The sequence below is a fragment of the Micromys minutus genome, assembly GCF_963924665.1.
Source record: "Micromys minutus genome assembly, chromosome: 22".
In the NCBI taxonomy this organism is placed as follows: Eukaryota; Metazoa; Chordata; class Mammalia; order Rodentia; family Muridae; genus Micromys; species Micromys minutus.
This window is the reverse complement of record NC_137957.1, coordinates 42,372,193-42,444,281: the sequence shown is the minus strand read 5'-3', so window position 1 is coordinate 42,444,281 and position 72,089 is coordinate 42,372,193. Positions and strand designations below refer to the sequence as shown.

The following is a 72,089-nucleotide window of genomic DNA, read 5'->3' as shown; positions in this document are numbered from 1 at the left end:
TAAATTAATTTGATTATCTTGGGAGAAACATTTTCCTTGTGCAGTTCTTCCAAACCAAAGCAAAGAGTTTATAAGGCCAATGAATTACAAAACCTAGCCCAGGACCTGCAGCCAACAATGTAAAAGTTTCAGGAGTTGGTGCCAATCTGTAGGTGACAATAAGGGTTGATACTATTCACAAACCTCTGGCCCTTTCTTTACTTCCTGGTCAGAATTAAACTACAAAGAAGCTACACACTGACAAATCCTGGCCCTGATTAAAACTATTTGGAATACATTTGAAAGTCATTCATATGCCAATTAAAAAAAAAAACTTACAAAAAATCCTGGTAAATGTTCCAACTGTTTCCCTCAGAGACACTTCACAAGTCACAATTGCAAACCATTCTGGAGGTGACTTTATCCTTGACATCAGCCTTTATCTTGGCAGTCTATAAGCAGTAAATTCACAGTCGCCTTTCAAGAAAGGCTAGGTGTTCATCCAGAAGTACCCAGGCTTAGAGATTCGAGACTTCACAATGACAGAGCTGGACACAGTTAAATTGAAACTTCAGGTAAACAATGAGGATTTAGTGTAGATATGCCTCATATTTACACAAAATTCACTCTTAATCATTACCTGCAGTTAACCAGATACTAAACAGGCTCTAAAGGTGTCTTTTTTCCCTCAAACTGCTTTGTCTAATGAACACATAAGGAACATTATAAATGGCCTCTTTTTTTATTTTTATTTATTTTTTATATAAATGGCCTCTTAAGGCAAATACAATGAAGGAGCTGTCCTCATACTTAGATTATGAATTTCTTTTAAAATGTTATCCCCACTTCTTCTAATATTAATTTCAGTGTATCAGGTTTCATGTGAGGGTCCTTGATTCACTTGGACTTGAGCTTTGTACAGGGTGATAAGAATGGATCAATTTGCACTCTTCTATATTCTAACAGCCAGTTGAACCAGCACCATTTGCTGAAAATGCTATCTTTTTTTTCCATTGGATGGTTTTAGCTCCTTTGTCAATAATCAAATGACCCTAGGTGTGTGGGTTCATTTCTGGGTCTTCAATTCTATTCCATTGAACTACCTGCCTGTCTCTGTACCAATAGCATGCAGTTTTTTAAAAATCACTTTTGTTATGTAATACAGCTTGAGGTTAGGGATCATGATTCCCTCAGCAGTTCTTTATTGTTGAGAATAGTTTTCACTATCCTGGTTTTTTTCTTCTTATTCCAAATGAATTTGTAAATTGCTCTTTCCAAATCTATGAAGAATTGAGTTTAAATTTTGATGGGGATTGCATTGAATCTATACATTGCTTCTGACAAGATGGTCATTTTTACTATATTAATCCTGCCAATCCATGAACATGGGAGATCTGTCCATGTTCTGAGATCTTTCTTGATTTCTTTCTTCAGAGACTTGAAGTTCTTGTCATACAGATATTTCACTTGCTTGGTTAGAGTCACACCAAGGTATTTTATATTGTTTGTGACTATTGTGAAGGGTGTCATTTCCCTAATTTTTTTTTCTCAGCCTGTGTATCCTTTGTGTAGAGGAAGGCTACTGACTTGTTTGAGTTAATTTTATATCCAGCCACTTTGCTGATGATGCTTATCAGCTGTAGGTGTTCTCTGGTGAAAATTTTGGGGTCACTTAAGTATACTATCATATCATCTGCAAGTAGTGATATTTTGACTTCTTCCTTTCCAATTTGTATCCCTTTAACTTCCTTTTGTTGTCTAATTGCTCTGGCCAGGACTTCAACAACTATATTGAATAGTTAGTGACAGAGTGGGCATCCCTGTCTAGTTCCTGATCTAAGTGGGATTGCTTCAAGTGTCTCACCGTTTAGTTTGATGTTAGCTACTGCTTTGCTGTATATTGCTTTTACTATGTTTAGGTATGGGCCTTGAATTCCTGTTCTTTCCAAGACTTTTAACATGAAGGTGTGTTGAATTTTGTCAAATGCTCTTTCAGCATTTAATGAAATGATCATGTGTTTTTTTTTTTTTTTGAGTCTGTTGATGAATTTTCTTATATTGGACCATCCCTGTATCCCTGGGATGAAGCTTACTTGATCATGATGGATGATCATTTTGATATTTTCTTGGATTCGGTTTGCAAAACTTTTATTTAGTAATTTTGCATCAATGTTCATGAGGGAAATTAGTCTTAAGTTCTCTTTCGTTGTAGGGTCTTTATGTCATTTAGGTACAAGTGTAAGCCTCTAACACATAGACAAAGGGGAAATTTTCCTGTACAGAACACCAATGGCTTATGCTCTAAGATTAAGAATTGAAAAATGGGACCTCATAAAATTGCAAAGCTTCTGTAAGGCAAGAAACATTGTTAATAGGACAAAATGGCAACCATCAGATTGGGAAAAGATCTTTACCAATCCTACATCTGATAGAGAGCTAATATCCAATATATACAAAGAACTCAAGAAGTTTGACTCCAGAGAATCAAATAACCCTATTAAAACTGGGGGGTAGAGCTAAAGAAATAATTATCAACCGAAGAATATCAAATGGTCTAGAAGCACCTAAATAAATATTCAATATCCTTAGTCATCAGGGAAATGTAAATCAAAACAACCCTGAGATTCTACCTCACATCAGTCAGAATGGCTAAGATCAAAACTCAGGTGACAGCAGATACTGGTGAGGATGTGGAGAAAGAGAAACATTCCCCCATTATTAGTGGGGTTGCAAGTTAGTACAACACCCTGGAAATTTGTCTGGGAGTTCCTCAAAAAATTGGACATCCTGGGCATATACCCAAAAGATGTTCCAAAATATGACAAGGACACATGCTCTACTATGTTCATAGCAGCCTTATTTATAATAGCCAGAAGCTGGAAAGAACCCAGATGTCCTTCAACAGAGGAATGGATACAGAGAATGTGGTATATTTATACAATGGAGTACTACTCAGCTATTAAAAACAATGACTTTATGAAATTCCTAGGCAAATGGATGGAACTAGAAAATATCATTTTGAGTAAGGTAACACACTCTCAGAAGAACACACATGGTATGCACTCACTGATAAGTGGATATTAGTCCAAAAGCTCAGAATACCCAAGATACAATCCACAGACCACATGAAGCTCAAGAAGTTGGAAGACCAAAGAGTGGATCCTTCAGTACTTCTTAGAAGGGGAAACAGAATATTCACAGGAGGAAATACAGAGACAAAGTGTGGAGCAGAAACTGAAAGAAAGGACATCCAGAGGCTGCCTCACCTAGGGATCATATACAATCATCAAACCCAGACAATATTGCTGATGCCAAGAAGTGCATGCTGACAGGAGCCTGATATAGCTGTCTCCTGAGAGGCTCTGCCATAGCATGAGAAACACAGAGTCAGATGATCTCAACTAACCTTTGGACTAAAACAGGGTCCCCAATGGAGGAGTTAGAGGAAGAATTGAAGGAGTTGAAGGGGTCTGCAACCCCATAAGAATAACAGTACCAACCAACCAGAGCTCTTAGAACTCCCAGGGACTAAATTACCAACTTAAGAGTACACATGAAGGGACCCATGGCTCCAGCTGCATATGTAGCAGAGGATGGCCTTATCAGTCATCAAAAAGAGGAGAGGCCTTTGGCCTTGTAAATGCTTAATGCTGCAGTGTACGGAAATGCCAGGGTGGGGAGGTTGGAAGGAGTGGGTGGGTGGGGAAGCACTTACATAGAGGCAGGGGGAGGGGAAATGGGATGAGGGATTCCAGAGAGTTAACCAGGAAAGGGGATAACATTTGAAATGTAGGAAAAGAAAATACCTAAGAAAAAGAAAAGAAAAGAAACAAAATTAACAGCTCATCGTTAGACTTTATAACATTGTATGAGAGAAAAGTACACACACAAACATACAATAGTCATAAAATCCACATGGATTCCACTAGGTCTCATTATTTACCACAGTTCAACCTTTGCTTCTTTGTTTCTTCATTGTTGATTATATTTTATTTTTTAACTTCTTTTGAGATTATTAGTACATCATTTCTTCTTCCATTTTTTTTCTTGTTCTCTTTCAAATTCTTAGCTTAGTTTTTCATTACTTATTGTTGTACATGCACACACACACACACTTAAGTACATGAATACATCCTACTCAGTCTATGTAATGTTACTTGTATGTGTGTGTTCACGCTGGCCACTTGCTATTGTTTAACACAATAGGTGTGCTCTTTCTCCGGGGAAGATGATTTCCCAGGCTCTTGGCATCCAACCCTGGCCTTTTAAATTAGCAAATGAGCATTACCTTGTAACCTTTGTAAAAATTAACTCATTCTTATTTAACATGATCCAGATCAACTGGTCTTCTTCCGAAATCACAAGGAACAACAATAAAAGAATGTAGAAAATTGTATCAACATACCAACCAAGTAAAGGGAAACTCCCCAGTAAGGCTCAGGAGTACCTGCTCTTGATTTTATTTCCTTCAATTTCAGTGCTTAGTTTCCCCATGGCCTTGTCTTCATTGTAAAACCCAAGCAGTAAAACACTGTTGCCTCACAGGTGCCTCACAGGGTGCTTTAATAACATGCGGTGTGAGAAGAACACGTGTTCCCTTATGTTCAAAGCAGCTTCATTGGTAATAGCCAGAAACAGCAAACAACCCAAATACCCCTTAACCGAGGAATACAGAAAATGTGGTTCATTCACACAATGGAATACTGTTTAGCTTTTAAAAACAAGGACATCATGAATTTTGTAGGCAAAAGGATAGAACTAGCAAATATCGTCCTGAGTGAGGTAATCTAGACCTGAAAGGACATTCATGACAGGAACCTAGCATAACTGTTCTTTGAGAAGCTCCACCCAGGAGCTGACTGAAACGGGTGCAGAGGCCCGCAGACACACACTGGAGGGAGCTCAGGGGCTCCGGAGCTATAACTTCATTCTTAAGACTTGTCATGGTGAGTAGGGCCTGGAGTGGCTGCTTGCCAGGCGTTCTAGAGATCGCTGCTCAAGAGTCGTGAACAGACTGTCTACCCTGACACAGCACTGATAGGACAACATCTTTCGTCATTTCACTGTCTCAAAAGCAGTGGCAGTATATCTTGTATTAAATCTCAGATGCACAAATTGATTTACAAAAAAAGGTTAAAAATAGGCACCTGCTTTGACAAAGGCTTCTTTGTGAAAGAATCGAGCACATGAATATATAGATTTAGATTGTTTATTATTTATTTATTTAGTGGGTGTGTGTATCTGTGTGTGTGTGCCTGTGTGTGTCTGCATGTACAAATGCACCTGTGCCATGGCTTCTGTATGTAGAGGTCAGAAAATTGCTTTCTAAAGTTGGTTTTCTCCTTCCTTAGTGTGGTTCCCAGGGATGGAGCTCAGGGTTTTCAGGTTTCCTAGAAAGCACAGCTTCCTCTCTCGCTGGCCCTTACAATGTGTCTTTTACAGACATGTACTGTGAAGAGTTTTAGAGCACCATACATATGCTCACCAAACCAAACCAAACCAAACCAAACCAGAAAACAACTGCCTACCAGAATGGTTTCCTGTTACGATAGACGGCAAGTCTTGACTCTGCAGCCAGGATGCAAGGTTCCTGAACTCAGAGCTGGGGAACGGCTCAGCAGTGAAGAGGACAAGCTGCTTTTGCAGCGAACCCAGCACCCACAAGGAGTTACTCGGATCTGACACTATCTTCTGGCCTCTCAGACAACTGTATGCATGTGGTACACATACACATACACACACACACATACACACACACACACTCGTTAAAACAAATCTTTAAAACTTGCATGTGGTACATTTCCTTCTGTCTCAGCTCAGGTATTCGAAATGTGCTGTGTCCTGATGATGACATTTGCAGATAATTTCCCCTGCTTATACAGAACATCAAAGATTATCTGTCACATAAACCATGGTTAAACTAAGAGTTTAATCTACATTTTTCTACTATGATTGGACTGAGAATCTCTGCCTGGAATATTTTTCCTTCCAGAAGGAAAAGGAATCACAAATGTATTGGGTCAATAATTAACTAAACAACAGCTAACTTTAACTGACTACGTACTATATGCCAGGATTTAGGGACTTGGCTTGTGCCAGGTCATCTCTTCCTTAGAATAGTTCTTCTAGCCACAGTATCTCAGCATTGCCCCAAGAAGCTCATATGGAGGGCTGGAGAGACTAAGAGTAATTGCTGTTTTTGTAGAAGATCCAGGTTCAGTTCCCAGCACACACAGGGAACCCCACAGATGTCTGTAACTCCAGTTCCAAGGAGATCTGGTATGTCTTCTGACCTCCATGGGTACCATGCACATGGTTTGCAGATATACATTCAGGCACTCACACATACACATAAGATTTTTTTTTTTAATTATGAAAGGAAGCTGATTTTGTGGAAGAAGCTGATGTGCTCTGTGATCTCAGTTGGCACAAGGTGGTTATGCTTGGCCCTCCCCTGAAAGGGTTTTGGTAAATGATTGGTGGATGGATCCAAAGGCATGTAAACTTGGCCACAAAATTGGAACTTGTAGTCTCACAGGTTGAGTGGATGAAATAAAGGCATTGTTTCCTATGGTTCGAGATTTTGAAAACGAGAGGCCACTGCTATGCGACATGGGAAACAACTTAGTCACCAGATGAGAATGCTCTAAGTCCCTCCCTTCCTAGGTTCTTTACCTGACAACACATGCAAATTAGAGCTAGCTCTACTGAAGGGGAAATGCTGCCTAAGCACACAGGGCTGGCAGGCTGGTATTCTGACCTAGAGATTCTCCTAGATCAGATGATCACCAAAAGCTAGCTTCCTCTTCCTGGGGCTGTTTCTGGAGGAAACGAGAGCCAGATAACACAGAAAGCAATGAAAGTCAGCACTAGCTCAGACTCAGGGCCAGCCCATCACCCCACCCAAACCAGAAAAGCAGGAGCCCCAACATCCTGGGGTGTGCTTCTTGCTGCCAGTCAGCAATAGGGCTTCCAGAGAGGTCCCCTCAATCCTGAGAAAATAGGATCCTGAGAACATGTTATATACCACAGTTACCAGGTCCCAGAGCTGCCTCCTTGGTTGCAAGAGAACCTGTGTCATAGAGAGAAGCATCAGGAAGGCTGCAGGGAAGCAGTCCTTCAGATCGGCCCATTGATGTTCTGCCTATAGCAGGCACTGAAGAATGGAAGGGGTTGGACGAGGCTCACTCCAGCCCAGGAGAACTGAAACTCGATCTGGGAAACCCTCATGCCTGCCACTTACCAAAAGAGCAAACAGAAGTCTACAGATTCCTGGACTTACCTGAAAGTCATACAGAGGCTGATACCCGAAGTCTGAGTTTTGGACTTCAACATCCTTTTATTTGTGATTTTAGCTAAATAACAGCAATTTTCAATTCTAAGACCAATCTTTAGCAAAAATATCAGAATGAGTAACTGCATCTTATAAATAACAACTCTTGTATTGGTGTCTTTTCTTCCGACATGACCACAGAAATTAGCCATCTTTGTTGGCTTTTCCAAAACAAAAGAGTGTTTTCTCACTGGCAATTTACGTGAAGTTTTAATGACTTTTCATATTTGTTTATTGGGTGTCTATTGGAAGTAAACATTGTTCTTTTTACCCTCCCCACTTTTGTGGTTCCTGGAGTTGAACCCAGCCTCTTGTGCACTCTGTGCTGGCCCTCTACCTCTGAGCTAGGACACCTCCAGGGTTTTAAGTACTGTTCTAGGTAACACAATACCACCATCTGCACCGAACTGCCATTCTGTTGGGGAAGAATTAAGAAGCAAGCAAAGAATAACATTTTCTGGTTTACAAAAAACAAACAAACAAACAAACAAACAAACAAAAACCCTGTAGGAAGAACTATTGAAATAAACTTAAATGCTTTTTTTTTCTTTCAAGTCCCCAAGTTAATACCCATTTATGCTACTAATGGGTATAAATATTAAAATGGGCAAAATTTAAAATAGAAATTATTTCATAGGCAGCCACCATAGTACTTGCCTATGTACCCACAAACCATCCACATGATGCTCAGTGTGTGTAATTATATACTTAATGCAAAAACGAAGAGCTAAGACACATGATGATTGCTCCCTCAATAACTACAAAGGAGCTGATGAATGTGATACACTCCACATTAGGGAGTATAGATGATGTGTCATGGTTTAAATTGAATTTGCTCAATGGCTTCCTAGACCCAGGGAATCTAAATCAGCCCTCTTCAACGTGAAGAATGTCCACGGGCTTGAGCTGAGGTGCTACATCACTTCGAGCTGCTTGTGTCCTTACTCTTACCCAGAGCAGGAGGGAATGGGGTGGGGGAGGAAGGCTATGGTGAGTGGTCAGGAAAAAGAGTGGAGGGATTGGTGAGGGGTGGGGACAGGAAGAAACAGGCCACATCTTAGACTGAATCATCAGGAAACTCTAACAGGTCAGAAGGAACATTTCTCAACAGTGTGAATGTAAGCCGGTGGGTTCTCTGGAAAAATAACATCCCAGATAGAAAAAACAGTTAAGTCGAAATGCTCTGGGTCCAAACCTCTAGATTCACCAGAAGAGTGGCAAGAATACTGGTGTGAGGGGGCCCCATGGAGAAGAGATGCTACGTTGGCAGCCTGGTCCTATATGAAGAGCAACTTGCCTGTCACTCGAACCTTTGTGCTGGGAGATGGGTGGAATACTTTGAACAAGAAGTTACACAATAGGATTCACACACAGAAGAAAAGGACGGTGGGCAAGTGAGGAGACTGTAGTGGGGTTCCGCTGGGAGAAGAGGCAGCTTGAGTCAGGGTGGCCGTGTTGCATGTGGAAGGGGTGACATTCAGGTTGTACTGTGAATAAAAAATGTGACACATGAAAGCATAAGAGAAATCAACACGATCACCAGTTCTCATAAATACATTGTGTCAGTCCTGTGAGATACACTCCATCCCTGCCCAGAGCCTGAATCAACTGGGATTTCAAGGCAAAGAATGATTAGGGATCTGTGCTGTACACAGAATGTATTTTCCTTTATGGTTTTCCCTCAAAATGAGAGAACTGAGTCTCCCCGTCCCCTTGTCCTCAGAAAGCAGGCGAGTCCTCGCTATTCACATTCTATTGATTGCCCACTGAGATGGATGCCCACAACTCGCATTTGGAAAGTTCTGGTAAAATCTTCTCAGTGCTGAGAGGCATTACATAGCCGCATGAGCATGGTGACATGTTTAGTGTTTCCTTAGGCAGCACATGATGCTGGTGTGTGGGGATTTACCACGAAAAGCAAAGCGCAGTCCTTTTCCCATGCACCTTAGCAACTCTCATCAGGGAGGTTAAATAAGGCAGTGATGATTCACAGAGGTGACTTCTTTCATATCTTACCAGCTCATCACCCTCCCACATAGACACCCATCCCCTTCCCCACCTTAAGGACAACGTGGGCAGCTGCAGTGACAGTCCTGACTTCGGGACATCATTGATACTGTTCTAGGTTCACGGACATGTGGCCTGAACTATACAAGTTGGATTTTCTCTGCAAGAGATTCAGAGATGCTAATTGTCCTGAGCTGTCCTCTGTATCAAGGGGTCAAAAGGACTGACTGGCCTAGTTTTTGACCACTGGGTGAGATAATGCAGAGAAAATCCTTTGGTGAGACAGGGAAGACAGGGAAGGATGAAGCAGGCATGTAGATTGCCTTCTAGAGCCTAAATTTACCTCACATCCACGAGACACTCCTGTGCTAATAGCCTTCATGAAAGCAACAGAAAGCAAGGCATGATGGTACTTTCTGTAATCCCAGCACACCAGAGGCAGAGGCAGAGGGTAGAGGGCAGAGGGCAGAGGGCAGAGGCAGGAGGATTATGATTTTGAAGTCAGTCTGAACTGCATAGCACAACTCTATCTCAGAAAAAAGTGGGGGAGGGAGAGAGACAGACAGAGACAGAGAGACAGAGAGAGACACACACAGAGGGGGGAAGGCAGAAAAGAGAGAGAGGGAAGGAGGAAGGAAGGGAGGAAGGAGGAGAGAGAGGGGGGTTGGAGACAGACAGACAGATAGATAGGGAGGGGGAAAGCGAGAGAGGCCTATAACTTGTATCTTGCCAGATTTTTGGTTTTTTTTTTTTTCCTGTCTCTAGCAACCACTTTCAATGTTATTTGATTAAATGGGTAAGGAAAACATGCATGTAAAACAAAACAAAACAAAACTTTATGTCTGAAATGCAGCTTCAAAATAAAAAAGTACTGATGCAGTTTGCCTAATTTTCTCCTTCAAAATTCCTGTGAAAATACTGAAAACCAAGGATTAAACAGACCCATTAGCGTCTTCTCTAATAATTCCTTTTGGTTTCCATTTGTTCATTGAGAAAGTTTACTACTAAATACGTTATTCCAGGGTTTGCACAGCCGGGAAGTATGGTGGCGGACAGACAGAAGCCCCTGATTTCACTTTCTCTAGTAGTCAGAGACAGCAGACCGCAAGCAAGACAAACAAACACACTGCCAGGGTGCACATAAAGAAGCCAGGCAAGGGAGTCGGAGGTGATGGAGGAGTGGTCAGGGAAGGCTTCCTGGAAGAGGTGATGTCTGTACAGGCACATGGATGGAGTGTGGGTCCTGATGATGGTGGCAAGAATGCTCAGGGCTGAGGGAAAACTGTTCACACGCCCGGGACACAGGCATGAAGATGGAGAGGCTGCAGGTGTGTAAGCGTGGACATAAATGGAAGGAGATGCTTGGCACCTTGATAGAGCCAGACACACGTTGAATTTCCGGAGACCATGTTTTGCTATTGTTGCTGTCTGAAATGAAGTTTTCTTATAATATCTGCTGGCTTAGGACCCGCTCTCTAGTCCTCAGGTTCCAATCCTTAGGGTCTTCTCACCTTAGCCTTCTGATTCCTGGTATTACATCCTGTATACACCCAGCAACGGCAGTATTTAGCTGAACAAAAACACATACACATATGCATGCATGCACACATGCACATGTGTGTGTGCACGTGTGCACAAGCACTTTCTTGTTCCTACCAAGAAGGAAATACCTCATAAAAAGAAATCCTTCTTCTCTAAGTTGGGCTTAGCATCATTACATGTGCCTCTACAGAGTATGGGACAGCCTGTATTCTGATGATTGTGTGATGTTCACCAATATAACCACATGTACAGTCAGAGGCTAGCTTTTCCCCTACCTGACAAAAGCTAAAGTTATTAGGGAAGAGAAACCTCAGTTGAGAAAATATCTCTCTTGCTTGTAGACAAGTTGAGAGGAGGGAACCTTAGATTTAAAAAAAAAAAAAAAGCCTCTATAAGATCAAGCTGTAGGGGCTGGAGAGATGGCTCAGTGGTTAAGAGCATTGACTGCTCTTCCAGAGGTCCTGAGTTCAATTCCCAGCAACCACATGGTGGCTCACAACCATCTGTAATGGGATCAGATGCCCTCTTCTGGTGTGTCTGAGACAGCTAGAGTGTACTCACATAAAATGAATAAATAAATCTTTAAAAAAGTCAAGCTGTAGGCAACCCTGTAGATAACTTTCCTAATTAGTGATTGATGGAGGAGGGCCCAACCCATTGTGGGTGGTACCAGCCCATGGAGCAGAGGTCTTGAGTTTCATAAGAAAGCAGGCTGAGCATCCATTAGGAGCAAGCCAGGAAGCTGCATCCTCCATGGCCTCTGCATCAGCTCCTTTCTCTTGGTTCCTCCCCTATTTGCGTCACTGTCCTGACTTCCTTTAATAAGGAACGTGGAAGTGTAAACCAAATAAATAACCCCTTTCCTCCCCAAGTTGCTTGGGCTATGGTGTTTCATCACAGCAATAGTGACCCTAGCTAAAACATCATCCTATGGTGGGGGTAATGGGGTGGACCCAAGGATAAATGAGTAAGAATACTTTCAACAATTTGAGGAAAAATGAAGTGTGGTACAGTTATTACACCTGGGATTAAATAAAAAGACACTTCCTAAAATCAACTTATAAAAATAAATCTAACAAGACCTTAGAATGGTTTTGATAGTTTTTTTTTTTTTTTTAACTTATATTAAAATGTAGAATCCATAGCATGGTCGGTAAAGTAGAGGATACACACAGTTTTAGACACCAAAGTTAATGCCATAAAAGACAAACTCATGGAATCATAGGTTAAAGGGGGAAAAGTATAAGCCCTGGTCAGGGTGATTGAATGTTACTAATTTCTGAGAAAGAGTCTGAACAGCTGGAACACTAACAGTAAGTAGTGTTTGCACTTTCAATTTTCAGTCTTATATTTAATTTTAAGGTGTGTGTGTGTGTGTGTGTGTGTGTGTGTGTGTGTGTGTTGGGACTCTTGCTGGCCAGAAGAGGGTACTGAATCTTCTGAAGCTGGAGTTACAAGGAGTTGTGAGCTGCCAGGCATGGGCGCTGGGAACCATACTCAGGTTCTCTCTAGGAATAGCAAGTGCTCTTAACTGTAAACCTCTTTTTATAGCCCCTGAATTCTAACCTTAAAGGTCATAGTTAGTTACATTGAAGGAGTTTCTTTGATAGTAGTGGCAAATGTGCTATTCTGGATATTGCTGAAAGTTTGGGAATGTAGACGTTGAACATTCAGCCATAAGACCAGCTATCTAGGGGGAAAGGAACATTTCATTGGCTCCAGCTCTGCATTAAAAAAAAAAAAATGTCAAAAGATAGATGACTCTTCCAAACGTTTTAAAGGAAAAGGTTTTGTGAAGTTAACAAATGACCTATGTGTACAGAGACACAAAAGCAGACGGCTCACATTCTTGAAGACAAGCAGTGCAGGGACAGAGTGTGGCTTATACACAGCTCACAGCATTACATAAATGCTATAAGCTAAGAGAAAACGGATGTATTTAACAGTGGAACTTCCATTGTTACTAAACTAGAAAGCAAGACTTACCCGGTTGCCAGAACTCAACAGTGTCAAGCGCTGTCCTCATGCGTCATCTCACTGAATGCCTCCACAGTTGCGAAATAAGAATGACTATCTCTCAGAGGCCAAGAAGATAGGTCAGCAAGGAAAGGCTCTTGCTACCAAGCCTAATGACCTGGATTCAATTTCTGGAACCCACGTAGTGGAAGGAGTGAGACCTAAGTAGGTTATCCTCTGACCTTCACCTGTATATGTATATGAATACACACACACACACACACACACACACACACACACACACACACACATACACATGAATACACACACACATGAATATACACATATTCATGCGCACGCGCGCTCGCACACACACACACACACACACATACAGTCAGCAGATGTAAAGATGAAAACACTGCTAATTATTTTGAATAAAGAAAACTAAGACAAAGTAGTAGGGTCTTTCCCAAGGCATGGCTAATGAGTAGTCACCAGAATTCTGTAACCTGGGGCTTTTCCACCTGCACCTCAGTTCCTGGGAGTTACGACTCTGAGACTTATTATTTATAAATAAATGCCTGGGCCACAGCTTTGGCTGGATCCCTGACTAGCTTGTAACTTAATTAATCTGTTTGTTCTATTTTATGAGTGCCACTTGGCTGGTTTACCTCTCCTCAGTTTCATGCCAGAATTCGGAGTGAATCTGTTCCCATGCCCTCCTTCATCCCAGAGTCCTCTCTCCCTACTGGAACTCCCACGTCCTGTGCCCTGCTTCAGTTAGTAGGCCGCCAGCTTTTTCTTGGCAGGTGGTGCTTCCGTACAGTAGAGGAGAGTCTCTCTACAGGTTGCAGCATTTCTGAGTCTGCCTCTTAGTGGTTGTGGGGCTGCATTGCTCACAGGTAACCTGGAGTTCTGGACTTAACTCTAGGTGTCAAAAAGAAGAGTTTTGCTTAAATACCTTTTCTTAGATTTAGGGCTTTTGGCTTTACAAGCATTTTCAGAAATAGATTCATTTCCCAGAAGGATTAGGTTTCTCTCTGTGCTGTACTTACAGTTTGACATGCACAATGATATGCAAATGTACATCTCACACATATAAGACACAATTCCACTCCACATCTTGTTTAATGACTGGGTTGCTTGGATTTAGCTTGTGTTTCCCTCTGCAAATTTTATGTGTGTGAGTGTATATGTGTGTGTATATTATATGTATATGTGTATACATGTATATGTTATATAATTATATGTGTGTATATACATATATACATTATATGCAATAATATATGTGATGCCAACTGATAAAAAAAAGTTCTAATATAGCCTTTTCCATGCTGGGCTGGGCTGAAGGCATTTGATTCCTGCAGATCAACTGGTAAGTTACAAAGACGTGTGAAAATGGACTAGGACAGTTTAAATTTAATTAAATTTAAATTAATTGATAGAAGGCTGGATACAATTGACTGGAGGGGTTACCTTAGGAGGAAACCCAGAGAATCATGGTACCCGTGCATCACGTACACTAGTAGTAATATTTCAAAGTAAGATACTTAAAACATGCTCCGAGTGATAGACATAATCTCCTCGGGGTCTAGAGAGGTGGTTCCTTGGTTTAAGAGTACTGGCTGCTCTTCCAGAGGACTTGGGATGAATTCCCAGCACCCATTTTTTACAGAACTGTCTGTAATTCCAGGCAATCTGATGTCCCCTTCTGGCCTCTGCTGGCACTGCATGCGCAAGGTGCAAAGACATACATGCAGGTAAAGAGCATCCACACACATAAAAATAAATAAGTCTTTAGAAAAGCATCACAGAACAGTTGTCTTTAAGTGGGCGTGTTAAAGTGTAACATTAGCGTGTACCTTTAACACACTACCTGATTTAAAAGCCTTCACCTCCACCATTTCCTCGGGCACGTGAGTCATCTCCACCCCTACCCTCTCCTCCCCTCTTCTCTCTTACTCTCCATCTCTCCCTGCCTCAGCAGGGTCTCACGCAGTTCTTGCTGGCCCCGAACTTGCAGCCCAGCCAAGGATGACCTTGAACTGATCTATTTCCACCCGCCAAGTGCTAGAATTACAGGCACAGGGCTCCGTGGCTATTGACCTCACCTCCCTGAAACACTCTTTTTTTCCTTCTTACAAAATGGAGATAATTCGTATCTTAAGGGTAAGAACCATACTTGCTAGTGTAAAAGGCATTAGTTACAGCTGCTTTTGTTTTTTAAACCTAATTTCAAGAGAGAATAGCGGCTGTCATCGCGGACGGCAGGCTACAGAAGGGGATTAGATATGCTATAATAGATCCGGAATGTTTGTTGAGTGAAAACACAAGCAACCCACACCACAGCCTTCTCCATTCCCTGTGTAGCTGCTCGCCCCGTCTAACCACCGTGATCTCAGTTACCGCAGTTGTCACTCCCATCGTCCATTAATTTGTCAAGTGACGATGAGCCTCAAGCTCTTAGCGAATCTTCAAGCGAGGTCCTGGGCTGTGAACTGGAAAGTGTGACAACTGCCCTTCGATCCACCCTCACCGCCCCCGAACGCACACGCCTGTTTAAAGCGTGCGTCCCCGCTGCTGTCACTTAATAAAACTTGCGCAGAGCGCGCGCTGTGGATTCGCTGGACGCGGCAGGAGGTTCCAGTTCTTCCCCCCACCCCCAGCCCCAGAGTCGCTGGTGCCTTGGCAGTCGCAGTCCGGGCCACCCGGGGCCACACCTGCTGAGCGCTCAGCGCTGCCGTGGTGCGACTCTCCCAGTCCCAGAGTGACAAGGTGACAGGTGTCTCCCCGATCTGGCAGTTGGCAGCAGGTATTTAGGCTCCCATTTCTTCAAGGAGCCACACCTGCAGGACGTACCAGATCTCCGCGGGACGCCACGCCAGCGTCAACCCGGAGGAAAAAAAAAAGCGAGCCCTGCCGGCTCGAGGCTAAAACCACCTGTGCTGCGCTCGCCGCCGCCACCACTGTGCACTCTGGGTGCAGGTCACCGCGGGGGACCATGGACGCCTCGGGGGACATCGGCAGCTTTGTGGTGTGGGACTACGTGGTGTTCGCGGGCATGCTTCTCATCTCGGCGGCCATAGGCATCTATTATGCCTTCACTGGGGGCGGCCAGCAGACCTCCAAGGACTTTCTGATGGGCGGCCGCAGCATGACCGCGGTGCCTGTGGCTCTGTCCCTCACCGCCAGCTTCATGTCCGCTGTCACTGTCCTGGGCACCCCCGCTGAGGTCTACCGTTTTGGGGCGATATTCAGCATCTTTGGCATCACCTACTTTTTTGTAGTGGTTATCAGCGCAGAGGTCTTCCTTCCAGTGTTCTATAGGCTGGGGATCACCAGCACCTATGAGGTGAGCGGTGGGAGTCAGGGAAAGGGAAGGCTTGCTTACAGTTTCAGGCTCCAGAAGAGACTTTCTGGGGCCAAGCAGTTTCTGCCATATGGAAATCTCTCCTTGTGAGTGCGGCTCGGATTACCCCACCCCCACTCTGAGCGCCCCATAGAGATAAGGCTTCTAAACGGAATGTATCCCTGAGATTAGGTTTTTGGAGTTCACATTCAAAGCAAGCCAAGTACAACGGACAAATATTCGCTAGGGTCTTTCCTGACTTTATGAAGCTTTAAAACGGCGTGTGTGTGTGTGTGTGTGTGTGTGTGTGTGTGTGTGTCCGCCCCCATCCCAAGAATTTGTCCATCCTAGTGGTTAAGATGGAGCTCTTGTTCCAGAGCTTGCCTTGAAGCCTAATTCCACTGCTTGTGAATGACCTTGGGCCATTTACTTAACCTTTTGTATTGATGTCTTCATCTCAAGAAGAAAAAAGCACTTGTAACCTCATCCGATTGTAGGGAGAATTAAATGTGCTGGTGCCGGCGTTCCTTTTAGAATAGAGAGAGCCTCGCACAAAGCATATGCTGGGTAAGAGCTGAATATAATTATTGTGTCAGGACTTATCCTGAGATGATTAGAGAAAAGGAAGCAACAAGGTTCTTAAACAGCCCTGCTTGCTGCCTCTCTGTGGACGGGTCCCGCAGGAGACCCACACTCCGTCTGTTGCGGTGTTCCTCTGCATGTTCATTTTAAAAGTCGTTCTCAGGACAAGGCTTTCTGAGGATGAAGAACATTTGGTTTGGTTCCACTTAAAGACGTCAAAGGTGTGTGTGTGACTGTGCCCCTGTTTACAAAGGAAAAAAAAGCTCGGCCTCTCCAGAGATGTCCTTTACTCAGACCATAAGCTACAAGCTCCACAGACAAGTTCCCATAGCACTAGGCTGCCAAGCAGGGAGCTAGGTGCCTCATAGATGGTCCGTTTCCCTGAAGCTCAGGATCGCTGGATGGTGGTTTCAAGAGTGGGCTGCTTTAATCTGTGCTGGGCACCTGCCCTCATTGGTATGACAAGTGTTGGTGGCAAACTCTGTGTTCTACAGATACCATCCAAGTCTAGGCATGTCTGTGGCTGAATTGTCTTCTAACTGTGGTCACTGTGTTTATGGAAGCTTATGCTTCCGCCCTAGGAGTGAGAAGATTTCTCTCTTTGTGAAAGGGAGGTGACAAACTGGCCGTCCCGGGCCAAATTCGGTTCTCACTGCCGTCTTACATTGTTCTTCAAGACATTCATCATAAGTCCTGATTGTTTTGTTTTAAGAAGTTATTAATTTAAGAACTTGCCAGTGAGGAACAGCAGATGAAATCTCGAGTGCCTTTGGAAAGCTTGGAAGACTAGTGATGCTGTGCTCACGTTTCCCGTGGCCACGGGGCCTCCTGCAATAGTCACTGATCTTGCTCGGTTAATGGCTGTACCGAGGCTTTTTGTGCATGCATATTGGCCTTCTCATGGTGGAGAAATCCTTACCCACCTGCATGTCTTTATAAAATGTGCGTGGAAGATGGTCAGTACTGAAGGGGTCCTTGAGCGGGTGGGTTATGTGGCAGAACATTTTTCTTAGTGAATGTGAGGCCGTTTTAAGATGTGAAGTCCTGGCTCCTGCTGTTCATGTGTATTACCAGGGGGGCTATGGGGGCACTAAAGTCTGTGAGCTCTGACCTGTAGCTAACCAACTCCAAAACTTAGAGAATTACTCGAATAACCAATACAAGGTTGGAGTAAGAGGACTCCAACCCTGCCAGGAGAACACTGTTCTCAGAACCACTGACCCATGCCTCTTCAGAGCTGTAACATTAACCAGAAAGGGACTTCTGTGTTTCTAGTGACAGGAGTTAAGCTAGCAAGGATTCTGGCTAAAAATGGTCCCAGAAGGCTCATGTTTATTGAATCTTTATAATTCAGGCCAGGCACTAAGTTGCATGGTTTTAGACATATTATCTAACTCAGTACAGCACAATTCGTGTAAGGGTATGCTTGCAGTTCTGTTTTCCAGAGTGGGGAAGAAATAAGAATCCATGCCAAGCAACTTACTGATTGCTCTAGTGAGTTAGTTATAACCCTAAGCATTTCAGAGAGAACCGAGGAAGTCATCCAGGACCTTTGAACTTATAATCACGTTGTACATGTCCAGCTCAGGGTGTCCGTTGGACAAGGAGAAGGACATTTGCTGTGCCTCTAAATTAATTAGCCATGGCAGAGGATGTCTTGGGAGAAGACTTTGTGGTCTGTGTTGAGGACACCTTTACAGACACTGAGTAATGGTCACCTACCCATTCTTGCCCAAATACGAATTATTTCTACACTTGCATTTCTATAGCCAAATTTGGTTAACTACATTTTTACTCTACTATTGCTGTCAAGATATAGATGATAGGCATTTAACAATGTCTACTCAGGAATCTAGTGCAATTAATAATTTCTTTGAGATCTCCCAGGCTCTACCATAGCAACTTTATTATGTATATCAATTGAAACCTTCACATCTCTAAGTTAACCTAAATTCCAAGGACTATGAAAGATCTCTGTTCAGTGTAGGTATCTATTATTCTGTAGTTTTGCTTGTAAATTCTAGATGTGTTCTCTAAGCCAACTGTAACAGGACCAGGGCTTCTGCTTAGGTTCTTACATAATTCCTTTGAAGTCTAGTAAAGGACCCATGGCCTCCTGTTTCTCTCTTCAGTTGACTTTGTGTGAATGTAAACATTGGTCAGTTGATCTTTGGGACAATAATATATGTGAAAAATTCCATGCTATTTGGTTCAATTTCTTTTATCTGCCACTGTCTCTTAAGCTTTGTGCAGTCTCCAACAACTGGATACACGGATCTAGAAAAGGCAAGAAAAAAAATAAATCAAATCAAAACAAACAACAACAACAAAAACCTAACTGGGCACACCTTTAATCCAAGTATTTGTGAAGCAGAGGCTGTGAGTTTCAGGCCATCCTGGGCTAAAGAGTGAGTTCCAGGATAGCCAGAGCTACAAAAGACTTCCATATCCATTCATGTCCACTCACATGTAGTGCAGATTTCACTTTCAGAAATAAACGGTTTCCAGTTTTCAGAAATGTCTCCACTTTCCAAAGTAGCCTTATATGATTTTGATATCCATGATTCACAAGGTCCTTGGCTTTCAACTCCACTAATCTTTGCATCTAAGTTTTGAAAAATTTACATCTTATCTATGTATATCACTGGATACCTTCCCTTGCAGAAACAAAGAGAAGGAAATGTTCCCGGGATCCTCATTTTAAACACTAAGAAGCTGAGATGGAGAGAATGTGGCCTCAAGGTCATGAGTCAGGCTTGGCACTTCTCAGGGGCTACAATTTTGCCACCAGCACTGCCTTGCACTACGTTGGGAATTTGTCACCCATCAGTGACAAGTGAAGGTTTTATTTGTCTGTGGCGCTATGTACTTATGGAATCTTAAACTCATAGGCTATTTTCTTTTTATTAATGTGGTCATAGGCACAGATTCTGTGCATCAAAGTTTGTAAATTTGAGTTACATCCCTGAAAACAGATTACAGTCTTGGTCCTCTCTGAGTACCAGCATCCTCATTTCCAACATAGTGCCTGCATCACCAACCAAGTATGCCAGGTGTGTTAGCTGTAACTGTGCAGCAGAAATACCCACATGTCTTTACATTGATGATTAGCTAATGACAATTTCTCCTTCCCTTCCTCTCCTCCTGTTGATCCTGTCTCCCCCTTTATCAGCCAGACTCCTAACAATTGACTTCTTTCTACATGTACTAATCATACTCAAGTTAAATAATATCTTCACCTTCAGCTCAGAAATTCTGATTCTAACTATAATATATGTTATATTATACAACACAGGAAATACACAGACCATTTTATAGGCTGTAGTAGATTTCAGTGAGAGTTGTAAGATTGGTAGGGTCTTGGCTGTAAACAGAAGATAACCTGACACTCAAGAGACTGAGGCAGACGGCTGGGAAATTGAGGCCAGTCTCGGCTACATAGTGAAACCCCACTTCGAAAATGAAAGCAAAACCTAAACCAACAAACTGACCTGGGTTGCCAGAAATGGCGTTATATATGTTAATACACCTGGAAAGAAAGTGCAGAAGGCTTAGAAGAGCAAGACCTGTCTGGTCTTTATAGAGGCAGACCTTGTCTCAGAGAACGAACAAGACAAAGCAACACTGAAAACTTGACCTCAATGATGTAAATTAAACCTCTATACATACTCACATACATACAGTCAGTCATACACATACTCTCTCTCTCTCTCTCTCTCTCTCTCTCTCTCTCTCTCTCTCTCTCTCTCTCTCTCTCTCTCTCTCACACACACACACACACACACACACACACACACACACACACTGGTGTGCCAAGGATTGCAGAGCACGGAGCTTGAAGCTAGTTCATAGAACAGCATGAGAGGCAGAGAGTAAACAGCGCCCGGAAAAGTCTGAGCATCAACAGCTTCTTCAGTTCTTCCTGTCAGGATCACTCTGCCAATCCAGTCCCTCTCTGGTTTAGTGGTGTCCATCCGGAGGAGAAGGTGATTGGCTGTCCGTGGGGTCACGTGATTTCCTCTTGCTCAAAAGAGGCGGGGCAGTTGATGTAGATTTCTTCTGTGTGAAATAGAAAAGGGTTCATTTCGCGATCGAATCAAAAGAAATAGAGAATGGTTACTAAGAGGAAAGAAGAAACAGTAGACTGGCGACTGACAGAGACAGCACAAAGGAGTTCTCATGTGCTGATGGTGTGAGAGGTTGTAGAAATCTGTGTGCATATTAAAAGCCATTGAGTGGTAGTCTAAAGGATCAGCTTTGCCATATGTAAGTAAAAATCATTTTAGTCAAATAAGAACACAGAATGCAAATAAGTTACAAAGTTCCGTTAAATGTCTCACCCTTCATTGTTCGAGCAGATTTAAAATGTGTTTAGAAGATTCACCTCTCTCTCTCTTCCTTCCCTCCCTCCCAACCTCCCTCCGTTCCCCAACCCCCACCCTGGCAACAGTATTTGGAACTTCGTTTTAATCGATTCATCCGTCTCTGTGGGACCATCCTCTTCATCGTTCAAACAGTAAGTACTTCTCCATTGATTTCCTTTCTCCTTTGGTATCGAAACTGGTTTTAATCTGCGGGAGAGCCTTGTTTGGGAAATGCGTGGAAGATAAAGAGGACAAGACAGCAATACAAGGAAATGAAAAACAAAACAAAAAACCTAAAGATTCTTAAACTGTGATGCTGAGTTCTTGTAAAACAGTGGTTTAAGTGAACTTTATGTTTATAGTCATTGCTGTTTATTGAGTGAAGTGACTTTGACCTACAGGTATAGTAGAACAGTTTTTTCAATAACTTAAGTTTTCTTATTCACTTAACATCCAGATTGCAGCCCTGGTTTAAGTATTGGTCAAACAATAGACAAAGAATTTTAGGAAAATCCCCTTTCTAGCCTTTTCCATCTGGACCAAGCTGACAGTAAGCACATTATTTAAATGACAGCAGTATTTGAGGGAGCTACGTTGGCTGGCAGGAGGGATTCTCATACAAGGAAAACAAGGTGTAGTTTTCTCAGTCCTTTTGCAACAGACTATGTAAATAGATATAAACCTGACGAGAAGGCTTTAGGGAAGAATTTTGTGTGAAAGCATACTTGAAAAATGAATCAGCACTCCTTAAAAACTTGAGCTTGCTCCATTTGGAACAGGATGCTTAGTGTAAGGGAGAATCCCGAGCTTTAGGAGAGATCTCAAAGACAAACACACAATCCAGTCATTCAAGAATACACACACATAGATGGACACATTGACGAACATGAATGGAAAGCAAAGGTTTGCCAAGTAAAGGTATGAGTCACAGCTCGGTGCTTCTTGCTCCTTACGAGGCTGCTAGAGGGTTTTCACAATGCTCATCACAGTATTTTTCTCTCTCCTGCCACAGCTGAGCATCTTAGGTCTGGATTTGGTAAAGGCGGACCATGTGCAGGTCTCCAGTCAAAAGCCACCTAAGACTTGCTCCGGAGATATGCGAGACAGACGCCTCTTTCCCACTGTTTAACTTGGTTTTGTTTTCTGTCTTTGTACATTTCGTCAGGTCTTAGCACCTGCAGTATGAAAAGGCAGGTGGAGACTCTGATAATCTAAGGCTAGTTGCTAGTATGTAGTTCCTGCTAAAGATGCCTCCATGAGCAAGAAATGGGGACAGTGGTTATGAAGACAGTGTCACATTTCAGATCTTCAACTGAGTTAAAAAATGGCCATGGAAAGTAGTTCATTTTCCTTTCAAAGGAGGAGAGCATTAACACTTCCTATTTGAAGCTTCCATGGAGGATGATTAAGCATGTCATTAGAATATAATTTTATATATAATTTTATAATGTTACTTGAAACTACCCGCTATAGAATGTATTTGAAGGGTGAAATACAATGAAAACAATATTTTGAGAAACATATACTTTGTCTTAACAATTGTATTTAAGGCTAATCCAATGTATTTATTGAATACATGAGTGGAGAGTGATTATATAAAATAATGGATTATAATCTTCCAAAGGTTTCATAATTTTTAGTGCAAATTTACACTTTTGTTTTCTTTGTGGTCTTATTTTTATTTTTATTTTTTCACCGAGACAGGCTTTCTTTGTGTAATAGAGTCCTGGCTGTCCTGCCTTTGCTTTGTAGACCAGGCTGGTCTTGAAACAAATTTACACTTTTTGCCTAATGAGTTTAAAAGCCAGTTTTCAAAAAAATTTTACTTTGGAAAAAATCATTTGAATGTTCAGTTCGTAGCTTAGCTGTAGACTGTTTATGGTGTTGGTATAAGGCCCTGGATTCCGTCTGCAGCAGCGAAAAAGAAAATGTTAGCCAGTGACAGCTGCAGGCATATAATTATGGAACTGACCTGTTATTGTTTTTTTTTTTTTTTTTTTTTTTTTTTTTTTTGTGTGTGTGTGTGTGTTTAAGTATTTTAAATCTATGGAAATTGAGTTTAAGCTTGAGTTGTTGGATCAATAGACATATTTTTGTACTGATCATCACACTTTAACAAAAAATCTTCATAAAAGATTTTTGTGATGGTTTAGACACACTGTAGACAGAAAAAAAATCAATTTTATTTAAATATTTTCAAGCTATAATAACACATTAAGTATTTTGGAATGGATCAATTCATAACTGATTTTATAACTCATGTATGGAATTCATTAATCTTTTACTTCATATTATTCATTGTTTCTCTTCTCTCCCTGCTAGATTCTGTACACTGGGATTGTGATTTATGCCCCTGCTCTGGCTTTGAATCAAGGTACATATAAAGGGGCAATCGTGTAGCTACAGTGGCTGGTTCATTTTTGCTAATCTTTATTCTCTCTCCTTGGGGGACAGACAGATGGAAAGAGACTTCCAGAAGCCTTAGGGGCTTTATGAGGGTAGTAGGATGGGCTTAGTTAGTCTATACAGGCTTCTTTGAGGTTTGATTGGATAATTCCAAAGTGGCCTAATAGGCAGACGGAAACCTTACTGGGTAGGGCTAGTTGCTTCAGTATTGTATGTCTGCCAGGCATTCTTTGTTTCTTCCCACCCTCTCCCATACTGTAGCTTAAATGACTGTACCCCCTCCTTTTTGACTACTACCTGGAGTTCTTTCCTGCATTAATTTACTTTCTGTTGCTTCCATAAATATCATGATCATAAAGCAACTTGGGGAGAAAAGACTTTCTTTCAGGTTATAGCTTACAGTCGAGTACAAGGGAACCCAAGGCAGGAACTGGAGACAGGAAGTGAAACTGAGGCTATGGAAGGGTGTTACTTACTGGCTTGCTGCCCATGGCATGTTTGATGATGATGATGGTGGTGGTGATGGTGATGGTGATGGTGATGATTGCTTCTCTTATGGAAACCTACTTTATTTTTTTCTTTAAATTTACCTATTGAGGATTAATTTTTATGCAACCAAATGTGCCAACTTCAAGGAAAATGGGCATATCCTAACTCATGTAACCAATAATCACAATTAAGATATCACACCAATGTTTTCTCTCATGCCTCTGTAGAATTAATCCTCCCCTGGCTCTAGACAACCACGGACATGTGCCCCCCCCTGCTTTGTAGATTCTTTACTCACATAGTCTGCCCTGATTGTGGTTTCATTTACTTTTCCTAGTTCCTCCATACCCCCCCTCTTATCAGTTACTCCCTTTCTCTCTTTCATTAGAAAACAAACAGGCTTATAAGAGATAATAATAAAGTATGACAAAATAATGTATATTAACATAAGACAAAAACTTACATTAGAAGTTGGACAAGACAAACCAACAGAAGGAAAAGAGCCCAAGGGAAGGCAGAAGAATCAAAGACCCACTCATTCACACACTCAGGAATCTGGAAAACACTAAAGTAGAGGCCATAATATACACACAGAGGACCGGTAGAGACCTGGGCAGGCCTCTGTGTGTGCTGCCTCGGGTCTCTGTGAGTTCATATGAGCTTTGCTTATGTTGACTTAGAGGGCCTTGTTTTCTTGGTGTCCTCCATCCATCTGGCTCTAACATTCTTTCTGCCTCCTCTTCCATAGCATTCCCTGAGTCTGAGGGGAAGGATTTGATGGAGATATTCCATCTAGGGCTGAGTGTTTCAAGGTCTCTCACTCTTTGCATAAACGTCAGGCTGTGGGTCTCTATGTTTGTTCCTGTCTATTAGGAGGAAGCTTCTCTGATGCTGAGGAGGGCGCTGATCTAGGTATAGCAGAGTATTATTTCCAGTCATTTTATTACTACCTTTTAAAAGAAAGACTAGTAGTATTTGATTTTACCCTAGGTCCCTGCGCTAACCACTCTCTGGTTCCTGGTCACGGGAGCAATGTCAGGTTCCAGTTCCATCTTATGGAGTGGTCCTTAAATCAAACCAGATATTGGTTGGCTAGTCACTCAAGTTCTGTGACTCCATTTCTCTAGCATATTTGGCAGGCAGGACACTGTTGTAGACAAGAGGGTTTGTGACTGGCTTAATGTGTACGTTTCTCTGTTGGCAGTATGCAGAGTCTGTGCCTATACCGAAGATGCTAGAATGTAGGGTGAAGGGTGTGTGTAGGCACCAGCTAGATCCCTCCACATTCAGCGAGGTGTGTGGGTGCTGCCTACAGCAGTGGGGCCTTGCTGTCAGTTTGCAGACAAAAGCCTAAGTTATTTGAGGATTCCCATGGCACCTCTCTGGCCAAGGACTCAATTAGATGTAACCCAATCCTGGTATTGGAAACTTTGGTGACAAGAGATGTCCAGTTGGGGGCTCTCTCTTATTCCCCTATAATTTGCTGATTTCATTTAGATCACCTTCACACACACACACACACACACACACACACACACACACACACACACTTTAGGAAGTTTCTAAAGCATTAGGTTTTTATACTACTCTCAGATACCCTGTAATTTTAGCTGTCTCTCCCTGTATTTCTTCCCTCAACATACTCCCCCTTCCTCTCCACTTGATCATCCCAGCCCCACTCTCCTGGTTCATAACAGTGTATTCTATTTCTCTTTCCCAAATTTTCTATATTCTCCCTCTGTGCTTCTGAAGACTGTAGCTTGATCATCAATGACTTAACAGCCAGTGTCCACATAAAAACAAATACACACCATATTTGTTTTTCTATAGTTGGGATACCTTACTCAAGATGATTTTTTTTTCTAGTTACATCTATTTGCTTGGACATTTTGTGTGTGTGTGTGTGTGTGTGTGTGTGTGTGTGTGTGTGTGTGTGTGTGTGTTTTAAACAGATGAGTAATACTTTATCGGGAAAAGGTACCACGTTTTTCTTTATCCATTCTTCTGCTGAGAAACATCTAGATGGGTTTCACTTCCTGGCTATTATAAACAGAGCAACAAGAAATATGGTTTAATAAGTGTCTCTGTGATAGGCTGACATATCCTTTGGATATATGCCCAAGAGTTGTATGGCTAGATCTTGAGATAGATCCATTCCTGTCTTCCTGAGGGATTTCCACCCTGATTTCCATAGGGGCTGTACAAATTTACACTCCCACCTGTGATGGATGAGTGTCCCCCTTACTCCACACTCTCTCCAGCATGAGCTGTCCCTTGCTTTATTCACCTTGTCCCTTCTGACAGGTGTAAGATGAAATCTGAAGTAGTTTTGATGTGAATATTTCTGATGGCTAAGGATGTTGGACATTCCCTTTGAAGTGTTTCTCTTTTGGTAGCATGGAGTATGTGCCTGTACCATTTGAGATTCACTTATTGAGAATTATTTGGTTAGATCTGTATTCCATTTTAAAATGGAATTGTTTTCTTGATGTCTAGGGGTTTTTTTTTTTTTTTTTTTTGAGTCCTTTACATGTTTTGGACATTAGCCTCTGTCAGGTACATCGTTGGTAAGAATATTTTTCTATTCTGTAGGCTGCCACACTGTCTGAGTAATGGTGTTCTTCACCATGCAGATGCTTCTCAGTCTCATCTTGTTGGTCTTATTTTTATACAGCCTGTGAGCTGGGCCCCCTACATCAATCATTAATGAAGAAAAGCCCTTATAGGCTAATCGGATAGAGACAGTTTCCCAGCTGAGGATTCCACTTCCCAGATGATTCTAACCTGCCAGTTGTCAAGTTTACGAAAACATAACCAGCACAGACCCCAAGGGGCTTCCGTTTCCTGCTCAGATTCATGATGAAATCTGGCCCTTCTTCCTGGACTTTTATTAAAGTTCATATTGAAATAGATAGTAGCTGTGTGATTTGACATATGAGGTTTCTCCTAGTGACTACTGTGTGGATAAAAACCCATTAAGGTGCCAATCCATAATCTTCAACTTTGGATTTGTATAACAGCAGTGAGAACTGCTTATCGATGGGAAAACTCTGTGTCCTTTGACTTTTTATCAGTTAGAAGTCAGTTTATCTCTAAACTTTCTTGTAAAACAGGTAAGGGGTATTCGTGATGGTTAGGAGATGGTGCAGTTCCCAAAGTAATGTGCGGGAACCTACTAACTCCACGCTCCATCTTCTTGGTGTTATGACAGGAATGATAGTGACTGTTGCCAGAGTCTGTGACAAGTCAGAGTATCATTACAGTGAATGTATCATAATGTATGTGCTTTTGACATCTGCATGTCAGCATCAGCACCAGCAGAAATGGCTTGCTTCATAGTTAAGAAATGAGTGGTAAACTTGATACATCATTTATTACCTTTAACTGAAACTAAAGGCACCAGGGTTCTGAAACACAGTTCTTGGAATAATCTAAGCATGGACTTTAATCTCTGATGGAATCAAGGCTTTTACTTTCTCTTTCTGGATAAGTCTGGAGCCACCTTCTAGGCAATTGGAGCCAGAGCAATTGTGCTTGGATGTTTAGAATGCCAAAGGTTTGTTTGCTGTACCCAGGAGAGTAGATGGAGTATCTTCTGAACAATACATGCTCTTGTAAAACTTCAGAATTGGGACTTAAGTCCACAGAATTGTATTTATAGATTTTGCTTTCTTTTGTTATCGAAAATCTTCAAAGATTAACATATGGAGAATAGTGCATTGTACCTTAATGTTGAACCACTGTATTTTTAATAACTCCCCACTTACAATCAAATTTAGCCCACCCCAATTCTCCAGTAGCCTACTTGGCTGTAAATATGAAATATTGCATCATTTTGTCTGTATTAAAAGTGAGTCCTTTTAAAAACATAATAATTAATAATAATAATAATAATAATAATAATAATCCCTTCACCATAGCTACAATATCAGCCTCAGCTCTCCAATTTCCTGTCAAATTCATGCTATATTTTCCTGATAGATTTTTCGGTTTCTTGGAATCACAACCCAAGGAAGTATGTTTACATACAGATATTTTTTATTTGTACTTTATTTATGTTTATTTTTCTTCTCTTTAAAAGTTGAAGGCCTGTTTTTCTTGAAGTGCAGTTTGTACAGAACAAAATACACACAGCTTAGGTGTACAGTGTGATGAATACTAAGAATTGTATATCCTCATGTAACTATAACTCAAGCCTAGACTATTTCCAGAATCCTCTTCCAGGAAGTTTCTTGTGCCACACTCTAAAAAATTCTCCTACCGTTTAAACTGATGGCTTTTTTTTGTTTGTTTTTAGCACCCTAAGTTTGTTTTTACTGTTCTTAGATTGTATGTAAGTGGAAGCCTAGACAGCTGTTGTGTATCTGGTTTCTTTTTTTTTTTTTTTTTTTTTTGGTTAGTCAGTTGCTTCTGAGATTCATTTATGTTGCCACACAAATACGTAGTTCATTCATTTCTTTCCTGTCTCTCATGTGTGTGCACATGCAGCCATCTGTGTGCATGCGTGGAGGCCTAAGGCTGACTTCAGGAATCAGCTTCCATGGCTCTCCTTCTTAAGGTAGGGGCTTGCAGTAGAACCTAGAAATCTATAACTACTCACATAGTTAGCAAGCTTGTTCTGTGGATTCTCTGCCTCCCCTTCTTAACACTGGATTGTAGGTAAGCAGTCATGCACAAACTAACATTGACCAGGTTTGGCGGTTCCAAGACCCCATCATTGTGTTTGCACGGCAAAGATATTAATAATGTAGCTATGCCAGTATAGCTCATTAATTTTCATCGCTAGTGATATTTCACTGCGCACAGTGAAATCGGCATACCTACTCTCTTGTTCACGGGCATCAGGATGGGCATAGTTTTAGGCTACTATGAATTAAAGACTCTACTAATATCCTTATACAGATTTCTATGTGTTTTGCTTTCTTACCTGTTTTCATCACACAGGAAGTATAAATTTCAACATCCATGTATTCTGAAGGAGGGCAGGACTGGCATGTTTATGAAATTGAAGAGAAATTGCCTAATAGCCTTTCTAAGCAGCTGAACCATTTTAAATGTCCATTCCATAATATCTGAGGGTCCAGTCACCCCTACACCCTCGGTGACACTTAGCATTTCTTTTTAGCAATCTTAGCATGTATTATAAATATTATTGAACTGTGGTTTTCTTTTTTTTTTTTTTTCTTCTGGTGACTACTGATGTTGAGTTTCTCAGCTCATGAAATGACCAAAATAAACCTACTATTTAGCTCAATTTAGTGTTTGGAATTACTTGGCATTTCCCTTTTGTAGTTTATGTTATTTGAAGACAGGATCTCAGGGAGCCCAAGAATCTGCTATGCAACTGAGACTAATCATGAACTCTTAATTTTTTTAAAATATCTTATTCATCATGTATGTTGGTATCATGTGGAGGTCAGAAGAGGATAATTTGTGTGCATCTTTTTTTTTTTTTTTCAACTTCTCCTGTGTAGGTTTTGAGGATGGAACTAAGGCTTTGTAGCAAGTCCCCTTATTCACTGAGCTTTAGTTTTGAATTCTTTCTTATTGCTTTTGTTTTCAAGACAGGGTTTCTCTGTGTAGCCTCGGCTGTCTTGGAACTTGCTCTTTAGAGCAGGCTGGCCTCCACTCACAGAGAGCTGCATGCCTCTGCCTCCAGAGTACTGGGACTAAAGCTGTGAGCCATCACACTTGAACTCTTAATCTTCTTATCTCTACCAGCAAAGTTCTGGGATTATACAGACATGCCTCCTCATGCCTGGTTAGGATTTTCCCCTAAAAAGCTAGAGTCCTTTGAGGATATGCTGAGTATGGTATAGCTGGGTCATATGAAAATTTAATTTTAGGTTTTTTTTTTTTAGACAATGGAAGGTCCTGAAAGAGTGGTTTCCATAGTGGCCGCCACAGTTTTTGCCCCCATCAACAGTAGCCACAGGTTCCTTCTTCTCCAAATGCTGGTCATATTGTTACCATTTGTTTGAGTTGGGTGACATGAAATGGAAGAGTCTAGATTCATGCATTACATCATGCTTCCTGACTGGTGATCATCCCCTGTTCTTGGGTTCCCAGAGCAGCTAAGTTTTTAACACTAGTTTTCCCTCTTGAGATGGAGGCTTTCCAGTGCTGTGGGCTTATTCTGTGAATAGGACCCACGGTCTCTTTTCACCGAGGCCAAATGGCTTGTTTTATTAGGTGCAGCGTTTCTCTCCCCCAATAGATTTTCCTCTTTCTCTCTTTGGAATAGGGTAGGTTCTTTTACTAAATATCTTCTCCTGAGGTTTTAAAGTGTGTTTTACTGATCACTAAGGATGTTTAAAGTTACACATCAACTACCGAGTTGTTCATTTCTGCCATCTTGTTTTTATCAGATGGAGTTTGTAATGCTTGGAAAAAGTCTCTTTTACTTTATAATTTTCACTTTAGATTTCTGTTTATTTGAAGAAAATGCATTATTTGTCCTGTCAAGATTCTAGGGTCTTCTGTTTACCAATTGTACCCACATTGGACCATTAAGTATTTCTGGAATCCTCAATGTTTAGTACTTAGAGAGTTCATAATTTTGAAAATGCAGGTCAAATTTTGGAACTGATTAGTTAAGGTAATAGTAAAAGTTTGGGGCTAATTGGTTAGTAGACCTATTATGCATTATATTTATATTTTATAATTCCCTCTTCATTGATTCGATAGAACGTACCTAAAGATACACTTTCTTTGGTTGACTATTTGGTTACTCAGAAAAATAATTTGTACAGGAAAGGTGTCTGTTACACCCTTTTAAAAGTTTTGGGAGGAAAAATTGCATGTCTAAGGGTATTGCTCAGTTTTTACTTCTCAATTTCACGAAGTCCTTAACTTTATATCCTTTCCATCTGTGTAGAATATAAAATGGTTCCTAAATCAGATCTATAAAGAGAAATGCATTTGAAGAAGTCTAACATAGCTCTATCTTTTCTGTTCTGTTTATCCTTTATATATTATAGATAACTATATTTTCTTTTGGATTTTATTTATCCTTCCATTAAAATATATATCACTCCACTTCCTAGAAAATTGGTAGCAGATGATAGACTTTTATACCTCGAGTCTTATCTTCAAAGCACATTTCAAGGTCTGGAGGAACAGCATCTTTATATGAAGCAAAGGGAAGGAGTGGGAAATCCCCCTTGATCCCAGTCAGCCCCATCAACTATATTACAGAATCCAGCAATCTCTTAGCTCAATTACCATATAAATCCTTTACTTTGAATTCCATTTAGACAGTGTTGGATCTATACATGACATCTGTGAGTATCAACAAGCAACATGTCTGTTGGGCTTACCAAATATGATTTTTTTATCTTTACTCCATTGGTCTTAGGGGCATTGATGAGATGTGATCCTAGTCTTAAGTAAGTGGATCTATGGAGCTAGGTGCCCCCTTGATAATTCTTGAGAAGTGCTTTTGTTATGCATGTTTCACAGTTGAATAAACATATACTCTCTTTCCTTCTACAGTTACAGGATTTGATCTGTGGGGCGCAGTGGTGGCCACAGGGGTGGTCTGCACATTCTACTGCACACTGGTATGTGGACAGTGCCTTTTCCCTTCTACTCTACTTGCTTTGCAAAACTGGAATTTCAAGTAGTCACGTGCTGCAGCGTGACTGCTCATACTTACTCTTTCTGGGCTTCTTGCAGCACAACATTTTTGTAAGGAACATTTGGTTCTTAGATATGGATTGTAAATGAAATTTCCCTTTCCTCTGAACCATTGCACAGGTCCCCCGTTTTAATCTCTTGATTCATTATTATGGTTTTCAAAATCTTGAGACGTGCTTGTATAACACCTCAGCACAGAAACTTGGGATTAATGGTCTATTAACTACAGACACAAGTGACAAACTATGTGCGTGACATCAAGACATGATGCTGCTGTATTATAGATGCAGGCTCTTTGCAGTGATTCAAATGTATGCAGTCTTTGATAGTCACTTTTTAACCTTTTATTTGATTGATCTTTTAGGAAACTATGTCCTTTCAGAGCCTGTTTAAACCCAGGTCGTAGAGTCTGAAGGGAAATTCTTGTGGCAGTGACTAGTATGCACCAATTTCAGTATCTTGATAAGTGATATGATTATTTGGGTATAAAATGATTGTTAGCTGACAAAATGACATCTGTAATATAACTCTGAATTGTCTTCCTAGAACTCCTCAGCCCACCTCCCTCCTGTCCAAAGTATATATCTATATATCAGTAGACTACATATAGTTTTATCCTCTTCTGCTTTCTCGCTGGCTGTTGTCTAGCCTGGGAGAATCTTTCATCTTTGCCCCTGCCTATGCATTAAATATCTTCTTTTCTATAAAGGTTCTTTGAACAAGACCATCTCCTTCAAGGGAACTTCTTGACCAAATTCCATGTTTATTATTTTATCCATGTTTATCTATCGTATGGTGCATTCACATTCGGACAGATATATCATCGCGTCTCATAGAAGTACTAATCCTAAAACACACTTTCTCCTCAAAGGGAGGTCTTAAAGCAGTTGTCTGGACAGATGTTTTTCAAGTTGGGATCATGGTGGCTGGATTTGCATCCGTCATTATACAGGCTTCAATAACTCAAGGTGGCATCAATGTGATTTTAAATGATGCTTCTAATGGTGGAAGATTAAACTTCTGGAAGTAAGTGGCTGCTTACCTTCTGGCTAACTGAGTGCATTCTTGTTTTCTTTGTAGGAAATGGTTTTATTTAAATAGTAAGTTTATACTGGAAAATCAATCAGTTACTAATGATGTGGTCTGTAAAATTCAAGTGGGCAAGTAAATGTGGGAGGAGTTTACCAGGTCGTCTGAGGAGTTAAAGCATATTGATGCCACTGGATCATGGCATCATGATGGCTCTTCGACCTTCTCTGAACATATGGAAAGTAGGGTAGGAAAAATGGCAAGCAGACAAGGCCCCTTAAAAGACAAATACTAAGAGACAGTAATTTCATTTGGATAATTTTTATTTTAACCAACACTGAGTAACTCTCTTGATATCACTCTGGCAATATACTACATATTAAAATGGCAAATTGTTAAATATTATTTAATGTATACACATTTATTTATCTACCTACCTATCTATCTATCCATCCATCCATCCATCCATCCATCTATCCAACCCTGAAAACCGACCAGAAAAGTTATGGTTGATGTTTCAAAGAATAGCCTGGCACAGAATAAACATGTTTAAACAATGGAAAACCTAGATTGTCTATCCAATGCCTATCATACAATTTGAGAGAATTCTGCCAACACCTACCCCTTGGTTCAATAGAGTCAACTTCTTGCACCATGCTCAAGGTGGAAAGAGTTTCATTTTTTACCTAAACCATGTTTTCTTCTCTTTAATTAACCCTACATTGAGGTTGGAAACCTGTAGTCACTAGCTGGAACAAAAAAACCCACTCCATTTGGATAAGTTTTGTTTCTCAGATAGCTTTTTTTGATGTGTTTTAAAAATGGTCTTTTTTCTTTGAGAAAGACTTTTTCCTGAAAACAATTGCATCACCCTATTCATTTGGAGAAACACATGTCAGGGGATTGCCTTAACTATTTTCAGGATTTATTTCTCCTTTTACTTCAAGATTCAGATCTGAAACTTGAGAGCCTCTAGGTGGGTTATTTTTAGCTATGTTTTCATCCATGGTTAGGGCAGGACAAGATACTTTCAATGGATATTTACTCAGACTAGTTAATTATGAAAACATAATCCCTCCAATAAAGTCACATTGATTTTTACTTGGAGGGTATAAATAGATCAGAGGAGTTGGAAGTGAACAGTGATTGTGTAGAAAATATTAAGTATGTTCAGTCTTTTCCAAGATACCTAGGCTGAGGGGCCGGGGGGCGGATATAGTACAGAACCAATTTTCTGCATTTTTCTTTTGTTTCTTGGCATGGTAACTATCACTGTATACAGAGGATACACTTGCATAGCTTCATACACCAATAAGAGATCCTTTAAAATAAAAACAGATCCTTTAATAACCATCTCACCGAAGAATGTTAACCACTAAGTGATAATGTGAGGGCCCATTGTGTTGTAGAATTTTTTTTTTTCAAGAATGTTTCTTATTATACTGAAATGTGTTGAGAGTATATATAATTGGCACAATGTCTTTTCTGGTTGAGGAAAATGAAGGAAAGAACTAAAATCTCTAAATTGTGTTTATGTGTTTTGTCTTTGTCCCTTCAGATAGCTCATTAAATTCTTTTGGCTCCTGACTTCTCTTGGTTAACGTGGTAGGTAACTCTCCACAAGAGAAAGACTAGGAGCACTAAAGCTCTTGGAATTTGATGTAAGATGCCAGACAGTGGGTTAGAGGCTCCCAGTTTATAGTTTTCAAGGTCATATTTAGGTGAAGGTGAGCAGACTTCTCCTTTCCCCAAACGACACATTACAGAGTTGAGAGATGTTTCAAATGGAAGTGGAACTTTTTCTGATAATATTTTGAGCATGTGTGCCTGCCCTATGAGGTGGTTTTAAATGGTTAGCATTTAACTTATAGACATAAAATTCCAAGAAAGCATAGTTATAATGACTTGGTAATTTTCACAAGCATATAGTTGTAGAGTGCATTGACCTCTTAAGCTTAATTTTGCTTATACATGTGCTAGGTTAGGAATTATGTCCACACAATGTGCTAAGTTGCATTTACTTTGGTATGATATCTATCTACATGGTACACTTGAACCCCCCCACTCCCAAACATAGCGTGGGAAATTTGCCCAACAATAGTTTCCTAATACTATGGGAGAATAATTTATCTAAATGCTCCATGTGATCAGAAAGTGTATTTTTCTCCTGATTTTATCCAGAATCTCCTAATATCTGGAAATATTATTGTTTATTTAATTGAATGATTTTAAATTAGAAATATTTGTATTTTGACATTACAATTTGTACATTTTTATGTATGTCTGTGAGTATATATCGCTTGAGTATTCTAGAACTTTATTCAGTCTCTGGTGAACAATTTGTGCTTAATTCCCTTTTCTTTTCATTCAGTTTTAATCCTAACCCTTTGCAAAGACACACGTTCTGGACAATTATCATTGGAGGCACTTTTACCTGGACAACCATCTATGGTATCAATCAGTCCCAAGTGCAGAGATATATTTCCTGTAAAAGCAGACTCCATGCAAAACTGTAAGCCAAACTGTGGTGTATGAATCATTAATAACTGTCACTGTTCTTATGGAAATGTTTCTGAAAGTCAACCTTAGTTCAACTTTAAGTCTTTGTATCATGAAACTCCAAATACAAATGATCAACAAAGGACTAAATTTGGCCAGTGGGTGGTTCAGTAACAGAGCCCAAAGTGGTACTAGATGTTTGCAATCACATATTTGGAAATATTTCCATAAATTATTAAGTAAGTCATCCTCATCAGGCATATAAATGCCTCAAGAACTTACAGAAGCTAGAAAATTATAAATGAAAGTTCAGTGTAAGAGTGATTGCTTAGCTTGCTTTGGGCCCCCAAAATAACTTTGTATATGGCTTTTAGCATGAGGAAACATCAAATTAGAAAAGTATATGCAGTCTTGGGACAGTGAGATGGCACTGTAGAGAAATGTGAGTTCCTGAAAATAACACAGCAGGGTGTTTATTTGAAGTGGAAGTGGTAGCATGCACTGTACTGTCAGTCCCTATCGGGGGTTATGATGCCCTCCAACTTGCTTGTTAGATAGCATTGTACAAGTTGCTTAGTTCTACTGAGCTTCAGATCAAAACTTGTAAAGGAGAACAAGAAATATTATTACTACATGGGAAGTTTGGTAGACTACTGTGTTGGGGCATACACATGTAATTGTTCATCTCCCTTTATGCTTTAAATTAATGGCCTGTGAGGATAGAGAATGAGTGAGGGAGAACATGGTATGAAGAGAAACCTGTCCAGGGAATACAAGTGTGTTTCACATCCTTAATGATGGTGGTCTTACAAGCTATGTTGGAAAAACTTTAATAAATTGATATACATATATATGTATACACATATATAATATTTAACAGCTTATAATTAAGCCAATTTTTAAAATAAAATGAATAAGTTACTGCTTTAATGCCTAATAAAAATTTTATTTTATGGTTAAAGGACTCAGTGTATTATAGTAGTTAGATAATATTATAAAGACATAGATGACTGTAGATTTCAAGTAAGAAGACATTTTCATTGAGAAACAGCATCTACCAGAAGGATCAATAGATACATCATTGACTGATATCAAAGAAGACAACTAGGTAGAATAAAGATCATTTTTTTTTTGAGAATCAAAATATTATGTGCATTGATTTGTTAAGTATAATCATGACATGCTGCCTTGTCAGTTTCCTTGGTCTCTGGGATAGACATTACAGCTGTTATGTGGTGACATCCTCTCCTTTAGGTCCCTCTATATCAACCTTGTGGGCCTCTGGGTGATCCTCACCTGCTCTGTGTTCTGTGGACTCGCTCTGTACTCCAGATACCATGACTGTGATCCCTGGACATCTAAGAAAGTGTCAGAAGTGGACCAGGTTTGGAATCACATCTTCCTCACATGTACTCTGATGATATTAAAAAGCCTATGTGGTGTTAGGAAGGAGGAAGAAGGCACAATGCAACTATAAGTCACTCGGCAAAACACTTGGTGAAGATCGAGCAAGTATGGAGATTTGTGTATCTAAAACTAAACTGTTAGAGGATCTGGAAAACTTCAAGCCAGATGGTTGGATAGAAAAACTCAGGGTTAGAAGTAACTATAGCTAACTAGGTTAATAGAAACTATGTATAAAACACAGTGCCACTGGCATTTGAAGATACTGTCAAAAACACTTTTATAAACAATCTTACAGCTTTTTTTTTTTACTTTAAAAATTTACATTTTTTACCCATTTTACGTTTGTTAGTGTTTTGTTTGCATGTATGTCTGTGTACCACATGCTTTCCCAGTGCTGCCAGAGGTCAGAAGAGGGAGACAGACTGTCTGGAACTGGAGGTACTGACGGTTGTGAGCTGCGACATCATAGGAACAGAATCCGGGTCATCTGAAAGCAGTGCTCCTAACTTAGAGTGATCTTTTAAGCCCTCAGCTTTCAGTTTTAAATGCAGAAACAGACAGAGAGAAACAGTTTGCATCCTGGCTATGTGCTTGAGAGTCAGTGTCAAGAGTCTTAATATGCAGGGATTACATCTCAATGTAAATACAGAGTATATAATAAAATTTTTAAAAAAATTATTTACCTTTTAAAAATATTTGAAATGCATTTTTTAACTTCTTATTAATTTTAAGACCACATATTTTGTCAGTTTTCTATTATAATTTCAATTACATTACAGACTTCAATATTTTCACCATTTAAAAAATATTTAAAGTGATGTTTTTGAAAATTTATGTTGTATTGACATATATTTTGAGCCATTCAAAGTTTTCTGTTTATTGTAATATATATTTAATCTTTTACATTAAAATGAGTCTTAGTATGCTTGATTTAGGCTTCACAACACTGTAATCCCAATTTTATAGATAACTTAATGAATCTCAGTGATGTGTTTGTTGTTTTATTTTTGGTTTTTCTAGACAGGATCTCACTATGTAGCCCTGGCTGTCCCAGAACTCCCTATGTAGACCAGGCTGATCTCAAACTCCTAGAGATCCACCTGCTTCTGCCTTTGAAGTTCTGGGGGAAAAAAAGTGTGCTACTAGACCAGACTCAGTGATGGTGTTTTGATTGGCATAAGATCACTTTGGTACAAAATAAAATTCCTCTGAGAGTTCAGCAGGTTCTTACAATGGGCCAGATACTTTGGAATTCACTTTAAAGTCTGTATTTTACTCTTTACAACTAGACTCTTAGGCAGTGCATTGTTACTTGGAAAGATAAGGAAATCAAGGTAAGTGAGAAGTTAGATAAGCAGCTAGGCAGTTAGAACAGGGCTTGTGGTCTCAGGTGCTCTGCCATTAGAGCCCCTGGGGTCTCTTTAACATGCACTTTCTTTAACCTTGCAGGACAGCTCAAACTTAGTCCTGACTCCAGGACCCGAGTCCCCAAAAAAGCTACTTTGTAAAACCTGTGTTTATTCTGTGTCTCAGAACAAAGATGGGTGAAATTTACATTGGTGCAAGTAACTGCCCCAACATGATTGTGGGATTAGGAAATGTGAGAATTATTTCACATTAATTTTTAAATTCATTCTTGGAGAATTCATGAATGTATTTTGATTTTATTTTATAATATTTGGAGTTACACAGAATATCTCCCTTTCTTTTTGGGAGAATATAAAATTGACTATGTATTGATTTTTCTTAATAGCAACTAACACTTGGGTATGAATTTTGGAATTTTTCAGCTTATGCCTTATTTGGTGCTGGACATTTTGAAAAATTATCCCGGTGTTCCCGGACTTTTTGTGGCCTGTGCATACAGTGGGACATTAAGGTATAAAGCTGATTCTATGACGGTGTCATTCCTATAAGGACCTAATGTTTGTTTTACTGTTATTTTGGCCAATGCATGAGAAAACAACCTGTGGGAAGGGACTACTTACTTTAGAGCATGGGTTCAGAGGGTTCAATCCATGATTACCTCGCTCTAAGCATCTTGAGAAAACATTCTGGTGGTAAGGGCAGGCAGTGGAAGGTTTTGTTTTCCACGAAAGAGGCCACAGCAAGATAGAACCCCCCAGGGATATACCTCCAGTGACCCACTTCATCTGAGCAGGTCCAGCCTCCTTCGTATGTACTGTTCCTCAATACCACCATCACACCGTACTCCGCCAAAGTGTTTATCCATTCATTTTGACCTGGAAATGCCCTCAAGACAAATTCAGAGAGGTGTTCTACTAATCCCATAGGCATTTCCCTATTCAATCAGGTTGACAATTAAGATTAACCAACACAGTATCCTTTTTTTTTTTTTTTTTTTTTTTCTTTTTGGTTACTTTAAGAAGGAAAAGTGAATTCTGGTCATGGTCACAAAATGGTCTATCATGGTCAAACTCTTCCATGTATTCTTCTGTTGGTCATCTACTGGTAGCTACTGATGGAATCTTTCTGCTGTTGTGAGACACTCTACTTGACTAGTTCTTTGTTTCCTAACACATCATTGCATATCCAATACATCACAGTGGTGATGATCACTGAATGGTAGCATTAATATTTGCTGAGTATTAAACATGAACCCAATGTGTGTGAGGCTAGATCATCATCACCTGCAAACAGACTCAAATCTCCTAATTCCAAGTTGAATACTGTACATTCTAAAGAATCTTGTACCTCCCCATTGAATTTCCTTGTTATATTTCTTATGTTTGATGTAGAGAATTATTTTTACTAGGCGTACAGTATATGCGAACAAGGGTGTAGGATATTAATTTTGCAAAATATGGGATATGTTGTTGAGGACTTACAGTAGTTTCTTTTTATGCACACATAAACAATATCTTAAAGTTGTTATATGACAATTTGAGGAATATATTCAAATTCATGTTATAGATACCGAAGGTCACCTGGGAAATAGAGGCAAGGCTGACTCATTCTTTGTCTCTTATGTAGAGTCAAGTCTGTGTGTGTTGCCTGATTCATTCATGAAAGATAATAGCTCCCAGAAAGAGGGTACTATGATCATTAAAAATAAAAGAACGTGGATCTATTTACATTATCTTATGTGCATTATTTTGTGTGCATAGGTCTTTTGCCTACATGGTGGTGTGTGTACCGCACGCATGTAGCATTCTCAGAGATCAGGAGAGGGCGTCAGATCTCCTGAGGCTTGAGTTACATATGGTTGTGAGCTACTGCAGGTACTGAGGATCAAACCCAGGTCCTTTGGAAGAGAGGCTAGTATGCTTAAACAGGAAGCCATCTCTCCAGCCCCATCTGCTTCTCTTTTTGAAGTGTTGGTTTTCTTTCCTCTTCATTCCTGATGAAAGCATCATTAAAATCCCCATCATGAATCAGAGTTTGTCCTCTCTTACAGCACAGTGTCCTCCAGCATCAATGCCTTGGCAGCAGTCACTGTGGAAGATCTCATTAAGCCTCACTTCAGGTCTCTCTCAGAGAAGTCCTTGTCTTGGATTTCTCAAGGAATGAGTAAGTTTCCTTCCTAGTGATTCCATTTGAGAGTAGTATTGGCTTTGTTTTAGAGACATTAGAAATTGTCCTCTGAGGGATCGTAAGTACCTCCTAGTATGAATACCTATCCAGGGACTTGTGCTTACAATGCTGTGGGGCTGATTGTATCTGCAAAGAAGACATGGACATTAATTTAAACATTTAAGAAGACAGTAGTGGTGCACATTTATAACCATGGTCCTCAGGAGGCTGTGGCAGAAGGGACAGGAGTTGACGAGGTTACTTTCTATCTTAGAGTTCATCATCTTCATCTGAAGGCTGCTAGTGGAAGACTGACTTTCAGGCAGGTAGAGTGAGGGTCCATGCTCACAGTGATACACCTGCTCCAACAAGGCCACACCTCCTAATAGAGTCACCCCCTGAGCCAAGCATACACAAAGCATCACAGTCTCAATAAAGAAAAAAATGTAATTATCAATAGTGATAAGACTCTAACTTTCATTCTGGTTTAAAGAAGGGTCTTTCTAGGCAGCCCAGCCTGGCTTTGAACTCATGATCCTCCTGCCTCAACCTTCTGAGTGCTGAGATGAGAGGTGCATGACATCATATTTGACCTAATTTAGTCAAGGGCATCATAGACAATAACATGGCCATTGACTTGTCTTCGAATTAGGTATGGACACCAAAACCCATCACGGTGACCATTCACCTTTTATCAAATGGAGCAGAATTCAGTTAAATCACCTGTAATACTATTTATATTTAGATTGGACCCAATGAACATCATTACAACAAGAACAGTTTAGGGGGAATGGTGGTTTTCTTTTTTCTTTTTTTTTTTTTTTTCTGCTAGGATGAGATAATTCTTAACAAAAGTGTGACCACTGAAGCAAAGAAGTCAGTGCCAACAGCAGAAGGAATGCACTGATTTCCTAATAGGAAATTTCTTGGGTATTGTTTTTCTTTTCCTTCCTTTTTTTCTTCATTTTGAGCACTGGAAATTATATTAGTCGATTACAGTTATTTTTTTTCTAAGTGGATTATTATTTTTTAAACAAAATGCTCGAGGGAGTACTATTTTTTAATTTTAAAAGTAACAAACACACTGAAGAAGCTATGAAAGGCAGTGAACGTGAAAAGGAAAAGAAAATACTCTACCATTTACCAACTGGGGGTGGGGCGATGGGTTGAGTAAAGCAGTTTGAAGAAGTGAGTGAGGCTGGCGGTGGAATATGATATGGATTGAAGTGACCTTTCTTTGCTAGTTTAACAGGAAAGGCTTGGGGATGCTGACAGAGCTTATGAGAGGACTAGAGAACCAACCCTCCAGTTGGTGTGGATTACCACTTCCCAGAACAGACCAACAGGGAAAGTCAGAAGGCTCCAATTCCAGGGTTTATTATACCCCCCAGCCCCCACGTCCACATTGTCCAGAGCGGAGTCCAGCACTTCCCTGTAGAGTCTAATGTTCATGGAGGATTAAATGTATAACACAATGCTGCTAAGTCTTAATACCCCTGTAGTTAATTCCAGGGATTCTTTTCTTATGTAATCTACTGTTGTGACTAATGCCAGGCCAAGTATAAGGCCTTTGTTTGTCTTCCTTGCACCCCGTTGGTCTCCTAGGAAAATGCCTCTTTCCTTGTCTGGCTGACTTTAATGTGGCGGTGTTGTCACCCCAATCGCATTATCTGCCTTGACACAAAGGTGCGGTGCTCATTTTATTGAGGACTGTAATCCTCTGGGTTTTTATTTGCACACCGCCTTTTGTGTGTCATGTAGGTGTGCTGTACGGAGCCTTGTGCATCGGAATGGCTGCTTTGGCATCGCTGATGGGAGCTTTGTTACAGGTGAGAGCCAACTCCGAAGACTGATGACATGTAGCCATTAAATAATTAGCTTCCTTGTGCGCAGGACCACATTCACACCTTCTACATACGCACACTTGGATGCATCAAGGGACAAAGATAACCAATTTATTTTTAAATGTTTAAAAATATGCTTTATTCTTATACTTGAGTGCCTGTCTGCATGTGTACCACTGGCAGGCAGGTGCCCGATGAGGCCAGGGGGCATCAGAAGCTCTGGACCTGGGAGAAGTAGTTTTGTTAGCTGTCTGATGTGGGTGCTGGCTACCGAAACTAGATCTTCTGTAAGGGTAGTAAGTACTCTAAACTGCTGAGCCATCTCTCCAGACCCTTCTTTTCTTTTTTAAAATAAAATTTATTTATGTATTATATATGAGTACACTGTAGCTGTCTTCAGACACACCGGAAGAGGGCATCGGATCCCATTACTGATGGTTGTGAGCCACCATGTGGTTGCTCGGATTTGAACTCAGGACCTCTGGAAGAGCAGTCAGTGCTCTTAAACCACTGAACCATCTCTCCATCCCCCTTATTTTCAATATTTAAAAAAGTATAGGCTGAGATAATTATAGACTTACATGAAATAACAATACAGTGATATATATATATATATATATATATCACAGTCCACAGCAATACCTTACAGAAACATCTCTCAATGGTAACATAGGACACCGTCACAGATGGGGTCTTGGGCTGAAACAGTGAGCATCCCGAATGATATGATCATCACAACAGTTCTACTTACTGTCTTTCACAGCTTCAACCACATCTCTCTGCCTTCCTTCTCCTGCTGGCCTCTGAAGAATCTCAAATCGACTTTTTATTCTTATAATTCTTTCATGATAATAATGCTGTATAATGGGCCCCAGTATGATGGCTCTAATCGCTAAGCCTGACGGCTGAGTCAGTCCCCCCATGTGGTGGAAGGAGAGGCCTACCTCCTGGAAGTTTTCCTTAGAGTCCATGCAAGCACTGTTTTACACACACACACACACACACACACACACACACACACATACACAAATGTGCACATGAATGCACGAACACATACTCACATATACTTTCACATAGACTCACATATGCATACACACTAAATAAAAAAAATGTAATAACTTTTTCCCCCAAAAGGTACTGCTGTATAAAGGTTCTGGGGTAATGGTTCAGAAGGCAACATGCTTGCTGTACAAACCTGAGTACGCGAGTTTCAGTCCCTAGCACCCACATAAAAAAGCTAGCAGGGGGGATGTCTGTAACCCAGACCTGGGGAGAAATTCCAGGCTGCTCACTGCCCACCTAGTCTACCTAGATTGGTAAGCTCCACGTTCAATGAGAGACACTCTCTCAAAAATCAGGTGGAAACCACTTGAAAAAAATATCCAGTGTTTACTTCTGGCCTTTGTATGCACCCTCACTTGTGTGTGTGTGTGTGTGTGTGTGTGTGTGTGTGTGTGTGTGTGTGTGGCTATGACATGATGCACTTTCTAGCCATCTGCTATAAAAACAGACAAGCTCCATTGGAATTTATGCCGAAGGGTGCTCCCAAGCTAGCTCATCTTCAGTAAGCCTTGAGGCAGACGTACCCATCCACTCACCAACTTAAACAGCCAAATACCAACTTTTCCACACACAGTGAGATGAATTCACTAACGACATTCCTATCCTACACCCAGGAGAGCACCTCAGAGTAACTCATCAACCTTGCCTGTTCTGCCAAGACTTTTCTTAGTGTATCTCCCAGTAGTCTTCTGGGCCATTTCAGCCTGAGGGAACGGTATGAGACAGTCAGGATCCAAACTTTGCTAGATCAGATCACACTTCTGTTTAAGATTTGTATCTTCAACGTCACCTCCAGCACACATGTTGCTACTAGACTTTACTGCTTGGTCTTGGTCCTCTTGGTACCCCTGTGCTGTTCTCATATGCCATAAGTTGGGGGACTTGATGTTCTTATCTAGTTGTGATTTCTCAGATTGCTCACTGGTATTTGAAATTGAGGGCACTGATAGCTTCTACTAGGGGTCATTTTAACCTCCTACTGAGCAGCCAGCATTTCATCTGCTGAGTGTGCCTCCATAGATTTCCCACAATCCATCTGGTCATCACAACCCATTCCTGATAAATATTGTTGAACCACTCTTTCCTCATTGCTGATAAGTCTGCCCTTCATCAGTAGCTGAAGTCCACTCTTTTCTATTTTCCCTGATTGTTCAGCTGAACATTGCATGCTCTAGACTCTCTGATGATGAATCAGCTAAATTCCCACCAGGTTGTTCTGAGAATGCTAAGGACTGCTCTTTGCCCATCAACAGGAATTTGATTGACATTTGGCAGGTATTTAAGTTCAGGTAACTTGTTAGTCATGGATTAGAGGTCAAGTATAAACTTTACCATGGCTACAAGATAAATGATAGCCATAGGCCTATTCAAGTGATTATTGTAGTGAGCCACTTAGTACTATGATAAAACCCGATCATGGGGCATTCCAATCTTCTTCCATAGATTTCCAGGAAGCTGGTCATCTCAGCAGATGTGACTTTTAGAAACCTTACTCAAATGTACTCTTACCAAGTAAACTCTATGAATGAAGAATTCAGCCACTATTCTGAACTGAATACAGTTATAAAAACATAGAATTGTCCAAAGCTTGAGGATGGCCCCTTGATAGAGATTCTTATGATCAATTGTCCAGTGACATTGACATCCACCTGCTATCTGTCCTATAAGAGAGTAGCCAGAATGAACTACCTGCTTGCGATGATGTTTAAGGTGTGTCCTTTTTGAACAGTAAACTGGGGGAGAAGTCTTTTTTGGTTTATTTTTGAGAGAGCTGGTTGGTTTTAATATCTAACATCCTCAAACATGCAAAGTGATTTCTGCTGATACCACGGTGGAGGTAGCTTCCTTATTTCTGCGCCTTGGTGACAGCTTGTTTTCTACTCCTATGACACTGCCTAACAGGAAGGAGTCTTGGTATAGTCTTGGCTTCTATCTTTGTTGCTATGGGTATGTGAGCATGTTTTCCCATTATCTGCAGTAGGCTCATGACTCCTGTTGTGACTGGCTCTTTCTTCATCAACTCTGGACCATGTGGTGAAACCATCTTAACTTCAAGCCTCCCCTTTCCCCCAATTCTGCAGTATCACTATGTAAGGTGTTTTCTAACAGAGCCTTTTTGAGGCGTCTTCCTTATGTCTATAATCCTGGTTCCTAGATCATGTGTTTGTGACTGGAGTCATGGCCACAGGATAACTTTTCACACCTTACAGTGAAGTCTGTTTCACATTCTGAGACTCTGCTGAGAACAAAATCCCTGTCACATCCTGAGCCCACCTTCTTTCCACATGCTAGTTCTCTTTCCCGGTGTCCACTCATTTGTCACCCCACAGTGTAGACATCTGAAAGAACTCATTTGGATGAAGGATCAAGTACACATCTTCCAACGCTTCCTTGATATACTGATTCATTCATTCTGTTTTGTTTGGCCTCTTAGTGGACAAGTCACCTTGATCTTTCATGGTCTTAGTTACTCTTTCTGCATTTTAATTGACCTATAAAGCTGTACATATGGGACACAATATGTTTGAATACATGAGTATGTTTTACTATGTTCCAATGTGGTTAAGTGTATGTCTCAAGTGTTTGTGATTTTGTAGTGATAAAAACATTCAAAATCTCTCATTGTAGCTTTGTTGAAACATGCACTCCATTATCACTTTCCATCGTCACACTCCTGAGCATCATCCCATCAGAAATTATTTCACTTATAAAGTTATATCTCAGTATCTATGGAACAACCATTCACCTTTAGCCTACCTCATCTTTAAAGCTAGACATTAGATTTCTGGGGTCACTAGGTTATTAAGAGCGTATGTATCTTCATATTTGCATTCCCTCATGATTCATATTTGCAAATGTCTTTCAGTTTCATGGCCTCCATATCAAAGAAAAGTTTCAGTCATCCAAATAAACTTTAAATCTTTCTCTACACCATTGGATCAATTATTTTAAACCCAGTGTTTTTCAATCTAAGGACACCTATATCAGATCAGATCAGAAATGCTCATAGATCTTATCATTTTATCTGGCAATTTTGCAGTTCTCATCCCCTGTCTTGTTTGGAGGAATATTTGGAGACCACAAAAGCATAAAAGAGTGCTGTGGTATATTGGGAAAAGGCTGAGAATGGCTGTCTTCATTTATATATTCATAGTGGTACCCCAATAGTTTCATGACTTTGTCTTCTTTGCTTTGCAATGCTTTTTTTGGTGTGTGTGTGTGTGTGTGTGTGTGTGTGTGTGTGTGTGTGTGTGTGTGTGTGTCTGTGTGTGTTTTCATGTGTTGAGGAGGGGATCTCATATATACATGTGTGTAAACCATAAGCTAACATTGGGTCTCTCTCAGTTACTCCCCACCTTGTATTTTGAGACAGGATTTTTCACTGAACCTGAAATTTATTGACTCGGATAGACTAGCTGACCAGCAACCTTACGGATCTTCTTCTATCTCCTTAACACTGCAATTAAGGGCATGAACTGTCACATCTATCTTTTGTGACTGTGTGTGTCACGTTTAGGTGCATGAAGCAAGCATTTTAGAGACTGAGCCATCCTCCCAGCTTCTTTTGTTGTCTTTAAAATTGTACTAAAGTTGTGTATATGTGGGTATTTGGGAAAATGTACATGTGAGGGTAGGAGAGAGCATCTGATCTCTTAGATCTGGAGTTAGAAGCAGTTGTGAGCTACCTGATGTGGGTGTTTGGAACTGAATTCAGGTCCTCCACAAGAAAGAATACACTCTTAACCACTGAGCAATCTCTCCAACCCTCTATTGCCTATTTGAGGGTACCTGAAAGGACAGGCAAGTCAAGTGTGGTGGCACACACCTTTAATCCCAACACTAGGGAGGTAGCAGCAGGAGGATCCCTGTGAGTTCAAGACCAGCCTTGTCTGTATAGCGAGTTCCAGGACAGCCAGGGCTACATGGTGATGCTGAGCTTGTCTCAGCACAAACAAACAAACAAGCACACATGCACACACATACACACACAAAGAAACCTAAAGAAACAAAAGCCACCTGAGATGGAAAAGCAGAAATTTCCAGGTGTTGATGTTCTCCTTCAGTGACAAGACTGTCATGAATAAAATTTTGTGATTTCTTTTTCTGAAGGAGACCGAATACTATAATACCGACCCCGCTGAAATTGCTTGAAATACTATGTTTTGGGTTTGAGAATTCTAACTGTTGACTTTCTGTTATTTTTGTAGGCAGCACTCAGCATATTTGGCATGATCGGTGGGCCACTTCTGGGCTTGTTTTCTTTGGGCATCATGGTCCCCTTTGCCAACTCTGTTGTAAGTATAGTGAGTGGATATATCTAACTACACTTTTCTTTTCCACACTAAAGCCATGGTCGCTTTGGGATCTGTCATCAGTGACTTTTCTTGGTGATTTACATAGTTCATTTTGACTTTGATAGAGTGTACAGTGAAGAGCTATGCATCGCGACCGTGCATGTAGGAAGCTTATAGAAACCATCGGAGCCATGTTGTACAATTTAAATACTCACAGTGAAAATAGGCCAGTATCTTTTGCACATTTAAATTCTTGCTTCTTTTAAAATTGAATATCTAGGTTTTAAGGAAGGAGATCAACAGGCTCTGATGGTTTTAAAGACTATGTGGAGTCAGAGCACAGTAAAGAGAAAAAATGACATCTTAACTACCATGACCACAAAGTTTATTCGTCTGGTGCTTGATGTAGCTTCTGTGCATCATTCTAGCCCAGAACAGGTGGAGGCGAATGTAACTGGGAACATTATTCAGGAAAAAGTGATATGTCCGCTATTATACTTAAATGTGTGTGTCTGGAAATACAGAATTGTGTCTGAAATAAATGAGATCCAAACAGCTTCTCTGAAAATCAATGGGAAGTCCATTTCTGTTATAGGATGAAGTTCTGGAAAGGCCTAGAATGTATGGAGTAGATGTCGGGCATTTATAGCATAACCATTGGTTAGATAAAGAGGGAATGAAGTCAATGGGTCTCGAGAACTCTGGGCAGACACCAGGGATCTATCATAACCTTGATAAAAGGCAGAGATACTGCAAGGCAGGAAAGTCAAATAGCGAACTGACCAGTTTGGCTTTGACCATTTTGATCCTGACTTTCTCACATTAAGTCTACCTCAATGAGAATGACATGCTTCTTCTAAAAGCTCTCTTGTTTTTCAGGGAGCACTTGTTGGTCTGTTGGCTGGGTTTGCCATTTCCTTATGGGTAGGAATTGGAGCCCAGCTTTACCCTCCGCTTCCTGAGAGAACCTTACCACTGCCCCTTGAAACCTACGGCTGTAACATCACACACAATGGGTCAGACTGGATGTCAACTACAGAAATGCCATTTTCTACTAGTGCTTTCCAAATACACAGTGTGGAAAGGTATTAAGTTTCATGTCTTTAAAACTTGGGTTACAAATATGGGACAAATATGCGAGTTGTTTTTGTCCTCCCTGTTTGTCTGTCTGTCTGTCTGCCTGCCCTCCCTTCTCTTTCTTTCTTCCTTCCTTCCTTCCTTCCTTCCTTTCTTTCTTTCTTTCTTTCTTTCTTTCTTTCTTTCTTTCTTTCTTTCTTTCTTTCTTCCTTCCTTCCTTCCTTCCTTCCTTCCTTCCTTTCTTTCTTTCTTTCTTTCTTTCTTTCTTTCTTTCTTTCTTTCTTTCTTTCTTTCTTTCTTTCTAACCCTGAAATAGGTAGCCCCTCTGGACTTCTTGCTGTGCTATTGTATATAATTTCTACAGTATAAGGACAGTAAGTGACACAGTTGAAGTTGTAGTGAGACATCCTGTAGCTGACTAAACAGGGTTTCAAGCTGCCTAGATTGAGTCTGAATTCTTTAACTTCTTAATAGTCAATGAGTATATCTTGGTATTAAAGTTTTAATTCTTTTCTGATTCATGAAGTTGACCACCCTTTAATATGTTTATTGGACATTCAGATATCTACTTTTGTCATTTGCTTCTTTAGGACTGTCCCATTTTTTAACAGACAGTCTCTTTCTTGTTTATTTGAGAGTTAATGACTCAAAAACATGTTTTAAAGATTTTTTTCTCTTCCAATAGATTTTATTTTTACTTTTTGCTAATTTTATTTTTTGTAAGAAGTCACAACTTATCTTTTTTATATTATTAGTCCTTTGTAGTCTTATCAGAGGAAATCATTGCTTACTTTGAGGTCACAAAGATATTTTTCTAATGAATTAATTTTTGGTTTCTCAAGACAGGGTTTCTTTGTGTAGTTCTGGCTGTCCTGGAACTCACTATGTAGAGCAGGCTGACCTTGAATTTAGAGATCCACCTGCCTCTGCTCAGCACTCTCTCAAGTGCTGGGATTAAAGGTGTATGTCACCATGTCCAGTAATTCCTTTAATTTTTAAATTAAAAGTTTTGATGTTAACTACATATATTTAAGAAATGTGATCCATTTCGGGCTGAAGTAAATGGTGTGGTCAAGATTAATTTTCCCAATATAGAATTTCAATAAATCAATCTCTCTTCATGAAAAGACACCCGTCACGCCCCTTGTTCATCAAAATTTGCTGGTGACTAAACTAATGTAAATCAAACGTCCTAGGGATGTGCTTCTTGATTCACTGTTCTGTGCTATGTTTTCTGTCTTTGCCCAAAACCATAGTATCTCAACTTCATTAATTCATCTCAGTATGTTTCTCTTCTTCATGGATTTTTGGCTTCCGAAAGTCTCATTACTTCCACCTTGCTATTGCCTTAAAGATGTGTTTCACCACACTGTTCTTTGCAGGGTGGTTGATCCTAATTAAGCTGCTTTATTGAGTGATGTCCCATTTCCCCACAGGTCTTCTCTGATCACACATAGCAGTGTAGACCTTCCCTTTCCACCCTGTTCATGTTATATGGCTTTGCTCCATTTTTTTTTCTTACAGAACTTTGTATTCCTTTAAAAATAATAATTTATTTATTTATTATATATAAGTATACTGCTGCTGTCTTCAGACACACCAGAGGCATCATATCTCATTACAGATGGTTGTGAGCCACCATGTGGTTGGTGGGATTTGAACTTAGGACCTTTGGAAGAGCAGTCAGTGCTCTTAACCACTGAGCCATCTCTACAGCCCACTATCACTTTTTTAAAAAACTGCTCGCTGGATATAAATTTTATGTGGTTAACAGTTTTTTTTTTTTCTACTTTACTTATGTCTGACTTCAAAAATAAGAACAACATTGGGACCATAATGAAGAGCTGAATGAGTAAACACAGGCACTTAATATTTTATTGTGTATGTGTATATCATCCGCGTTGGGTTACGAAGTCCCAACTTAATCAGAGAAAATGACTTTGACTTACGGTTTTAGGAATTTCACACCATGATGGCCCAACACTGGTACTGCTGTGGAATAGCAGATCATGGTAACAGCATGTGTTGGAGGGGGTTGTTTCACCTCTCTGCTGAGGGAGCAGAGAGAAGGAGGAGGAGCTAGGCATCCAGTGTCCTCTTTGAGTGGTGCCTGCAATGACCTACTTCCTTTCTACTAGGCTTTATCTCCTAAGAATTTACTATTGCTAATAGTTTGGGATTAAGACCAAGCAAGCCCTCAACACAGGAGCTGTAGGGTGCACTTATTCCAACTACATTAGGTCACGCCTAATTGGCAAGTAAGGCAAGCTGGGCGTGAGAACAGTTCATCCGCGACAAAGTGAGACAAACCACTCAGAAAAATAGCACAAGCCTAGGTATTTAGAATAAGCCCTTCTGAAATGGCATTTAAGGGGCCTGGGATTTAATAGATTCCAAAAAGAAAATAGGAAGGCATTCATGGGAAGTCGTTGTAGCTGCACTGGTCACTGGTCTACAGGGACAGGGATTACACAGGACACTGATTTTATTATGCATTGGTTATTTTTACCTTCCAGGAAAGAATTACAAAAAAAATTAAAAAGGTTTTACTGGGATTATGCATTATCTTTGTGTTTTCAGGACCTGCACAGAAACCTGCCCATGTCAGGCTACAGTGCACGAGGTGGCTAGTGTTTCCCCTGAGCCAAAGAATTATGGCACTTTATCCTTACAATATTTAAAGTCCTTTCTCGTGTATATGGTCGAAGTGAAGCCATATTTTAAATCCCTAATTCTGTAGTTAGAGATCAATAGTTAGCATCATTGATTATGACACTAAAAATAGGTGGATGTTGCAATTTTACTTGTGGGATCATGGATATACACATGTCTTGTTGCCGGGAACATGGTGAATTATTGTAGCTATGTTTTTTGGTATCTCTCAGGACTCCACTGATGGACAATTGGTATTCGTTATCCTATCTGTACTTCAGCACTATCGGAACGCTGACCACATTGCTCGTGGGAATAGTTGTCAGTTTATCAACAGGTAATTCTCTTAATATGTTTCTGTTCACGTCTACAAACACAAGAGTTTCCTGTGTGGCTTGTAGCTATTTATAGTTCTTTACTATGATTCTATGAATGATTTAAATTATTAGTGTTTTTTTTTTTTTTTTTTAAATTTTACTCATGGAGTATTGGGATCCTAAAATTAAGTCAAAAGACCCATCACCACTGCAATCTTGGTTCTGCCATTTAATAGCTACCTGGATCCAGGCCAGGTACATAACCACTCTCCCCAGGGACTTAGCATTATTGTATGTAAACTGAGGATGATGAGGACAGGTTTCTAGAAGATAAAAAGCTGTATGAGAACACGTACGTAATTACTTGTTAGCAAGGGAGAGCTATGTGTGTGTATCTTGGCAACATCATCTTGCTAGGATCTTCTCATTGTCCAGGATGGACTCTTTGTAAATTTAAAAAAAATGAACCCAAGTATGAAGGTAATAACTATAATATTTCTGTGTGAACATAGTAGAAAGCCCTGGAAAAGGTTCATGAGGAGTAAAAATAGTTTTAACAATCAGTTGATAATGCACGGGGTGTAGCTTGTTACCTGGAATGGTGGTTTTGTCCTGAGATTTTTATTTTGTTCTCATTGTGGGCATTTTTTTGGGCCCCCTTCCTAGGTTGGAGTTCCCATTAGGGGGTGGTGAAAAAAGAAGAACCTACAAAGTAGCAAAACCCAGCCGTAGTCTACGTCCTACTATTTCTCATGTACATTTATGTTTCTAGTTTATTTTTGAATCACTTAATATGAGTGTTTTATCTGCCCATGTGCTCGTCTACTACCCACAGAGGCCAGAAGAAGGTGATGTATTTATTCCTCCTTGCCTGCTATTCTGAGCCACTACGTGGGGGAACCACATGCAATGGCAGTTAGTGATCTTAACTGCTGAGCCATCTCTCCTACCCCTACGTTTATTCCTTTAGTTGAGTGGATCTGTCCTGTATAGCACATTCTTGAGAAGGACAGAAAGGAGAAGTTTTGGAAAATTTACTTGTCCGAAAAAAGTGTACTCATGCATGACTGATAATTTAAGTATAAGTTCTATGTTAAAACATTTTAATCTCAATTTTCTTCTCCCATGATGCTGTTGAAGGTCAGTGCTGGGCTCCCAGTTGACAACTCCAATGGTACATTTGTCAATGGCTACCTTGCCCCATTTACCTCTGAAGTCTCATGTCTCTATCCCAGGACATTTTCTTAGCTATCCTTTCGTAATTTATCACTATTTTCTGTTTTATCTTTCCTAGTCACATGTCTGCATCTGGGAAGATTTCTTCCATTTCCATATGCTTCGCTTCTTTCCTACTTTTCACCGTTGTCTCTTAGGTGGAATCCCTGACTACTTTCCCCAATTACAGTTGCAATAATTCTCCAAGGAGCATTTGATCCAGTTTGAGAATGGATTGTAGGGAGGAGGGATGGGAGAGTCTTGGAATAGCAATATGTAGGTGAGAGATCACAGTGGCTGGGATTGGGGGTTGGTGCTGGGTTCCCAATCCCCCAAACTCCCTCTCCCATGCTAATCCATAGAAGCAGGATACTGCATTATCTTCTTCATCAATTATCCAGTTGTCCCACACTTTGTCCAAACATGCACAAAGTTTACACTACACAAAGTTAGCAGCAGCCTCTTTGTAGAATCTGGTTACAGCTGTGGATTTGGGGCATGGGAGGGGATGCTGCTTGTAACCTTGTTGCCTTTGTATTGGTAACTCTAATGTTTGAATTCACTTTTCAAAAGGATTTGTGTTTTTCTCATAAAAAATTAACACAGTAGCCTCATTGCGTAATCTATTTTGAGAGATACATTTTATTTTCAGAAATAAATTGATTCGACATCTGAAACATCCTATTCCCTTGTACTTTTATCTTTGGCTCTAATCACACATGTGCGTGCACATATGCACGCAGACACTCACACACCAGCTTTTTTCCCCCTTTAAAGAAACTGGGGTATTTGAATGTTCTTGTTGGCAATTCCTTTTCTTTTTCTTAACTACTTTGATTTTTCTAACTTTATGCAGTTATGTCCAGGAGAGCAGACACATAGTTATAAAAACACATTCCCTTCATTGATTTTACTAATGAGCCATTTCTCCACCACAACAACTGCGAGAATCTTGAAATAGATCTAGAAACATAGACTTCTGAGGTTCCTTACAACAAGCTATGAAATACGAGAAACCTATAGGAATCCAGACGGACACCCGTGAGTGGAATTTCAGCTCCTTTTGACTTTGTTCTGAGTGCTTGTTTCTGTCTCAATGAAACAAGAGCAAATGCTATGGTAATTCCCAAACATTGGCAGATATAAAAATCACCGTGGAAGCCAGGCAAGGTGGTGAATGCCTTTAATCCAGGCACTTGGGAGGCAGAGGCAGGTGGTCGCTGTGAGTTTAAGGCCAGCCTGGTCTACAAAGTGAGTATTAGTACAGCCAGGGCTCTGTCACACAGAGACAACCTGTCTCAGAGCAACAACAGCAACAATGAGCCAACCAGCTAAACAAAGAACTCTGGGAATCCTGGAAATCTGGCAAAATAAAGAGTCCCGTGGCTCTGCAGTTCCATGTCAGTCGAAGCTACAGTGCAGGGTCTGTGTTTTAAGCACATCTCAAAGATGTAGACAGTGGTGGTTTGAGCATCATGTGCTTGGTTCTCAAAAGCATCTTAGTTGGTTTGCTAAGACACACACACACAGACACAAACACACAGACACAGACACACACACACACACAGAGAGAGAGAGAGAGAGAGAGAGAGAGAGAGAAGAATAATGAAAGGCAGACAGAGAAAGAGCAAAGCCAAATAAAGAGGATCTGTTTCTAAAACAAAACCTTAGAGAGGAGAATTTGTACAAAATGTCTGTGAGAATGAAGCGTTCCACTTGATTAACTCATAATTTCTGTGTGCCCGTAACTGTTCATAGAGACTAAAAGCCAGGGAGAGTAGGTTCACTGGCAGGGAGAGTAGGTTCACTGGCAGGGGCACAGAGGTGGAAGGGCAGAGGTAGAGGGCAGAGGGACAGGGGCAGGGGGCAGAGATAGAGGGAACAGAGGCAGACAGTTTGCCACTTACGGGTAGGTCGTATGGGTTGCTTTATTTATTTATTTTTATTTATCTATATTTATAATTTTGGGGATAGACAAGTTTTTTACCCAGGTGGCACCAATCTAACCAGGTTGGGTTAGGATTGAGAGCTATTATCTCTCTGTATCTATTTGTCTATGTAGATATCACAATATTCATATATATCAGTTAAAAGCCATGGGGTCTCCAGTGTAGGGGTATGCCAGGGCAGGGAGATGGGAGAGAGTGGGTGGGTGGGGGAACATTCTTATAGAGGCAAGGGGAGGTAGGAGGGGATAGGGGGATTCCAGAGGGGAAACCAGGAAAGGGGATAACATTTGAAATGCAAGGAAAGAAAATATACAATAAGAAAAAGAAAAATAGCTGTTGGGTCTGAGATCTAGGAGAGGGAAGTGGCAACTGGGTCTTCAAGACTACTTTCTAGGTTTTCTTTGCATTTTATGTATGTATAAAGCTGAATGTTCACAAGCCAAATGCTTGTGTGATGGGGGGAGGGGTTACTTTGTAGTTATCAGCTGCCTGTCTAACATGTAAATAATGTATTTGTTTTTCAGGAGGAAGAAAACAGAACTTAGACCCCCAATTCTTGTTAACCAAACAGGACTTTTTATCCAATTTTGATGCCTTTAAGAAAGTAAGTTAGGTTTTACTTATCTTAAATTAGGGAAGTGGGTTTTTAATTGCCCGGACAGAGCAATAGTTAGTCCCCGGCTCATTTCTTGGACAGCCACACAGAAGAGATATTTCTGTGTTGTTATCTGTATGTGTATCTGTGTACCTGTATATTTAAGTATGGAATTAATAGGTAAGAACTATTTAAGAGAGTATATGGATAGCAATAGATAGTTCATAAGTTCTTCACACACATGGCTGTAGCTCAAGTGTATTTTGTACACCACCATGGCATCTGCTGCCTTATGTAGATTGGATCTCACTCTCCCTTTATAGATTGCCAAGGGGATTTAGAGAAACAAAAACAGCAGGTATCAATTATCTGCCATTGAACAAATGAAGTTTCTCTAAAAAAATTCCATGTTACCCCTTTTCTTTCAGAAGGATCATGCCTTAAACTATAAATTGCATCCTGTGGAAGTTGGTGGAACTGATAACCCTGCCTTCAACCATGTTGAGCTGAACTTCACAGATCACAGTGGCAAGATCAATGGGACTCGCTTGTAAAGCATCTTCAGGGATAGATGCTATTGTATAATGTCTGCTTTTGTAAAAACATGCTTTAGGATATTGGATCAGATCAGTTTTTTTTTTCTATCATGACTGTTTGGAAGATATATTTTGTTAAAGCTAAATCCTGACGACTTACTTTATACACTGATTTACTGATGCTAACCTGGAGTTAGGGATTTCAACATGAGCTCTGGCTGTGAATGTTATGACTAGAAACATGTGTGAATGACATATACTGACATACACACATGATGCTTGATAATCAAAGGCATATTCTTACATCTGGGCAACACTGAAACTATTTGACATGCCTTTGGTGCTAGTATATATGTTCTGAGATCTTTACCAGAGTCACAAATCTTGGAAAGAGGTTTCTTTCTTCCCCTTACATATTGTGTTTCTAGGCATCAGGGACACGAGGAGCAGCAGAGCATTTCTGCGGGCTTTACTTCTAGATCAACCCTTGCTATAACCTTGCCACTGAGTCTGCTCCTGAGTGGGTAAATAAGAGCATCCTGCCTAGCAGATGTTAGGGACCCAATGACCAAGTTCATCTTTGGTACATTCTTGTGTCTGTTCTTTTCCTCCTGAGATTCCTTATGATTGACCAAGTACAGTTCTTGTCATAGACAATATAGACTGTTGACTATAGATTATAGACCATTGACAATAGACTATCAACTATAGACTATAGTTTTTAATCTTCATTCCCAATGCCTTTTATATTAACCTTGCTTTTGTAGGGCATGTTGCCTTTACTTAACTGTTCCAGCTTCTTGTTTTATTGCCCTGGGTTTGGTTATATCTTGAGACACTTAATATAAACCATGTCACTTCTGTCCTTCAGTCCCCAGGTCCCAGTCTATACTAACAAATTTTGTGTGTATTGGGTAACCCAAGAACATTATATATTTGAAATGGTGAAGTCCCATGGAGTCTCATAATTGTTTTTAGTGCTATTAAGTTGAATTACTAATTCACATAGTTAAATAACTAAATTTCATAGGGAAATACTACTTTATTTTTTCAAATGTTCCAGGTTACTAAAAACGTATATTGTTCTATTTTCTAAGATTTCATACAGTAGCTTCAAAGTTTTCAGCCACTTATTTGGCTATGTTTATAGCTAAAACTTGTGTTACAGAGTTTCATCAATAACTTATTTTTCTATAATACCCACATTAGATATTGCTTAATTTTTTTAAAGTTTTCAATATATTGAAAAGAGAAATATTGATATTATAAAAATAATATATAATTTTATACATACCTTAGGTTTGTCATATTTGAAGGCCACACTATTTACTTTTAAACTGACATTAAAAACTAAAATACCAAGAAATTAGCATTTATCAGAAGCAAAGAGATTTATATGCCATTTGAATCAACTATGTATTCATGTATTTCTTATGTATATAGATCTATTTATTGATTACTATATTTGTAGACAAAAATCAAGTTGTGTGACTATATCACAGTACTCTAATGAGCATAGTCATATAATCGTTTATATCTAATTTTATAAAACTATAATTGAAGTGTAGTTATTTATTAAATGATTCTGAATGAATAGATATCATATAAGTATCATCACACACACACACACACACACACACATTTGATGCTTCAGTTTTGGCAATGAGAATCAGGTTATTTGAATAACTTTTTTTGATGTGATTACACAGAGGTTATGCAATGAGTTCTTCATGAGAAATGAGAAACTTGGTATTCCAACGAGTTTGTCAACTTCCTGTAAGATAAAGTATATCCTTGTGAGATTTGGAAATATCAGTGTTTTATTTTTACAAACACCAGGAGTGTTAGACAGAGTTCTTAAAGTCAAAGTATGTTGCTATTACTTAAAAAGCATTTGTTTTGAACTTTGAAAACTTGGAGCAAATATAAATAGGGGTGTTGTTAGCATATTATAATGTAAAGTAATTAATTCTTTCTTAGTTTTATTGAATTACAAAAACTGTAAAGGAAGAAAAAAATTAACAGGTTGTCTGTCAGTGTCTTGCTGCTGACAAGTAGGCCTTTGAATTTGCCCTTAATTCCATTTAATGCTGATGTAAAAATGAGACTGCACATCTCACAAATATAGTGTGAAAGACCAGAGCTTTGACAGACTAGGATTTCAACAATTCAAAGAATTTGAGGCAAATGCAATTTGCTAGCTTTTTTCTTTTGAACTAAGAAGAATCTGTACTATCATGATGTAGAGAAAAGACCTTCCTTAAAAAAAACGTGTGTCACAGGAAAAAAAAACATATTTGAGGATCAATAGAATCATTTCAACCAAATGATTCAGCCCTATTCATCCTATAGAGAGAGGAAGACTTTATAGGTCAGATATAAAACAGCACAGAGTCATGTTATCCATAGGTGGATTGTTCGCATGATCTTTTTCTCTTGATACCAGTAGTTACCCACATGGGCCATTGTGTTCCTCTGGGGACAAGTGGAGACATGTAAGTGTCCACAATGAGAGTACCAATGCTGAGTAGGAAGTCAGGTTCATGAGAGCTTTGTAAAGTCCCACTGGATAGTATAGCTCCCCTCTAACAACCAAACAACCAGTCAGTTGAAGATTCTAACAGTGTGCGGGTTGAGAAACCATGGAAGCTAATGCTGACTCTTTTTCAAAGCCAACAACCTGATTTTTCCATCAGAAAATATCATTTGCATGCTGGGGAATGACCACATAATTTCAGAGGAGTCTGAACATGTGAAGACATTTCCCACAAATTGTGGGCAACCGTTTGGGCCAGTCTTTGGGAAGCTCAATTCCTTTACAATGTTTCTAATATGGCCCCACATTAGGATGATACAAAATATATGGCTACTAAGATCTTTTCATTTTATTTTATGTATTTCATAAATGAAATATCCAATTTCAAAATTCCATTTTATGTATGGCAAGCACAGGACAGACCGTTTGTTTCATGAAACAGGCTGAACATATGATGTAGACACACTGGGTAGGATTGAGGTTGAGAAAGACTGAACAATCAATCCTGTAAACTGATTCTTGGAGGAAACTCTGAGTCTTCCCAGAAAGATTGTTCATAAGGAGTCAACCAAGGAAAAGGGCTTGTGGTTCGGCAGTAAAACACTCTTACTGAGCATGTGCAAGATGCAAGGCTTCCTTCCCAGCATCACTGAGATCGGGGTCAATAAAATACAAGACCATTTAATTCTTAAAAATGCCCTGAAAGCATTTAGAGTTAACTTTTGTACCACTGTTTGTGAGAATCTTGGGAAAGTTAGATATTTCTATATAGAATGTAGTTACCAGCCTATTTTGTTTTAATTTGCCAATTAAAATTTTCATAAAAATCAATTGTAGTTGTCTTTTCTTGAAGCAAGCATCTGACTGGGTATAATGAAGGTTATCAGAGGTATTTCTATCTCATTTACTCCATCAGGGACTCTCTCGAAGTAAATGCTGTGTATAAGTCACAAACTGAAAGCAAACAAATGTGTACAATTTTGTCATCCAGGATTATTTTATTTTAATTCATTAACATTGCATGCTGTGATGCTCTGCCCATGGAGTGACACCATTAGAAGGTGTGACCCTGTTGGAGCAGGTGTGTCACTTTGGGTGTGGGCTTTGAGACCCTCATTCTAGCTGCCTGGATGTCAGTATTCTGCTATCAGCCTTCAGATAAAGATGTAGAACTCTCAGCTTCTCCGGCACCATGCCTGGCTGGATGCTGCCCTACTTCCATCTTGATGATAATAAATTGAGCATCTGAACCTCTAAGCCAGCCCCTGTGGATTGATGTTAAGGTGATACATGATTGGACAGTGGAGAGATCGTTCAAAATTAAATAAAGAGAATTAGTCACTGACTCCGAGAGAGAGAGAGAGAGAGAGAGAGAGAGAGAGAGAGAGAGAGAGAGAGAGAGAGAGAGGGAAAGACAGAGACACAGAGACAGAGAGAGGATTTTTGCAAGTGTTAAAAGGTCATTATTGAAAGAAGTCTGTACACCAGGCAGAGTGAATACAGAAATATGTTAGGGAAGTTATTAATAAATGAAGATCTGACACTCCAGATTGAGAGGTGGACAGATTGAAATACTTTGGACTAAGGTCCTGGCTCTACACATTGATTACTTATAGATTTGTAATTAATAGTAAGTTAGTTTGTTTTGTGAATTATCTCGCTAAGGTCATGTTGCTCATCAGATGCTGGCTAATGAGGGTTTATGGTTATATTAATTGTTTATATTGTTTCAAAATGGGCATGATGTTGAGTTTTGTGGTTATATTATTTCTCTGGGAAAGAGTACAAAATACGAGATATTCTAGTTGCCGACTAAGGGACACACTATTTTGGGAGAAAGGTTTTGCCTTTGTGTTTTTAAAAAGGATAATTTGGCTTTGTGTGCGTTCCAGAGTTATATGGATTAGATTTGATAGAGGTAGATCACCTGAAAAACTAATTCCAAGAGGATCAAACAAAATATAACTCGATATTAAAATGTTTTCTGTTGAGATTTATATATATTACAGAATGTGCAGCTATGGTGAAGCTTGTCATCAGAATGCTGAACTGGCCTGATTCCAGACATCAGAGACTCCAACAATCATCAGTGTGGCTTTCCTTCTTGAGGCATGGCCAACTTCCTCATTCCCCTACCCCCTTCTAAATTCTCAACGCCCATATATTCAGCTTGAAGAAGCTATGAAGAGTCGTCGCCCAATTTCCTGGACTTTGGGGGGTGAAAGTGGTTATTGTAAGGTTGTTTGTTTGAAGAATTTGAAAATGGACATAATCTTACAGGGAGGAATTAACCAGAGTTGATTATACAGCTATAATATTTTTTTGGTAACTAAGCTAAAGTCATATCTTCACGGTAGAAATCTTTCTAATTGATACAAAGTTAAAGTTATAATTTTTACAGTGCTATAAAATTGATTTGATTCAGATGATTCAAGAGGGTAGTAGTCCCTTCAACAGTTGAAACAGTATTGAGACCAAAGTCGCCCTCATTGTAGACTGGAGTAGATTTTTGGGTATGAGGCATGTTATAAAATTTAGTGCTGAACTGATTCTGCTATTCATAAAGACACCTAGGATTTTTTTTTACATCATCCTATTAACACATGTAAAAATTATGGTTCAGTATTAGAAAAACTGATGCCCTCCAATCATCCATAACCAGCAATTCCTATAGGATAGTGAGTGGTAAACCAAGGCCCCCAACTCTCCATCACTGAGTTTAGAGTTTAATAAAGGAGATAAACACCAAGAGATCACAAAGAAGTGATGTGCATCTGGAGCCCCACAGCATGCCTGCCATGTAGGGTAAGAAATAATAAAATGAGGTACTAGGAATTACAACGAGCGATCAAGCCCATTCAAAGAACTTTGCCCTGACTAAAGTGAGGTAGAAGCCAAGAAGGGTTATTGGCTATCAATGAAGAAGTAAGAACTGGTTTAGGCAGAGGTAATTAGAATATTCAAAAGCTCATCAGGCAGAGGAATGCACAAGAATATGGATAAAGGGTAGAATTCTAAAAGATAGGCAGTGCCCAGCATTTGGAGCATCCTGGTAAAGAGTTTATATTTCATCCCCACTGGAATAGAAAGTCATTCAAGAGTTTCAGATAGTTTCCTTTAGAGAAAATGTCTCACATTAAATAACATGGGCAGTAACTAAGATCTCGACTGGGTGCTGCTCCTCAACTACCTTTCTACCAGGAGGCTAATCTCTAAACAACCAGACAAAAGTAGTTAAGTTTAGCTGAACTGTAAAGTCTATTCAAGTGGCTACAATTCAGTTGGCAAAGTATTGATCGCATTAGTGTTTGCAGTAGGTAGCCTCCCTCCTTCTTATGCACAGAAGCATCAGCACTAGGTACTTGCTAAGAGCTGAGGCTCTGTTCCATGATAGACACATTGATTCAGCACTTCTCGGTTGATTCTAATGCGTGTTAAAAGCTTGAGAATGGGGTGGGGGTGGGGGGTGGGAAAAGGAAGCTTGAGAATGACAAAACCAGACAGTAACTGGAAGAAAAATCAAACTAGATCAGCGATTTGCAAGTAAAGTAGATATTAATGTTTCATTGAAATGTCTTTTGTTAGCAGCATGTATTGTGCATATTGGGCTTTAGGCAATCAAACTGATTACAGGTTCTTAATTAATGAGGTTGGAATGAAGGAAAGTAAGAGCTGTCCATAGAATCCCACCAAGAACTTTGGGTAGCAAACCCTCACACACCATGGGATATAAGTAGATCTTACCTATTAGTAAAATTACTTGTGGAATGAAAACATTGCTAAGAAAGTCTTTGTACTGGCTGGTTTTGTGTCAACTTGACACAAGCTGGAGTTATCACAGAGAAGGGAGCCTCAGTTGAGGAAATGCCTCCATGAGATCCAGCTGTAAGTTATTTTCTCAACTAATGATCAAGTGGGGAGGGCTCAGCCCATTGTTGGTGGTGCCATCCCTGGGCTGGTAGACCTGGGTCCCATAAGAAAGCAGATTGAGCAAGCCAGGAGAAGCATCCCTCCATGGCCTCTGCATTAGCTCCTGTTTCCTGACCTGCTTGGGTTCCAGTCCTCCTTTGGAGATAAACAGAAATATGGAAGTGTAAGCTGAATAAACCCTTTTCTCCCCAACTTGCTTCTTGAGTCATGATGTTTATGCAGGAATAGAAACCCTGACTAACACAATATTTTTAAAGGTGTGTGTGTGTGTGTGTGTGTGTATGTAAATACTATAAATACTATAAGGTTGGTACCTAAATCCTGGCTAGTATTAGGTAATCTGAAGAAATTACTCAATATTCTTTTTCTGAAGACTCTCTGTCACTGATCTCTGCAGCATTTTGAGAATCTTTCATGATGACAGGAGATTATAACCCTGCACAAAACTCAAGTCCAAATGGACCAAAGATCTCAACCTAAAACCAGATACACTATATCTAATAGAACAGAAAGTAGGGAATAGCCTTGAACTCATTGGTACAGGAGACATCTTCCTAAAAAGGACACCAATTGCTCAGGCATTAAAGTCAAGAATTAATAAATGGGGCTTCATGAAACTGAGCAGCTTCTGTAAGTCTACAGACACTGTCATTAGGGCAAAATGACAGCCTATAGATTTGGAAAAGATCTTCACTAACCCTACATTTGACAGAGGGTTAATATCCAAAATATATAAAGAAGTCAAGATGTTAGACACAAACAATCCAAACAACTCGATTAAAAATGGGGTACAGATCTAAACAGAATTCTCAACAGAGGGCTCTAAAATGGCTGAGAAGCACTTAAAGAAATGTTTGACATCCTTAGTCGTTAAGGAAATGTAAATCAAAGTGACTCTGAGATTTTGCCTTATCCCCATCAGAATGGCTAAGATATAAAAAACTCAGGAGATGCTGGTGAGGTTGTGGAGCAAGGGGAACACTGCTCCACTGCTGGTGGGATCGCAAACTTGTACAAGCACTCTGAAAATTAATTTGGTGGTTTCTCAGAATACTGGAGATAGTTCTGCCTCAAGACTCAGATATACTACTCCTGGGCATATATTCAAAAGATGTTCCACCATCTCACCAGGACACTGCTCAACTATGTTCATAGCAGCTTTTTTCATAATAGCCAGACACTGGAAACAACCTAGATGTCCTCCCTTAACTGAAGGATGGGTAAAGAAAATGTGGTTCATTTACATGATGAACTGTTACTTAGCCATTAAAAAACAAGGACATCATGAATTTCACAGACAAATGGATGGAACTAGAAATATCATCTTGAGTGAGGTAACACAGACCAAAGAAGACATGCGTGGCATGTACTCACTTGTAAGTGGATATTAGCCATAAAGTACAAGATAATCATGGTATAATCAACAGATCCAAATAATAAGGAAGGCCCAAGGAGGATGGTTGAATCTTTCTCAGAAGGGGAAACAAAATAGATATTAGGGGTTAATGGAAGGGAGAACCGGGCATAAAAGGGAATGGGGAAAGGAGCAGGGCAGGGTGGTGGGGGAGATCATTTGTAGGGAGAGCAGGGAAGAGAGAAGGGAGATTGCCTGTGGGGAGCAATATCTAGTACTTGATAGAGACTCAGGATGGAAGGAGGTCCAGAGGGTCTATGGGGACAACTATCCTAGACTCCTAGCTGTGGGGATATGGATCCTAAAGTAGCCACTTCCTGTAGGTAGGACTCTCAGTGGAGGGATAATGACAGCAACCCGGCCACAAAACTTTCCTCCCAAAATGTGTCCTGCCTACAAGATGTGCAGAGACAAAGGCAGAGTAGAGACTGAGGGAATGGCCAACCAGTGATTGCCTCCAATTGAGACTCATCCTATGGGCAAGAGCTAATCTCTGACACTATTCATGATCCTCTGTTATGCTTCAAGACAGGAACCTAGCATGGCTGTCCTCTGAGAAGCTCCACCCAGCAGCCAACGGAAAGAGATGCAGAGACTTACACCCAAACAGTAATTGGAGCTCTGGGAGTCTTATGGGAGAGTTGAAAGGAGGATTGAGGGACCCAAAGAGAACAGGGACTCCACAGGAAGACCAAAAGAGTCAACTCACCCGAATCTTTGGGGGCTCTCAGAGATTGAATCACCAACCAAAGAGCAACCATGAGCTGGACCTAGGCCCCCTGCACATAAGTACCAGAGGAGCAGCTTGGTCTTCATGCAGGTCTCCTAAGAACTGAAGCAGGGGCTGTCCCTGAGGATCCTGTGCCCCTGTGGGAGGGGAATGTTTCTAGTCCCACAGTGACTTGTGTGGGGGGGAGGCGAGGTTAGGGAAGGAAGTGACATGGGGAGGTTTCCACTGTCTCAAAACTAAAGGGGAAGGTGGAATGGGCGTACTTGCATGAGGGGGTACTGGGAGGTGAGGAAAGGCTGATATTGGGTTTTAAAGTGAATTTAAAAAAAAAAACCCACTGAGGGTGGTAGAAGACAGGAGATTATCTAAAGTTATGATATTCCACTTGTGTTTTCCATATTGAAATACATATTTATAGGAGACTGAGTTAAAATGCATTATTATCATAAGCAGAAGCACAAAGTAGCATTTATTTTAAGAGGTATTTCAGGAGATCTCACAAAAGACCTTAAAGACTGTAGTAGCTCCACAGTTAGCTAGGCAATGGGGACTGAAGGTGTTTCTTGTCCCGTATCGTGTGAAGGCTCACTGGGGATGCAGGATCAGGTAAGCACTCAGTCCAGAATGATGCATGGGGGAAAGTGTCTGAGTGCTAGGTTGTGCAATAGGAGACTCAGAGGAGCCATGGAAGACTGGACAAGGCCCATTGGTTGATGGACTTGTTTGGGTTTTATAGTGATGGCGCTGAGTCAACAAACCATGAAGAAGTATGTTTCAGTTTCTTTTGTGTAAGATATCTAGAAACCAGACTTGGTGGGGCAGCCCTGAAATCCTAGCACTCAGTGGGCAGAGACAGGAGAGTCAGGAGTTCAAGGGCATCCTCAGCTAAATAATGATTTTAAGATTATTCTAGGCTTTATGAAATGCTATCTCAAGAACAAACAAACAAAAAACAAACAAACAAACAAAAATCTGGATGAACTGATACTTGATACTACTTGGATGACCAAGAGCCAGAATCTAGATAGTTCAGAGACCTGGGGTAAAAACTAAGTACTATTGGTCTCTCTCTGTATATGAGTAAGATGACTGCTAATAATATTATGCTAAACCTTATTCAGTTATTATTACCTCTTTCAGCAGATGAGAATAAATACAGAGACCCACAGCAAGACATTAGAGAGAGAGAGAGACAGACAGAGAGAGAGAGAGAGAGAGAGAGAGAGAGAGAGAGAGAGACAGACAGACAGACAGACAGACAGACAGACAGACAGACAGATAGACAGACACCTTGGAGCACATAGCTCTAAGCATAATGCCTCCATCAAATCTCTGTCCCGGGGGGTGTTGGGGAACCCTGTGGAAAGGGAGGGAGAAAGAACTGGGAAAACAGAGGGTACAGAGGACACCAGGAGAGTAAAGTCCTTTAAAACAACAGAGCAAAGCTCATATGAACTCATGGAGACTAAAACAGTATGCACAGGTCCTACAGGGGTCTGCGAGGAGTAATATTTCACTGCCTGGACTGTCTGACCAGAGGGAGCTCCAGACAGTTTAAGAAATGGTTGAAATTCCAGTCTGTCCAAAGCCCCCAATGACTTTCTAACTCAGCCCAGGAGAGTCCAGATCCACCCTTTCCTGGATGTGATGAAGGAGGCGCTCTTACCTTATCCCATTGGTTTGTCAAGTTTGACATGTAGATCACACTCAGAAGCGGCTATGAAAAGTGGTGGGTGTGGTTTCAAGTGTGTCCCCCAGATGTTCACATGCTGAAAGCCTGTGTCTTGCGTTAGTTTTGATACTAGTTTGGGAACTAGTGATGCGTATTAGGTTAATGGTAAGGATTAATGTCATTCCTGCGGGACTTAGGTATCTGTGATACTGGCCTGTTACCAGGAATAAGTGAGCCTCACCCCTGAGTTTCAGCGACAGCCTCTCTTGCCAGCATATCTGTCCTTCTGCGTACAGCTGCTTCCTTCATTCTGCCACAAATGGTGGCTTCCCCACCAGTGGGACAAACACTCGGAGCCATCCAAGCTTAAAATTTCAACCTTTAAAAACGACGATCTAAATAAAGTTCTCCTTTAGAGTGTCCTGTCTTAAGTATTTGGTTTTTGTTTGTTGTTGTTTTTGCAGAAACCTGGGCTAGTACAATCTGGACATATACATTTGGCCACAGCAATCATTTCATGCTAATGATATGATGATATAAAATGGTGCACACCTCCAATACATGTGAGGACAATGAATTTCAAAGATTCTGCATCTCCGGAAGTAATCATTAAACCATATTTCCTGCCCCACCAGCTCCCCAGGTGGGTGGCTTTTCTTCAGAATCAGCAGAATATTTTAACTCCCAGGGGCACAAAAGCATTCCAAGTATTGATGATTGATTTCCTGTTCCCCTTACATATGGTGCCAGTTGTTTTTTCAAACTCTTCCTATTGACTTTTAAGCATTTTGCTCCAAGAAGACGCCATGGAAGCAAGATGAAAAGTGTGAGCAGGGAGGGGAAGCACGTTATTGCCAAGGGTGCGAGAATTTGCCAGCAGAGCAGGAATAAGAAAGCTTGCACTAAAAATCGCACGGTGCAATCCCTTTTATTCCTCAAAAAATACAACAGAAGTTCAGAAGAGCCCGCTGAAAATATTCCATGTGCATAAATTTATTTTAAACTCTACTGTATCACATTATACAAGCAATTAAACATGGCTTCATGTTGGTGACTGTTTAAATGTGAAAATTCCATCATTCGTGTCAGTACTATTTTGTTTTCGGTGGCTATTTACAAGTAAGGAATTCCTATGTACTTTATATACCTCTGCTTTTGTATGTACATATGTAGGAATACATGTCTATACATATGTACACACAGAAATACATCTATGGCCATACATATAGCTATAGATATTTCATATAGAATCATCTCTTCAGAAAGATCTGAACTTAAAAAAAAAGAAAGAAAAAGTTGTAAACAGGGTCTTCTCCGTGTCATTTGGTGATGTAGAATAGGACAGGATGACATTCTAGGAATGTGTCCAGGTGTCCAAATACCTTTTTTTTTTCTTTTTAGCCCAGTGTCTGTAAAATTCACATGGGATAGAATGCAAAAAAGGTAGCAAACAGGCTAAAAAAACAGGCCCAGTATACAAGTCTCCCCTTGGTTTTAAAAACTCGAGAATGTAACCGCCCATAACGTGCATGCTTGCTCGGTCAAGAATGGTCTATGGATAGATAGCAATTGTGTGCTGGACTGCAGCGTGACTTCACGACAGTGGGACTCCACTTCAGCCAGTCGTCTCCTCGCTGCCGCCCTGTCTGCGGCTGCGTGACGGCGCCTGCAGCATGCACTGCGCGTGCGCTGCTGGTCGTTCACTTGAATGTGCTTCTGCACTGCCCAAAGAAGTAAACGAAATTCAGGTCTTTCGCCTGGAAAGCAGCTGTCACCTGGGAAGAGAAGAGACATCAGGAACGTACACACTTAGGCCATCTCTACACCACAGTGCACCATAACTCGAGAACTTAGCACACGTCAAGGGCATCCAAAGAATCTGGAATCCAAAAGGAAGTAAAAACATTATGTCTGCTTTGTGACACGTGAGAAAGAGAGATAATCTAAAGTACCATGAATCCCACTGGCTCTTGTGGGAATAAAGACAGGCTGAAAATAAAAAGCGTAGCAGAGAGCAGCATTTAGTATCAAAGGCAGAAAACTCCTCCAAGATGAGTCGCTTGCCTCGCAGCCCAGCCTCTGCATTGTCCCCGCTTCTACTATTCCGAGTCTGTGTGCCAGTGCCAGACCACACAGAGAGAATGTGAAAGGCAGATACGGGACTCAGATGGCTACACCATGGTGCTTAACAGTACACATGCTGGAGCGCATTCTACAGTTAGAGTAGGTGGTCAGCACCGCACGAGTTCTTCCTCATTTGAGCTGCTCATCAGCTGGGCTCAAAGGTAGACCCACACTTTTCCCACAGGCACAGCCAGAGAGTAGTCACTGGAAATGGCAGAATTATTTCGTTTGCCATGGATCCTAAGTCTGGTGTGCATCTGAATATGGGGCAGGAGTTCAGGTGTGGATTCCTACAGGATTTAGGTCTATCTTATTTCCCCCAAGTTCAGCCTCTGGTCAAAGTCACAATAACCTAGCCGACTGTCAACATACAGTGAGGCTGCTGCAAAACTTTACCATAGACAATATGCATCTCTGCAGATATTGTTACGATAAGGCAACGGGGAATTCCTTTTCTCTGTATCTCATTTTTCTTTTGGAGGCATAGTTTGAAGAAAAGAAAAAGAAACCTCAAGGTAAATGTTAAGGAACACGAATGGTCAAAGGACCGCCCCTCCTCCCATAATATTGAGCATGAAAACATAGGGTTCATCTAAAGAATTCATTACAGAGGAAATGTATGTCCAGAGAAGCTAGGTAACCTGTCTGACTCGATACAACTAGTAACTGACTTGCTAGGACATTTCAGAGATTTTCCTGTGGCCAGGATGTTTGGTCCCTCTGTTGAGTTTTCATGCAATGTATACAGCTTCCCTCTATCTGACTTTTATTAATCAAATGTACAATTTTTAGGTACCACAGGCCTCACACGAACCAGTTGGAAGAATTAGAATTACAATCCATGGACATTTCCCCGAGAAAGCCTGATCAATAGCTTTTGAGGACCACCGATGAAACAATACAAATTGGCATTTATCTCCCAGCACATTGCTGATGGTAGGGACCACAGGCATTAAATCTGAATGGGCTGAGAGGTCTGGGAAATCTTAGAAGGTTTGGTGTGATACAAAAAGCCAGTTGGAAAATATGTGAGCTCAAAATAAAGGAAAGTCAGCTATGGGGAGGGGAGATGCAGACTTCAACTAGGAAGAAGGGGATACTTGTGCTGGGGATAGAAGGAGAACAGTCTGGCTGGAGCAGAAGAAGAGGAAGATGTATCTTACATGAGCCAACATACAAAACCCTGCCTCCGGGCCAGGATCTGGCAGGGAAGGAGAAGGTAGTTTGGCCATGTGGGAGGAAGGACTGAATTGTAGTGATTAGCTGGTTTTGGAAGCATCTAAGTAGCTTATTCTGACCCTTGTTAGCAAACACTCTATACTCTGTTTCTGGATGTCTGAAGCAGGCTGCTCTGTACCTGACCTGGGTGTGGCTTCCCCCTAGGCACAGTGGTCACCTACCTTGTCATGGCCACTCGTTGTGATGTGCTTTTCCATTCTTCTTCCTCTCCTTCCGTTCTTTCTGGAGGCGTTCCAGCTCAGCCTCATACATCATCTCCTGGATCAAGTACTTCTCTCTCCTCATCCGGTCCCTTAGATCTTTCGGGAGGTCTGGTATCAGATAGGAAATGAGGTGCTTTATACAAAACACGAGGTGCTAAAAACACAACAGAGAACACAATGTAATCAGAAGGAGGGGTTGGGACCTGGGGGAAGTGAGAAGAGGCTGGCGGAGGTGTGAACTGGAAGGGCAGAGGGTAGGTGGGAACTGAACTCTAGAGAAGAAGACCAGGGGCTGAGGGACAGCTGAAGAGAGATGCTCAAAGCAGACAAGAGCAGGAAAACAGAAAGTCAGGAACAAATCCTGGCTCAGCAGCTTTCCTTGCTTAGGAGCCGAGCACAGGCCACTTAACTATGCTCACACTAGAATTAGAATTAGTTTGAAGATTCTGTGTAGATTGTTAAGTGATTTGCAAAACCCAGCGAGATGAAACACCCCTGGGCTTCGGGAAGACAGGCTCTCTCATTGGGAAAGCGCCACACCCACACATTCCTTATCTGAAATGCGAGTGGCTGGAACTCTAGAATCACAGTCACTTTTGACTGTCTATGTCTGGAAGACTGGTGAGTTACCAGACAACAGTGTCATTAAGAGTCTTTATAATTCTAAATTGCTTTTATCCCAATAAAGCTGTGCTGAAGGACAGCAGCAAGGACTCTCCATTTATTTAAAACAAACTGAGAGACTCACAGCCCACACAAAATTCTGCCAATCAGATTTTTCTGCTTCCTTCTAGTGCTTTAAATAGTTAACAACAATACACAGGAAGGGTATGAAAAGGTCAACAAAGAAAGCCAATCAGTTGTTTAATGCTATCCTTATTTGTTTATATATATATATAATATATATATACAATATATATATGGTGTGTATACATGTGTGTGTGTGTGTGTGCATGTGTGCGTGTGTGTGTCCACATATGTGTTTAAAGATGTTCTTGTTAGTGTGTATGCATGCAGAGGCTACTGGTCTCTGCATGTTAGGGGTCTTCCTCCGTCACATTTCATCTTAGATTTGATTGACAGGTCTCTCATTGAGACGGAGCTTACTGATTGGGCCACACTGGCTGGTCGAGGAGCGCCTGGGACCCATCTGTCTTCACTTCTGCCCCCTGGGCTGCCACTACAGCCATGTTTGTTCCACATCACCTCAGGTTTACAATGGTGCTGAGCATCCAAATGCAAGCTCTCGTATTTGCCTGCAATCTCTTTACCCATTGTGTCAACTGGAGAATACCTTTTTTTTAATTTAGTTTGGAAAAAAAAAAGTAAGACTAGGTTAGGCTAAGCATATCTGTTTCTAATTTATTTATAGATGGGGTCTCATGGGCTCAGAAATCTCTATGTAGACCAGGATGAGCTAGAAGTCAGAGAACTCCCTGTCTCTGCCTATGAGTGTTGGGATTAAAGGCCTGCACTACTACACATGGGAGACATCTCTTCTTTAAGGAGGGACTGAGGATTGTTCATTGAGTAAAGCTCCTTTACTGGAGTAAATCTGGCAAACTGAATTCCATCCCCCAGAAGGTGGAAGGAAAGAACCGACGGCAGCAAGCAGCCACCCCTGGAGGTCACATGTTCACATTGGCACTGGTAGACATGCGCGTGCACACACAAGGGAACCGATAAAAAATACTTAAAAATAGGAAGTTAGCCACCAATTAGTTCATTTCCAGGGTATAAGAGCTTAATAGCACATTCCCTTGGCAAAGTGATGATGGAGTTGTCTCAAAAATTTAAGGCACCTCTAGTCCTAAAAGAGACATCTTTGGTTGGCATGAATCTAGCTCAAATATATGTGACAAGAGAGGGAATTGAACCAGTGCCTAGGCAATGCCACAGCTATGCACACAGAGGCAACAGGGCGAACATTAAGCTCAATGTCTTCCAGACGCAAACATTAGCACCTCAGGAAGCAGAGATGAGAAAACTCCATTACTCTTAAAGATTACGAATCATGGTCCCAGAATATTAAATGTAAGGCCCGAGGTTCCTGCTTTGTTTCTAAAAGACTTTGAAACACTTCCTGGAAGACTTGAATGTCTCAGTTAAGGAAAATATGGAAGTGAGGTTAGATTACATGGCCATGCTACTTTAGAAAGTCAGTGCTGGCGATTGGGAGTCTTCGTCACGTTTTAACTTGTTCCTCCAAGTGACTTCATTGTGCCATAGAAAATCAAGGAGCTGTTTGAGAAAACTCACCTCAAACACAATGATAAAAGCCAGCCGAGCTGCGAGCACATGCCAGAACTGCAGTGTATAGCCATAGGGTGCCAAAGAATGAGGAGGGTCCCGGTAGTCCCGATATCTGCAAATACACAAGACCGCTGCATCCCAACCCTGATTCTCCATGCCCTCAAATCTCTTTCATCCTTACTATGAAGTCTTTATACACATGTTAAACAAATGTTGAAGAGGAAAAAAACTTTCTCTAAGCTAGACATCTGTCACTTCGTTTGTCCAGCATTTTTTTTTTCTTTTGGTAAAATAATATCTCTTCTCTGGGTGGTTGGGTAGGAATTACTTCT

General features: G+C 40.5%; 2 protein-coding genes across 3 annotated transcripts in view; one reads left to right on the top strand and one right to left on the bottom strand.

The window, feature by feature from the left end:
• Positions 1-15,818: 15,818 nt before the first annotated feature.
• On the top strand, positions 15,819-55,674 carry SLC5A8 (solute carrier family 5 member 8; the record flags this gene model as incomplete). Its single annotated transcript, XM_080935536.1, has 15 exons — positions 15,819-16,169; positions 21,199-21,264; positions 23,435-23,486; positions 31,502-31,569; positions 32,517-32,671; positions 35,046-35,186; positions 36,428-36,557; positions 38,371-38,459; positions 39,999-40,111; positions 41,876-41,943; positions 47,229-47,315; positions 48,195-48,400; positions 51,278-51,381; positions 55,050-55,129; positions 55,549-55,674. 15 exons carry the CDS (start codon positions 15,819-15,821, stop codon positions 55,672-55,674), a joined length of 1,836 nt encoding a protein of 611 aa, XP_080791662.1.
• A 13,792-nt stretch (positions 55,675-69,466) lies between these two features.
• The window catches only part of ANO4 (anoctamin 4), a gene marked incomplete at both ends in the record, with an annotated part of 205,954 nt that continues 203,331 nt past the window's right edge, over positions 69,467-72,089 (bottom strand). For both annotated transcript variants that reach the window (XM_080935151.1, XM_080935152.1), the window contains 2 exons: positions 69,467-69,658; positions 71,764-71,869. In XM_080935151.1, the coding sequence (XP_080791277.1) occupies positions 69,467-69,658; positions 71,764-71,869 (298 nt within the window). The remainder of the gene's footprint in view (positions 69,659-71,763; positions 71,870-72,089) is intronic.